The sequence below is a fragment of the Protopterus annectens genome, chromosome 14.part0 (genome assembly GCF_019279795.1).
Source record: "Protopterus annectens isolate FY-2018-M chromosome 14.part0, PAN1.0, whole genome shotgun sequence".
Lineage (NCBI taxonomy): Eukaryota > Metazoa > Chordata > Ceratodontiformes > Protopteridae > Protopterus > Protopterus annectens.
This window is the reverse complement of record NC_056748.1, coordinates 151,442,379-151,514,467: the sequence shown is the minus strand read 5'-3', so window position 1 is coordinate 151,514,467 and position 72,089 is coordinate 151,442,379.

The following is a 72,089-nucleotide window of genomic DNA, read 5'->3' as shown; positions in this document are numbered from 1 at the left end:
TTCAAACACAAGGGTTCTTCATCAGACTGAATAACAAAGCATCATACAATTCAAGTTAATATATTGTTACACAACCAATAGAGACAATGAAGTAATTATCTAGGTAAATCTCTAGATTTCAAGACTGGCCTTAAAGAGACCCTGTCATTTAAGCCTAGCTTCCTATCTGCACACAACTCCAGTATAGTTCCCTTTATTCAGTAAAATTAAGAAAGTCACCACCTCTTAGTACCTTATACACAATTTCTACCACCTTAAACTTAAAGTAGTGTGAAGAGCCTGATTCAAAAACATGCTTAGCTAGGGCATTAATTAAATCTGCCCTTTTAATAGCATATTTGTGCTCACGAATACGTTCATAAAGCATTCTGTCTGATTTTCCTAAATAGAAACTTTCACATACAGTGCATGTAGCTAGATATATGATATTTCTAGTTCTACAGTGTGCATACAAACGAAACATAAACTTCTGTCTAGTTATTGGATGTATAAAAATATTAGCTGTATCAATAGAGGGACAATGTCTACAGTTTCCACAGGGTAGAGAGCCAAAAATCTTATCTTTAACAGGTAACTCTGTATGCATCAACCTAGAATCCCTATAGCACAGCCGACATTTAAGAGATTTCTTGTTTTTATAAGTAAAATTGGGTTTATCACCCACTATATCTTTAATCCTGTCATCTGTAGTTAAAATATCCCAATTTGCATCCACTACATGTCTAACCCTCCTAAAATCACTAGCATAGGGTAGAACCAAAGACATAGTGTCAGGTTTCCTGGTGACAGAACTGTGGTCATCTACTACCCCATCTGAAAAATAGGGAAGGGCTGAGGTCGACCTCAAAATTTTTATATCATCCCTCATGGTACTGATCTCACTTGTAGTATAGCTCCTAGAGGCAAAGTCAGTAGATAATTTATCTAGATCATCACTAAAACCATCTTCTGTGTTATTTAGATGGAAAATCCTCATCCCTTGGGTTTTCATAATATTCCTATATACGTGAGATGGATGCATACTATCACACTTCAGAATATTGTTTCTTCTACAGGGCTTTCTGTATAATCTAGTTACAAAATCACCTTCCATATTTTTAGTCACTTGCACATCAAGAAAAATAATTTCTGTAGATGAAACATGACAGGTGTAATATACTTTTAAATTTTAATTCATTTAATTAAGGAGAAGGAAAGATGAAGTCAGTGCATTGTACAAACACATTCGGCTATATCCAGACCATAAGTTCAGCTTTTTGGTTTTGCAGCTTCTAGATGCTGGATTTATGGGTGGTGATATAATTAATATAGTGGAAATTGCAGAGACTCAATGGATTACCAACCTTCAAGCACACAGGGTTCCTGGACTGAATGGTAATATACCCTTAAAGCCTTTATTAAAGGCACAAAGATTGTTTCATTGAATCCACCACTTGATTTGTTGATTGTTTAATTATTTATGTTGCTTTGGAGTATTTATGTCTGTGTTAACTTGGTTATAGTAAGGTCTGATGAAGTGCATGGTGTATGCACAAAGCTGCTCACCTGCTTATTATTTTAATAAATGGTTTGTGTTTTATCTCTCGGCTGTGTCAGATGAGTTATATTTCATTTTTGGAGATTGTTGTTTTTGATATTACCACTCTTCATTCACTTGGTCTGCTTGTTTTGCTTTGTTTGTTAGTACTTGTTAGCATATTGGGAAGGTGTAGTTTTGTTAGTACTTGTTAGTATATTGGGAAGGCATAGGTTTGTTAGTATATTGGGAAGGCGTAGGTTTGTTAGTATATTGGGAAGGTGTAGGTTTGTTAGTATATTGGGAAGATGTAGGTTTGTTAGAACTTGTTAGTATATTGGGAAGGCATATGTTTGTTAGTATATTAGGAAGGCGTAGGTTTGTTAGTACTTCTTAGCATATTGGGAAGGTGTTGGTTTGTTAGTATATTGGGAAGGTGTAGGTTTGTTAGTATATTGGGAAGATGTAGGTTTGTTAGAACTTGTTAGTATATTGGGAAGGCATAGGTTTGTTAGTATATTGGGAAGACATAGGTTTGTTATTACTTGTTAGCATATTAGGAAGGCATAGGTTTGTTAGTACTTTTTAGCATATTGGGAAGGTGTAGGTTTGTTAGTATATTGGGAAGGTGTAGATTTGTTAGTACTTGTTAGCATATTGAGAAGGCATAGGTTTGTTAGTATATTGGGAAGGCGTAGGTTTGTTAGTACTTATTAGTATATTGGGAAGGCATAGGTTTCTTAGTATATTGGGAAGGCGTAGGTTTGTTAGTACTTGTTAGTATATTGGGAAGGTGTAGGTTTGTTAGCATATTGGGAAGATAAAAGCTTGTTAGTATATTGGGAAGATGTAGGTTTGTTAGTACTTGTTAGTATATTGGGAAGCATAGGTTTGTTAGTATATTGGGAAGACATAGGTTTGTTATTACATGTTAGCATATTAGGAAGAGATAGGTTTGTTAGTACTTGTTAGCATATTGAGAAGGCATAGGTTTGTTAGTATATTGGGAAGGCGTAGGTTTGTTAGTACTTGTTAGTATATTGGGAAGGCATAGGTTTGTTAGTATATTGGGAAGGCATAGGTGTGTTATTACTTGTTAGCATATTAGGAAGGCATAGGTTTGTTAGTACTTGTTAGCATATTAGGAAGGCATAGGTTTGTTAGTACTTGTTAGCATATTGGGAAGGTGTAGGTTTGTTAGTATATTGGGTAGGTGTAGGTTTGTTAGTATATTGGGAAGGTGTAGGTTTGTTAGTACTTGTTACTATATTGGGAAGGCATAGGCTTGTTAGTATATTGGGAAGGCATAGGTTTGTTAGTACTTGTTAGCATATTGGAAGGCATAGGTTTGTTAGTACTTGTTAGTATACTGGGAAGGCATAGGTTTGTTAGTACTTGCTAGTATATCGGGAAAGCACAGGTTTGTTAGTACTTGGTAGCATATTGGGAAGGCATAGGTTTGTTAGTATATTGGGTAGGTGTAGGTTTGTTAGTACTTGTTAGCATATTGGGAAGGCATAGGTTTGTTAGTACTTGTGAGTATATTGGGAAGGTGTTGGCTTGTTAGTACTTGTTAGCATGCTGGGAAGGCATAGGTTTGTTAGTACTTGTTAGTATATCGGGAAGCTGCAGGTTTGTTAATACTTGTTAGGATATTGGGAAGGCATAGGTTTGTTAGTATATTAGGAAGGCATATGTTTGTTAGTACTTGTTAGTTTATTGGGAAGGTGTAGGTTTGTTAGTACTTGTTTGCATATTGGGAAGGTGTAGGCTTGTTAGTGCTTGTTAGCATATTGAGAAGGTGTTGGTTTGTTAGTATATTGGGAAGGTGTAGGTTTGTTAGTACTTGTTAGTATATTGGGAAAGCATAGGTTTGTTAGTATATTGGGAAGGCGTAGGTTTGTTATTACTTGTTAGCATATTGGGAAGGCATAGGTTTGTTAGTACTTGTTAGCATATTGGGATGGTGTTGGTTTGTTAGTATATTGAGAAGGCATAGGTTTGTTAGTATATTAGTACTTGTTAGTACTTGTTAGTATATTGGGAAGGTGTAGGTTTGTTAGTACTTGTTTGTATATTGGGAAGGTGTAGGCTTGTTAGTACTTGTTAGCATATTGGGAAGGTGTTGGTTTGTTCGTATATTGGGAAGGTGTAGGTTTGTTAGTACTTGTTAGTATATTGGGAAAGCATAGGTTTGTTAGAATATTGGGAAGGGGTAGGTTTGTTATTACTTGTTAGCATATTGGGAAGGCATAGGTTTGTTAGTACTTGTTAGTATATTGGGAAGTTGCAGGTTTGTTAATACTTGTTAGTATATTGGGAAGGCATAGGTTTGTTAGTATATTAGGAAGGTGTATGTTTGTTATTACTTGTTAGTATATTGGGAAGGTGTAGGTTTGTTAGTACTTGTTTGTATATTGGGAAGGTGTAGGCTTGTTAGTACTTGTTAGCATATTGGGAAGGTGTTGGTTTGTTAGTATATTGGGAAGGCATAGGTTTGTTAGTATATTAGTACTTGTTAGTATATTGGGAAGGTGTAGGTTTGTTAGTACTTGTTTGTATATTGGGAAGGTGTAGGCTTGTTAGTACTTGTTAGCATATTGGGAAGGTGTTAGTTTGTTCATATATTGGGAAGGTGTAGGTTTGTTAGTACTTGTTAGTATATTGGGAAAGCATAGGTTTGTTAGTATATTGGGAAGGCGTAGGATTGTTATTACTTGTTAGCATATTGGGAAGGCATAAGTTTGTTAGTACTTGTTAGCATATTGGGATGGTGTTGGTTTGTTAGTATGTTGGGAAGGCATAGGTTTGTTAGTATATTGGGAAGGCGCAGGTTTGTTATTACTTGTTAGGATATTGGGAAGGCATAAGTTTATTAGTACTTGTTAGTATATTGGGAAGTTGTATGTTTGTTAGTACTTGTTAGTTTATTGGGAAGGTGTAGGTTTGTTAGTATTTGTTAGCATATCGGGAAGGTGTAGGTTTGTTAGTACTTGTTACTATATTGGGAAGGTATAGGTTTGTTAATATATTGGGAAGGCATAGGTTTGTTAGTACTTGTTAGTATATTGGGAAGGTGTAGGTTTGTTAGTACTTGTTAGCATATTGAGAAGGCATAGGCTTGTTAGTATACTGGGAAGGCATAGGTTTGTTAGTACTTGTTAGCATATTGGGAAGGCATAGGTTTGTTAGTACTTGTTAGCATATTGGGAAGGTGTTGGTTTGTCAGTATATTGGGAAGTCGTACATTTGTTAGTACTTGTTAGTATATTGGGAAAGCATAGTTTTTTTAGTATACTGGGAAGGCATAGGTTTGTTAGTACTTGTTAGTATATTGGGAAGGTGTAGGTTTGTTAGTACTTGTTAGCATATTGAGAAGGCATAAGTTTGTTAGTATATTGGGAAGGCATATGTTTGTTAGTACTTGTTAGTATATTGGGAAGGTGTAGGTTTCTTAGTACTTGTTAGCATACTGGGAAGGTGTTGGTTTGTTAGTATATTGAGAAGGCATAGGTTTGTTAGTATATTGGGAAGGCGTAAGTTTGTTAGTACTCGTTAGCATATTGGGAAGGCGTAGGATTGTTAGTACTTGTTAGCATAGGTTTGTTAGTACTTGTTAGTATATTGGGAAGGTGTAGGATTGTTAGTACTTGTTAGCATATTGGGAAGTTGTAGGTTTGTTTGTACTTGTTAGCATATTGGGAAGGTGTTGGTTTGTTAGTATATTGTGAAGATGTAGGTTTGTTAGTATTTGTTAGTGTATTGGGAAGGTGTAGGTTTGTTAGTACTTTTTATCATATTGGGAATGTGTAGGTTTGTTAGTACTTGTTAGTATATTGCGAAGGTATAGGTTTGTTAGAACTTAGCATATTGGGAAGGTGTAGGTTTGTTAGCACTTGTTACTATATTGGGAAGGCATAGGCTTGTTAGTATATTGGGAAGGCGTAGGTTTGTTAGTACTTGTTAGCATATTGGGAAGGGATAGGTCTTTTAGTACTTGTTAGCATATTGGGGAGGTGTTGATTTGTCAGTATATTGGGAAGACGTACATTTGTTAGTACTTGTTAGTATATTGGGAAAGCATAGTTTTTTCGTATACTGGGAAGGCATAGGTTTGTTAGTACTTGTTAGTATATTGGGAAGGTGTAGGTTTGTTAGTACTTGTTAGCATATTGAGAAGGCATAGGCTTGTTAGTATATTGGGAAGGCGCAGGTTTATTAGTACTTGTTAGCATATTGGGAAGGCATAGGTTTGTTAGTACTTGTTAGTATACTGGGAGGGCATAGGTTTGTTAGTACTTGTTAGCATATTGGGAAGGCATAGGTTTGTTAGTACTTGTTAGCATATTGGGAAGGTGTTGGTTTGTCAGTATTTTGGGAAGTCGTACATTTGTTAGTACTTGTTAGTATATTGGGAAAGCATAGGCTTTTTAGTATACTGGGAAGGCATAGGTTTGTTAGTATATTGGGAAGGTGTAGGTTTGTTAGTACTTGTTAGCATATTGAGAAGGCATACGTTTATTAGTATATTGGGAAGGCATAGGTTTGTTAGTACTTGTTAGTATATTGGGAAGGTGTAGGTTTGTTAGTACTTGTTAGCATACTGGGAAGGTGTTGGTTTGTTAGTGTATTGAGAAGGCATAGGTTTGTTAGTATATTGGGAAGGCGTAAGTTTGTTAGTACTTGTTAGCATATTGGGAAGGCATAGGATTGTTAGTACTTGTTAGCATAGGTTTGTTAGTACTTGTTAGTATATTGGTAAGGTGTAGGTTTGTTAGTACTTGTTAGCATATTGGGAAGTTTTAGGTTTGTTTGTACTTGTTAGCATATTGGGAAGGTGTTGGTTTGTTAGTATATTGTGAAGGTGTAGGTTTGTTAGTATTTGTTAGTATATTGGGAAGGTGTAGGTTTGTTAGTACTTGTTAGCATATTGGGAAGGCGTAGGTTTGTTAGTACTTGTTAGTATATTGCGAAGGTATAGGTTTGTTAGTACTTAGCATATTGGGAAGGTGTAGGTTTGTTAGCACTTGTTACTATATTGGGAAGGCATAGGCTTGTTAGTATATTGGGAAGGTGTAGGTTTGTTAGTACTTGTTAGCATATTGGGAAGGCATAGGTCTTTTAGTACTTGTTAGCATATTGGGAAGGTGTTGGTTTGTCAGTATATTGGGAAGACGTACATTTGTTAGTACTTGTTAGTATATTGGGAAAGCATAGTTTTTTTCGTATACTGGGAAGGCATAGGTTTGTTAGTACTTGTTAGTATATTGGGAAGGTGTAGGTTTGTTAGTACTTGTTAGCATATTGAGAAGGCATAAGTTTGTTAGTATATTGGGAAGGCATAGGTTTGTTAGTACTTATTAGTATATTGGGAAGGTGTAGGTTTGTTAGTACTTGTTAGCATATTGGGAAGGTGTTGGTTTGTTATTTTATTGGGAAGGCATAGGTTTGTTAGTATATTGGGAAGGCGTATGTTTGTTAGTACTTGTTAGCATATTGGGAAGGCGTAGGTTTGTTAGTACTTGTTAGCATATTGGGACGGCATAGATTTGTTAGTACTTGTTAGTATATTGGGAAGGTGTAGGTTTGTTAGTACTTGTTAGCATATTGGGAAGTTGTAGGTTTGAACTTGTTAGCATATTGGGAAGGTGTTGGTTTGTTAGTATATTGTGAAGGCGTAGGTTTGTCAGTATTTGTTAGTATACTGGGAAGGTGTAGGTTTGTTAGTACTTGATAGTATATTGGGATGGTGTAGGTTTTTTAGTACTGATAGCATTTTGGGAAGGTCTAGGTTTGTTAGTACTTGTTAGTATATTGGTGTAGGTTTGTTAGTACTAGTTAATATATTGGGAATGTGTACTGGATGGGGTAGACACTGCAAGAGCAAAGCCTTTAGTGGGGTGAAGGACTGTTAAGCATAATGGGAGACACACCTACCATGACATAGAGCAAAGTTCAAAACACTCATACTGGACTTCTTATACCACTTTCAGTAAATAAATCTGGCTGTTGTATATATCATACATATGCCATTTTCAAAACTATTTTAACTCTGAGAAAAACAGGCAGGCCACTTTGGTCAGTTGCAGTGGTATGGGTGCTATTTTGTGGATGCAGACATATAACTGTTAGGCACAAAAGCAGCATGGTATATGGCAGAGTTAGACTTGTAGTACAAAAGAAGCATGCTATATGCAGAGTTAGACTGGTAGTACAAAAGAAGCATGCTATATGACAGAGGTTAGACTGTGCTATATGGCAGAGGTTAGACTGGTAGTACAAAAGCAGCATGCTATATGGCAGAGGTTAGATTGGTAGTACAAAAACAGCATTCTATATGGTAGAGGTTAGACTGGTATTACAAAAACAGCATGCTATATGGCAGAGGTTAGACTAATAGTATAGGGATTCTATGTATAAAAACCAGGCTGGCAATTGTATTGTGCTACACCCCTACAGAGCAATGCTTTAAAAATATTGGAAGCAAAATCACACTGTGGACTCTGCTGAGAAGGTCACCTATAAGCCAAATTTCTTTGATGCAGAGAATGATGTGCTACTTCAGGCCATCCGTTTCCATGGTTGATGGCTCTTTGGCCTGAAATCAGCTGATCAGACCTACCAGAACTGTGCCTGTGAAAATACTGTGGCAGATGTCAATGTGGTTTGCTGGCCACTACCTCACTTATCAAATGGTGCACTGCAGGGCTCCAGGTGTCACATGAGATTCTGAAAGAAGATCTTGACCTCTGGCATGTGAAGGTAGGTCAGTAGGTAGGGTCTGTCAAGTGAACTCCTCTGACAGAAATGGAGAAGACCCTGGACTCTTTCAGAGACAGTAGCACTTCCTCACAGTTCCGCAATGCTGTGCTAGATGTAGAAGCAGAGCTGGACCAGCCACATTCCACAATGCAGTGCTAGATGTAGAGGCAGAGCTGGACCAGCCACAGAAGCAGTCTAGTAAAGATCCCCAGGTACATTCCCACATATATAAACTTATTTCTGTATAAGAATACTTGTAAGTCCTCTGTACCCCTTAGAGTCCAGATTATTACAGCGGTCTGATCTACAATATACAGACACATCAGGAATTCACCCTCCACAGCCATATGCCCAAGGTATGCAATTAAATTATTCACTGGCATCATAATTAAATTATTCATTGGCATCATAAATTATTCATTGGCATCATAATTAAAATATTCACTGGCATCATAATTAATTATTCACTAGCATCATAATTAAATTATTCATTAGCATCATAATTAAATTATTCACTGGCATCATAATTAAATTATTCATTGGCATCATAATTAAATTATTCCTTAGCATCATGTTAGTATTTGTAAATCTCACTTTCATTTATACTTCTGGTGCTGGAGTCATACTTTCAGAGGATATTGTGCTTTGATGTATTCACACGTGATTCTTTAACCATCTCCAGCACTGTAGGAGTGCATCTTCCTGATGTTGGAGGATCTGCAACCTCTGGTGATAATGATGGCAATGAGTGGGCATAGTTGGAGGGTACAGAATGTGAGTGTTGGACACAGGAAATGTGACCACTGCATCTCCTGGACAGACCATGAGCACAGCTTTTGTGCCTGTGGATACCTAGGATAACCACACCTCACAAGGAGGATAGGTTAATGGGGACATTATTGTTTAGGGAAGTGTACAAGCCATTAGTAAACACATGCCTGAATCTGCCACTAGCACAAATGGGCAGAGAGGTCCATACAGGTCGATGGGCAATAGTCCAAACTGGAGATATGGTTACTACCCTCTCTCTGAAGTTTGTGTCAGTGGCTGCAACAGAGCGTATGTGTTGGGGTAACATGGAGGACAAGGTTAGTCCTACCACAACCAAGGTCGAATTAGTGAGTGTGTGTGATGACCTACAGGAATGAATGTCACATATGTGTGATTGTTCGGATAGACACATTCACATACTGCAAAGTGCTATGTTTACTCAGACTCACACAAAGTCAGTCCAGTGCTATATCCACAGAGGGCAGCCATCATGGCCATGGATGACCAAGATCCGAGTCCCATGGTGCTAACACTTCAAAGGCTACTTCTATTGTGGAGGTGTCCATACTAAGCACAGGACATCCCCATGTTTATGGTAGTGGCAACAGTGGCATGTCATACAGCAGACATCACTCATGTTCATGCAGAACACCATTCACAAGCCAGGGTCATGATATATCCAGTGCAGCCAGGGTCATGGTATATCTGGTGCAGCCAGGCCATAGTATATCCAGTGCAGCCAGGGTCATAGTATATCTGGTACAGCCAGGGTCATGGTATATCTGGTACAGCCAGGGTCATGGTATATCTGGTGCACCCAGGGTCATGGTATATACAGTGCAGCCAGGGTCGTGGTATATCTGGTACAGCCAAGGTCATGGTATATCCAGTGCAGCCAGGGTTATGACATACCCATTGCAGCCAGGGTCATGGTATATCCAGTGCAGCCAGGGTAATAGTATATCTGGTACAGCCAGGGTCATGGTATATCTGATACAGCAAGGGTCATGGTATATCCAGTGCAGTCAGGGTCATGACATATCCAGTGCAGCCAGGGTCATGGTATATCTGGCACAGCCAGGGTCATGGCATATCTGGTGCATCCAGGGTCATGGTATATACAATTCAGCCAGGGTCATGTTATATCTGGTACTGCCAGGGTCATGGTATAGCTGGTGCAGCCAGGGTCATGGTATATCCAGTGCAGCCAGGGTCATGACATATCCATTGCAGCCAGGGTCATGGTATATCCAGTGCAGCCAGGGTCATGGTATATCTGGTAAAGCCAGGGTCATGGTATATACAGTGCAGCCAGGGTCATGGTATATCTGGTACAGCCAGGGTCATGGTATATCCAGTGCAGCCAGGGTTATGACATAGCCATTGCAGCCAGGGTCATGGTATATCCAGTGCAGCCAGGGTCATAGTATATCTGGTACAGCCAGGGTCATTGTATATCTGATACAGCAAGGGTCATGGTATATCCAGTGCAGTCAGGGTCATGACATATCCAGTGCAGCCAGAGTCATGGTATATCTGGTGCATCCAGGGTCATGGTATATACAATTCAGCCAGGGTCATGTTATATCTGGTACTGCCAGGGTCATGGTATAGCTGGTGCAGCCAGGGTCATGGTATATCCAGTGCAGCCAGGGTCATGACATATCCATTGCAGCCAGGGTCATGGTATATCCAGTGCAGCCAGGGTCATGACATATCCATTGCAGCCAGGGTCATGGTATATCCAGTGCAGCCAGGGTCATGGTATATCTGGTAAAGCCAGGGTCATGGTATATACAGTGCAGCCAGGGTCATGGTATATCTGGTACAGCCAGGGTCATGGTATATCCAGTGCAGCCAGGGTTATGACATAGCCATTGCAGCCAGGGTCATGGTATATCCAGTGCAGCCAGGGTCATGGTATATCTGGTACAGCCAGGGCCATTGTATATCTAATACAGCAAGGGTCATGGTATATCCAGTGCAGTCAGGGTCATGACATATCCAGTGCAGCCAGGGTCATGGTATATCCAGTGCAGCCAGGGTTATGACATATCTATTGCAGCAGGGTCATGGTATATCAAGTGCAGCCAGGGTTATGACATATCTATTGCAGCAGGGTCATGGTATATCCAGTGCAGCCAGGATCATGGTATATCTGGTACAGCCAGGATCATGGTATAGCTAGTACAGCAAGGGTCATGGTATATCGAGTGCAGTCAGGGTCATGGAATATCTGGTAAAGCCAGGGTCATGGTATATCTGGTACAGCCAGAGTCGTGGTATATCTGGTACAGCAAGGGTCATGGTTTATCCAGTGCAGCCAGGGTCATGGTATATTTGGTACAGCCAGGGTCACGGTATATCTGGTACAGTCAGGGTCATGATATATCCATTGCAGCCAGGATCATGGTATATCCAGTGCAGCCAGGGTCATGGTATAGCCAGTGTAGCCATGGTCATGGTATATCCAGTGCAGCCAGTGTCATGGTATATCTAGAACAGCCAAGGTCATGATATATCCACTGCAGCCAGGGTCATGTTATATCTGGTACATCCAGGGTCTTGGTATATCAGGTACAGCCAAGGTCCTGGTATATCCAGTGCAGCCAGAGTTATGGTATATCTGGTACAGCCAGGGTCATGGTGTATCCAGTGCAGCCAGAGTCATGGCATATCTGGTACAGCCAGGGTCATGGTATATCCAGTGCAGAGAGGGTCATGGTATATCTGTTGCTGCAAGGGTCATGGTATATCTAGTGCAACTGGGGTCATGGTATATCTGGTCCAGCTGGGGTCATGGTATATCCAGTGCAGCCATAGTGTTGGTATATTCGGTGCATCTAGGGTCATGGTATATCTAGTGCAGCCAGGGTTGTGGTATATCCAGTGCAGCCAGGGTCATGATATATCTTGTGCAGCCATAGTCTTGGTATAGCTGATGCAGCCGGGGTCATGGTATATTCGATGCAGCCAGGATCATGGTGTATCCAGTGCAGCTGGGGTCATGGTATATCTGTTGCAGACAGGGTCATGGTATATCAAGTGCAGCCTGGGTCATGGTATATCCTGTGAAGCCAGGGTCATGGTATTTCTAGTGCAGCTGTGGTCATGGTATATCCAGTGCAACCATAGTCTTGGTATATCCGGTACAGCCAGGGTCATGGCATATCCTGTGCAGCCAGGTTCATGGTATATCTGGTGCAACTGGGGTCATGGTATATCCAGTGCAGCCATAGTCTTTTTTTATATCCGGTGCAGCTGGGGTCATGGTATATCCAGTGCAGCCATAGTCTTGGTATATCCAGTGCAGCCAGTGTCATGGTATATCCAGTACAGCCAGGGTCATGGTATATTCAGTGCAGCTCCTGGTACATCCAGCTCTAGCAAACAAGGGCATGCACAGGATACTGAAATCTCTGCCATGCATGCCTTAAACCCATCCAGTGCATTGAGCTGCAGTTCTGCAAATACTGCTGAGGCTGTGTCCCAGCAGACCTACAGTCACACTACCACATCCACCAGTACATTGCACCTACACTTTCACAGACATTGGCCTTCACAAAGAATTTTACATTAACCCCACCAACAGTGAAAGAACACACAGCAGTACATTTTATTTTCATAAACCTCAGTACTCAGACATTTTTCTGTAGAAGACATCCATACCTGTGCTCCCCTCTTCCACTGTGCAAATGATGATAACTGTGCTCTGCCTGTTGTACATTCTTACTTAGGTTGTCTATGGCTGATAGGTAAGCAAAGCCTTCTGCTGGTTTTGCATTCATCACATTTACTGTAGTGTATTTTCTCTACTCTTTGCTACTGTGTTCTGAAGCTGTGTGCAAGCCTGGGCCTCTTTGCCAGTGCCACAACATATAGTGCTACTTCCATCTGGCATTATCATCCTCTGCTACTAGACTGGGCACTAACTCCTCATCTCAGTCATTAGTGCATTTTGTCCCTGTAGACTTCTGCTCCTGTAAGCAGCCTCCCTGTTGTAACTGCTTCTTGAGTATAATATTGAGTAATAACAATGCAGACAATGGCACTATTCATGCTTTCAACACCTCAGCACTTTCTCAATAATCCCATTGTTTGTTAATGGACATGGTTGTACATCTGACTTTTTTGATTTTGTAGATTTCTTATAGGTGTTATAAACTAGAGTTCAAGAGCATATCCAACATCACCAAGAAGATGACCCTGGGATCAGTCACCTGTCTCAAAATGTCATTACAGGTCACAGGTGTATCATATGTAGTAGTCATAATAACTGTCTGGGTGTCCCTCACACACTGTGAATGATGTCCTGTGCAGCATAGCCCACATGACAGGTGGAATCTCTATTTCAGTGTGAGTACAGTTTACAGCCCCACTATCTCAGGAAAATGGGCTATATCATAGAAATTTCACATGGTGTTGGTTCTGTTCTCTGGCTTATAAAGGGAGTAGCCAGATAGTACTACAATTAGATGGTGTCTAGTGATGTGTAAATATGAAGGTCTTCCACTAGGAAAAATATTGTAAAAACAAGGTTTCCATTCCTATAATGCTGAGTTTCTGAAACAGTTCAGACTAGAAATGTGTGCCATTCAACTTTTTATTCAGCTGAGATAAATGCTTTGTTTATTTACAGTAGACTTCAACATACATCTGGAACAGGCTTGGATTAGCAACAGCTTCCTTTTCAAAGTGAACCCTTTGACCCATTATCCTTTGGGGTATGTGGGAACCACATGTGACTCCCACACATGCAGAAGCACAGTACTGACAAAGTGATGGACCACTCTCGAGGCAGAAGCTAAAGTGTTCTGAGTAGGTCACTGAAAGGTCTCTGTAAGTAAAAGCCATGCATACCTTAGTATCCACTGTGACAGGTATTCCACAACTCCCATGGGGCTGCATTCTAGGCCAGCACAAGTTTACAGTTTTTTGTATGGTGTCCCTAGTCTACAATTACAATGTTGTGGAGTCCATAAAACATTAAGCATGGTTGGATGACTTGGCATCTCTGGGGATGACATTGCACACTACTGGGCACAGAAGTGCACATACACATTTACTCTTGTGGCAATGATCACTGATGTTCTGTAGTCATACCTTTAATGTGACCATGAACATTCAAACCAACAAGGGCCATCTTGTTTTGCTGACTAGCATACAAAGACTGATTTTGATAATAAAGCTCATTACAATATCATTATGCAGTTATTACCATATACCCCACCTGACTGCACTGCTTGGCCTCCCCACCTCCTGGAACTTGTGCTTCTATATCACTCACACCCTCTGTGCAAATTCACTTAGCACAAAGTAGGAAAGTTTCTTGAATCCCATCCTGTGCCTTGTGTGTCAATGTGTATAGTCACACCTGTATGTACTCTTAATGAAAACAAAGATAGCTGTTGACAGATAAACCACTATTTATAACTGTAACCAAAATAAGGCAAGCACTATCACAGGAATACTTATTGGGGTTTTGGTTATCATTGTACATGCCAGAAAAAAATTAATGATTCTGCAATACCAATTATTCCCAGAAAGCTAAATATTGAAACTGTAATGCAATCATCTGGTGACATGCATCTGATCTACAGACCTTGGTGTAAACATTACGAGCTAACAGCTCCTCAATATATAAACCTTAATGCACCATAATTTAAGTGTGCTACAAGAGCTTCAATAACCCTTAATGCCCCATAATTTAAGTGTGCTAGAAGAGTTGATTCAAAGATGGCCGCCATTCTGTAGACACTGCATATCTACAGCTCTTCAGATACTCGGAATAAAATTTAACCCTGAGGATATACTGCAAGCTTTTCTACACTAATTGTTGGCTAAAATTAACCTACTACAACTAAATATCGCTTGAGAGGTGAAGGAACCGGAGGAAATTAAACAAATTAACAGGATTGGATCTGATTGACTGACTGACTCTGAACAGAGTATTAAACAAAGGAACTGTCAGAGTAGCAACCTTGGATATTTACCATTCAGTTATACTAAAGATCTGCTTTGCTCCACAATGTCAAAAGAAGACAAAAGTATGGAAACAACAACAACAACAAAAACTAAATTATCAGAACTTCAGTCACCAGAAAAAGATTTAACAACAAAAAGGCAGAAGATTACAAAACAGCAGGAACTTTCAAAAGCTGGAATGAAAAATAAACCGGATCAACTGGCTAATATGGAAGATATTAAAACTGCTTTGTTACCCATCCAAGAAGCTTTGAAAGAACTATCAAAGCAGGTACATTCTTTTGGTGCCACATGCAGTCAAATTCTCGAAAGGATGGATAAATCAGAAGCCAGAATATCTGAAAATGAGGACAGAATAACATTGCTTGCAAAAAAAACAGACATTTATGACCTGGATATTCAGTCTATGCAAAATAAAATTCTGGATTTGGAGGCACGATCCAGAAGGAACAATATAATTATCAGAGGAATTCCAGAATCTATCCAATACAATGATTTAACTTCTACCATTACACAAATACTTGAAATATTGTTCAATGACTCTGATATAGCTAAACAAATAGTTATAGAAAGAGCTCATAGAGTTCTCAGAGAAGCACAAGCCTCAAACATACCTAGACCAGTATACGTCAAAATACTCAACTACCAGGACGTAAACAAAATAATTTTAACTGTTAAAAAAAATGGAGGGTATATTATGTGGCAGAATAATAAAGTTTCTATGGCCCAGGATTTACCATTGCAAATAAGGCAAGCTAGACAAGCATTATCTCCATACTGTAAGTTCCTCATTGAAAAGAATATCAAATTTCAAATGAAATACCCTAACACATTAATTTTTATAGTCGATGGCTCCAAATACTCCATATCTACAAAAAAGAAGCAAAAGTTACCTTTTTGAAGATTTTTAAGTCCCTTCCAGCTTCGGAAGCTTGATCTGGCCATCTAGTCCGTTTGCAGCAACGTGGTTGCTGGGATTCCATTCTTACTACGTCTCTAGGCTTTAAAATCCTTTGTTCTCTTTTCTTCACCAGGCCCCTTGGTAAATGTTTATTTAGTTTCTTTTTACAGCTCCAGCTCGTCCACGAAGATTTTCCGAACTTTTATGGCTCTTACGAACTGAGCCCCTTCGCGAAGCAACAGGAAGTCCTTTGGGTGCTGCTGAGGGTCCGCTTTCGAGGTGGTGCATCCGGAAGTCCGTCCGTTTAATGGTTCCCCCGCTCGAAGACAGGATTACAAGCTCAGGAAGTAGGAAGATCTCTGTTGAGGAAGCGGAAGCTATTTGGACTGTAAAACGAGCATTCGTGGACATTTAAAGTATGTAACATGTTTTACTGGTTTAAAGGGAACTGTGAATTCATTCAGGTATGAGTACAATTGAATTAATAATGTACTGGCTTAAAATGTGTTATTTAACTGATTGCTTAGAAGTATTATAGCTTTACCATAATTATTCTTTTTCCTTAGGTATATTATGCTGAATGTTGATGTGTTAATAACCTTGTAGTATATTTTATTATTTGTTTTTCCTGTATTACTGATGTGTTTTAATACTGCAAATGTTTAGATAATAAGGGGATTTAGTGTTGGGATAATTAGTAGATAAAGAGACCATGAGACATTATATTGTGGGCTCTCCAGGAATGTGAAGGTTATCTTGTTTATATACTGGCATGTGGTTCTGACTGTTTTGAGGACTGTGTTACTCAGTCATCATTTCATAAATTTAACTATATTACCCAGTAAAGTGAAGCTAGAGTACTATTTTTATTCACCTTATTTGCTGACATTACAATTTTAGATAATTTAGGATATATAAATAAAGTCAGATTTAATATTATACTTAAATGTTAAACATTTGCTTTCTCTGTAGTTCTTTTTCTCTCTGCTAACTAACAATACATATGGTGAATTATCTTTAATTTAATAATGTTATTAATAGGGGTAGTGTCACATACTTGATTATTTTTGATTTAAATATGGTTGTTAGATAACTTAATGAGATACAACTAATTAGTATAATTAATAATATATGAGAACTATTAGTGAGGTATGATAGTAACTATAAGTGTAATGAAGACCATTTACTTGATAGGTTAACTAAATAGTGTATTCAAGAGCTGTGGATATTTATCAGTGTTTATTAGGGAATGTTTTGGTTAGGCTTTGTAAAGTTAGATGTAGCTTTTATAGGTTTTTTGTATGTTTTTGATGTTATATTTTGTAAGATAAAGAATAGATGCTTAGTAAGGTTATTTACCCATAAAAGTTTTAACAGTGTAAAAAACCTATGTATGTCCTGGTCCAGGGGAATAGTGGATAGGCACTGGTTAGGGATGGGATGTCAAGATTGCTTCCAGAGAATATATATTGTGCTATTATATTCGAATTTAGTACTGTTTCTCAATTTTAAAATATCCTTAAACGAATTAAAGATCTTAGTATGTGGATAATAGACTCATGGAATACTAAAGGGCTCCAGAACTTGAAAAAAAGGAAATTATTTCTTCATTTATTTCTCCAGTCAAAGGCATATTTTATTTTATTACAAGAAACCCACTTGACCAATGACCAATGGGCTGTCCTTAAGGATAAGAAATGGATTAGAGAGGTGGTAGCTTCAGAAGGAACAACTAATAGTGCAGGAGTGGCTATTATTATTAAAATCAGTATCAAGAGAAAATTCTAGATTTTAAAATAGACAAAGAGGGAAGATGGTGTTATGTGATTCTTTCATCTACACTTTATGATAAACCTGTGGTACTTCTTAATATATATGCCCCATGTACCAATCAACAACTTTTTATAGCATCACTTTATTTTATCCTGAATCAATATAATAATTGTTATATAATAATAGGAGGTGATTGGAATACATACCAAGATCCCAAATTAGATAAATCAAGTTCACACAGGTCCTTTAATAATCAAGCAGTGATAGCATTAAAGGAACTTAAAACAGATTTTAAATTATATGACCCATTTAAATACACAAATAATCAAATAAATTCAAATAACTTTACATTTTATTCAAGTTGTCATAAAATGTGGTCTAGGATTGATTTTTTTCTAATTTCAGACGTACTAATTACTTTAGATCCCTGTGTATCTATACACGCTTGACACTTATCGGATCATTCTAGAATCACATTAATTTTTGACAAAGACACTAGAAATAGTATGCGTCATAGAGGTTATAATTGGTCTCTAAATCCGTATTTATTAAATAAAGAAGATATAACTAAAGAAGTTCAAGAGACCTTCAATCATCTACTAGTTAATCTCTACTAGTTAATCTCTCTAAACACCGGCATCCATCTGATATAGAATGGGCAACGACCAAAGCTCAAATAAGAGGAATCTTTCTTCAAAAGGCTACTTATTATAAGAAAATACAAACTAGAGATATACAAGAATTGGAAACTAAAATTAAGTTACTAGATCAGGATTTAATTGGGAACTATAGTAAACAAACTGAAATGGAGTTGTTAAAATGTCAAAAAGACCTTTTTTTACTACAAAATAGTAAATTGTCATTTTATGAACAGAAAATACTGGTAAAATACGCTAATCATATTCAGACCCCATCAAAAGCACTAGCTCGTATCATTAATCAATCGAAAATACCTTCTCAAATTTCTGAAATACAGTTTAATAATAAAAGATATACCAATACTGAAGACATTATGAATACCTTTGAATTAATATTCTCTCAAATCTATGGCGAGCATCAGGAATTACTTATAAATAAGAGTAATAACTATTTTCTGCAGAAGATTATCTTTCCAAAAACTGGTGATGAGTCTCATGAGAGTTTAATTAAACCAATTTCTTCTGAGGAGATAACAGATACAATTAATAATTTGAAGCCACATAAAGCTCCAGGACCGGATGGTTTGACTACTGAATTTTACAAAACTTTTTGTGATATATTGGGTAAAATACTTCCACATGTATTTAACTATATAATTAATAATAAAATTAATGATCCGCACTTTAATGCTTCGAAAACAATTCTTATACCTAAAGAGAATGCAGATCTTCAAAATCCGGATAACTATAGACCCATTTCACTTTTAAATATAGACATGAAAATTATGACATCTATTTTAGCTAATAGATTGAAGAAGGTAATAAACCTAATAATATCTGATGAACAAGCTGGTTTTATAAATGGCAGACAAACTACTGATAATACGTTATCACTTCATACACTAATTTCTTATGCCACTCATAGAAATCTTAATGTTTACGCACTCATAATTGATGCTCAAAAAGCTTTCGATAGAGTTAATTTAAAATTTTTGTTTGATATTTTATCATATTTCAATATACCCCAAGACTTTATTTTAACATTAAAAAAGTTATATAATAATCCCTATACAACTTTATACATTAATAAAAATTTCTCAAAAAGAATACAAATCAAGAATGGTACCCATCAAGGATGTCCGTTATCTCCTATATTATTCAATGTATTCTTAGAACCACTATTTCTACATATTAAGCAAAATACTTATCATAATGCTCCAATAATATATGGTACGAAAATATCCATGGCTGCTTTTGCTGATGATCTTAATATTTACTGTACGATGCCTGTTTCAGATACCAAGAAAATATTAAAAGCAGTGGATGATTTTGCAGAAATATCTAATTACAAAATAAATTTAAAAAAAAAACAATTTATTTCCTTTAAAGACGCCTACACCCTTTTCGCTTTTACCATTGGTAGGTCAGTTAAAATCCGAAGAAAAAATAAAATATTTGGGTATTGTTTTCTCAACAGATAATAGAGACTTTTATGCGAACAATGTTAAGCTAATTTGGGATCATATATTGTCTGATTTAAAAAGATGGAATAATCTGAAACTACCAACAATGGCAAAGGCTTCAATTATTAAAATGAATGTACTCCCCAGAATATTATATATTTTTCGAGCTACTCAAGTCTCAATTTCTAGGAAATTCTTTAAACAACTTCATACGGAATTAGGTAGATTTGTATGGGAACCTAGAAAAACTAGAATATCTTATGATAAACTGATGACTCCGAAAAATAAGGGTGGTTTAGACTTACCGAATTTTGAAGCATATTATTTAATAATAAATGCTAATAGAATTCTAAGAGTGGTTAACTTTGACATGTCCAGTACTAAATAGTCACCCAAGTGGTTGATTCTGAATTACAAACATTGCTGTTAGATTGGGTATTAATTTTAAGGCATTACCTTTTTTAAATAAAGATACCTTTAAAATGTACGCTTTGATGGAACATATTAGATTATATATAATATCAATACAAAACCTGTTTAAATCACTAAATCTCTTACAGTATATGATGACTTTCCAACCATTTCACAAGAACCCGAATTTGAAAATCGGTAATCAATTGATAGATCTTAAAAAATTCCCACTTATAATTGATCTAACCATACTTGATTTATATCCTTTTCTTGATATCTCAATACACGACTTGTTAAGAGAGATGAGCCTTCCTAACTCTTATTTAATTATAATGAGACAATTAAAGGATCTTTCAATAAGTTATTTTAGTAATTTCAAAATTAAAGAAGAAGATTTAACCATTTGTTTAAACTTATGGCAAACTCTTATGCAGGACTTCAAATATATAACGGCTTCATATAATTTGATAAAAGACGTGAAATATAATAACCAAATACTCTTATCCAAATACTGGAAGGATAAATTATTACCGATTGATGATAATAAAATATTGAAAGCAATTAATTTAACCTTAAAATCAGTATCTCTTCAAAAGCTATTATTTACTCAGCTGATGATATTTAATAACGCTTATTACACTTGTCTCAGTCTGCATAAATTCAACTCTAAAAATTCACCTAAATGTCCATATTGTATCGATCAAATGGCTGACCTTTTACACATGTTCTGGAGCTGTAAATGTATATTCAAACTTTGGAATTCTTTAAAAATTCAATTACAAAAAATGGGTTATCAACAGTCCACACTTTCTTGGGAGTTTATGATTCTTTATATTCCTCCGAATAACTTGGAAAGATCCCAAATGATCATACTCATAAATATTTTCTTGTTAATGAAGCTTTATATAGCTACAAATTGGCTGAATCCATCTCAGACTTCATGGGAAAACTTTAAAAGTGTAGCGATAAAACATATTTTAGCACATAAATTACTAATTAAAGATCATAAGAAAAATATAAATAATACAAAAATATGGGAGCAAATCTTTAACATTGTGTTAGCTTAATGTTCTAATCCACTTTTCCCTGGGAAGTACATACTTAATATGGAGGTTAGTATAGATAAGCCTTATACTGATACTAGATTTTTTTTTAATACCCTTTTAGAATTTTATCTTAATGTATAATGATCTTATGCAACTGTTGGAAGCATTCATGTATATAATGTACATATGTTGTAGTATTGTATTAACAACTGGAAAAGAATAAAGATTTATTATTGAAAAAAAAAAAAGTGTGCTAGAAGAGCTTCAATACCCTTAATGCACCATAATTTATGCGTTCTAGAAAAGCTTCAATAACCCTTAATGCAACATAATTTAAGTGTTATAGAAGAGCTTCGATAACCCTTAATGAACCATATTTAAAGTGTGCTAGAAGAGCTTCAATAACCCTTAATGAACCATATTTAAAGTGTGCTAGAAGAGCTTCAATAACCCTTAATGCACCATATTTTAATTGCACTACAAGACCTTCAATAATTCTTAATGCACCTTAATTTAAATGCACTACAAGAACTTCAATAACACTTAATACACCATATTTTAAGTGCGCTACAAGGCCTTCAATAACCCTTAATGCACCATAATTTAAGTGCGCTACAAGAGCTTCAATACCCTTAATGTACCATAATTTATGTGTTCTAGAAAAGCTTCAATAACCCTTAATGCAACATAATTTAAGTGTCCTACAAGAGCTTATATAACAAATAATGCACCATAATTTAAGTGCGTTACAAGATCTTCAATAACCCTAAATGCACCATAATTTAAGTGCATTACAAGAGCTTTAATAACCCTTAATGCACCATAATTTAAGTGCGCTACAAGAGCTTTAATAACCCTTCATGCACCATCATTGAAGTGCACTAAAAGAACTCCAATAACCCTTAATGCACCATAATTTAAGGGCGCTACAAGACCTTCAATAACCCTTAATGCACCATAATTTTAGTGTGTTACAAGATCTTCAATAACCCTAAATGCATCATAATTTATGTGCACTACAAGAGCTTCAATAACTCTTAATGCACCATAATCTAAATGCATTACAAGAGCTTTAATAACCCTTAATGCACCATAATTTAAGTGCGCTACAAGAGCTTTAATAACCCTTCATGCACCATAATTGAAGTGCACTAAAAGAACTTCAATAACCCTTAATGCACCATAATTGAAGTGTGCTACAAGATCTTCACTATTCCTTAATGCATCAAAATTTAAGTGCGCTACAAGAGCTTCAATAACCCGTAATGCACCATAATTTAAGTGTGCTACAAGAGCTTATATAACCCTTAATGTACCATAATTTTAGTGTGCTACTTGAGCTTCAATAACCATTAATGCATCATAATTTAAGTGTACTACAAAAGCTTCTATAACCCTTAATGCACTATAAGTTAAGTGCCCTACAAGATCTTCAATAACCCTTAATGCACCATAATTTAGGTGTACTACATAAGTCTCAACAACCTATAATGCACCATAATTTATGTGTGCTACAAGAACTTCAAAAACCCTTAATGCACTGTAATTTAAGTGCGATACAAGAGCATATATAATCCTTAATGCACCATAATTTAAGTGTGCTACAAGAGCTACAACAACCATTAATGCACCATATTTTTAAGTGTGCCACAAGAACTTATATAACCCTTAAGGCACTATAATTTAAGTGTGCTGCAAAGCTTTAATAACTCTTAAGTCACCGTAATTTATGTGTGTTAGACCTTCCATAACCCTTAATGCACCATAATTTATATGTGCTACAAGACCTTCAATTACCCTTAATGCACCATAACTTAAGTGCATTACAAGACCATCAATAACCCTTAATGCACCATAATTTAAGTGAGTTATAAGAGCTTCAATAACCCTTAATGCACCATAATTTAGGTGTACTACATAAGTTTCACCAACCTATAATGCAACATAATTTATGTGTGCTACAAGAACGTCAAAAACCCTTAATGCTCCATAATTTAAGTGCGATACAAGAGCTTCAATAACACTTAATGCACCATAATTTAAGTTTGCTATGAGACCTTCAATAAGCCTTAATGCACCATAATTTAAGTCTGTTACAAGACCTTCATTAACCCTTAATGCAGCATAATTTAGGTTAGCTACAAGTCCTTCAATAACCCTTAATGCACCATAATTTAAGTGTGCTACAAGACCTTCAATAACCCTTAATGCACCAAAATTTAAGTGTGTTACAAGATCTTCAATAACCCTAAATGCACCATAATTTATGTGCACTACAAGAGCTTCAATAACCCTTAATGCACCATAATTTAAGTGCGTTACAAGAACTTATATAACCCTTAAGGCACTATAATTTAAGTGTGCTACAAAGCTTTAATAACCCTTAAGGCACCGTAAATTATGTGTGTTACAAGACATTCCATAACCCTTAATGGACCATAATTTAAGTGTGCTAGAAGAACTTCATTAACCCTTAATGCACCATAATTTATATGCGCTACAAGACCTTCAATTACCCTTAATGCACCATAACTTAAGTGCATTACAAGACCGTCAATGACCCTTAATGCACCATAATTTAAGTGAGTTATAAGAGCTTCAATAACCCTTAATGCACCATAATTTAGGTGTACTACATAAGTTTCAACAACCTATAATGCAACATAATTTATGTGTGCTACAAGAATGTCAAAAACCCTTAATGCACCATAATTTAAGTGCGATACAAGAGCTTCAATAACACTTAATGCACCATAATTTAAGTTTGCTATGAGACCTTCAATAACCCTTAATGCACCATAATTTAAGTCTGTTACAAGACCTTCATTAACCCTTAATGCAGCATAATTTAGGTTAGCTACAAGACCTTCAATAACCCTTAATGCACCATAATTTAAATGCACTACAAGAACTTCAATAACCCTTAATGCACCATAATTTAAGTGTGCTACAAGACCTTCAATAACCCTTAATGCACCATAATTTAAGGGTGCTACAAGACCTTCAATAAACCTTAATGCACCATAATTTAAGTGCGTTACAAGATCGTCAATAACCCTAAATGCACCATAATTTATGTGCACTAAAAGCGCTTCAATAACCCTTAATGCACCATAATTTAAGTGCGTTACAAGAGCTTTAATAACCCTTCATTGCACCATAATTGAAGTGCACTAAAAGAACTCCAATAACCCTTAATGCACCATAATTGAAGTGCGCTACAAGAGCTTCAATATCCCTTAATGCACCAAAATTTAAGTGCGCTGCAAGAGCTTCAATAACCCGTAATGCACCATAATTTAAGTGTGCTACAAGAGCTTATATAACCCTTAATGTACCATAATTTTAGTGTGCTACTAGAGCTTCAATAACCATTAATGCATCATAATTTAAGTGTACTACAAGAGCTTCTATAACCTTTAATGCACTATGAGTTAAGTGCCCTACAAGATCTTCAATAACCCTTAATGCACCATAATTTAGGTGTACTACATAAGTCTCAACAACCTATAATGCACCATAATTTATGTGTGCTACAAGAACTTCAAAAACCCTTAATGCACCGTAATTTATGTGCGATACGAGAGCATATATAATCCTTAATGCACCATAATTTAAGTGTGCTACAAGAGCTACAACAACCATTAATGCACCATATTTTTAAGTGTGCTATAAGAACTTATATAACCCTTAAGGCACTATAATTTAAGTGTGCTACAAAGATTTAATAACCTTTAAGGCACCGTAATTTATATGTGTTACAAGACCTTCCATAACCCTTAATGCACCATAATTTAAGTGTGCTAGAAGAACTTCATTAACCCTTAATGCACCATAATTTATATGGACTACAAGACCTTCAATTACCCTTAATGCACCATAACTTAAGTGCGTTACAAGACCATCAATAACCATTAATGCACCATAATTTAAGTGAGTTATAAGAGCTTCAATAACCCTTAATGCACCATAATTTATATGTGCTACAAGACCTCCAATAACCCTTAATGCTCCATAATTTAAGTGTGCTACAAGACCTTCATTAACCCTTAATGCACCATAAATTAAGTGTGCTACAAGAGCTTTAATAACCCTTAATGCACCATTATATAAGAGCATTACAAGAGCTTCAATAACCCTTAATGCACCATAATTTAAGTGCACTACAAGAGCTTCAATAACCCTTAATGCACCATAATTTAAGTGTGCTAAAAGAGCTTCAATAACCCTTAATGCACCATAATTTGTTTGTTACAAGAGCTTCAATAACCCTTAATGCACCAATATTTAAGTGTGCTACAAGCCCTTCAATAACCCTTAATGCACCATAATTTAAGTTTGTTACAAGAGCTTCAATAACACTTAATGCACCATAATTTAAGTGCGCTAGAAGAGCTTCAATAACCTTTAACGCACCATAATTTAAGTGCGCTACAAGACCTTCCATAACCCTTAATGCACCATAATTTGTGTGGTACAACAGCTTCAATAATCCTTAATGCAACATAATTTAAGTGTGCTACAGGAGCTTGAAGAACCCTTAATGCACCAAAATTGAAGTGCGCTATAAGACCTTCAATAACCCTTAATGCACCATTATTTAAGAGCATTACAAGAGCTTATATAGCCCTTAAGGCACTATAATTTAAGTGTGCTACAAAGCTTCAACAACCCTTAAGGCACCATAATTTATGTTTTTTACAAGACCTTCCATAACCCTTAATGCACCATAATTTAAATGTGCTAGAAGAACTTCGTTGACCCTAAATGCACCATAATTTAAGTGCACTACAAGACCTGCAATAACCCCTAATGCACCATAATTTAAGTGTGCTACAAGACCTTCAATGCCCCTTAATGCACTACAATTTAAGTGTACTACAAGACCTTCAATAACCCTTAATGCACCATATTTTAAGTGCGATGCAAGAGCTTTAATAACCCTTAATGCACCATATATTGTGTGCTACAAGACCTTCAATAACTCTTAATGCACAATAATTTGTGTGTTACAAGAGCTTCAATAACCCTTTATGTATCATAATTTAAGTGTGCTACAAGACCTTTAATAACCTTTAATGCACCATAATTTAAGTGTGCTACAAGAGCTTCAATAACCCTTAATGCACCATAATTTAAGTGTGCTACAAGCTTTTCTATAACCCTTAATGCACCATACATTGTTTGTTACAAGTACTTCAATAACCCTTAATGTATGTTCCATAATGTGTGCGCTACAAGAGCTTCAATATCCCTTAAAGCACCATAATTTAAGTGTGCCACAAGACTTTCAATAACCCTTTATGCGCCATAATTTAAGCGTGGTAGAACAACTTCAGTAATCCTTAATGCGCCATAATTTAAGTGTGCTGCAAGAGTTTGAAGAACCCTTAATGCACCATAATTTAAGTGCACTACAAGACCTTCAATAACCCTTAATGACCATAATTTAAGTGCGTTACAAGAGCTTCAATAACCCTTAATGCACCATAATTTAAGTGCGCTACAAGAACTTCAATATCCCTTAATGCACCTTAATTTAAGTACGCTACAAGAGCTTCAATAACCCTTAATGCACCATAATTTGTGCGCTACAAGACCTTCTATAATCCTTAATGCACCATAATTTGTGTTTTACAAGACCATCAATAACCCTTAATGCGCCATAATTTAAGTGTTTTACAAGAGCTTCAATAACCCTTAATGCACCATAATTTAAGTGCGCTACAAGAGCTTCAATAACTCTTAATGCACCATATTTTAAGTGTGCTATATGACTTTCAATAACCCTTAATTTACCATAATTTAAGTGTGGTACAACAGCTTCAATAATCCTTAATGCACTATAATTTAAGTGTGCTACAAGACCTTCAATAACCCTTAATGCACCATTATTTAAGTGCATTACAAGAGCTTCAATAACCCTTAATGCACCATAATTTAAGTGTGCTAAAAGAGCTTCAATAACCCTTAATGCACCATAATTTAAGTTTGTTACAAGAGCTTCAATAACCCTAAATGCACCATAATTTAAGTGCGCTACAAGACCTTCAATAACCCTTAATGCACCATAATTTAAGTTTGTTACAAGAGCTTCAATAACCCTTAATGCACCATAAGTAAAGTGTGTTACAAGGCCTTCAGTAACCGTTAATGCTCCATAATTTAAATGCACTACAAGAGCTTCAATAACCTTTAATGCACCATAATTTAAGTGTGCTACAAGACCTTCCATAACCCCTAATGCACCATAATTTGTGTTACAAGAGCTTCAATAACCCTTAATGCACCATCATTTGTGTGATACAACAGCTTCAATAATCCTTAATGCAACATAATTTAAGTGTGCTACAGGAGCTCAAAGAACCCTTAATGCACCAAAACTGAAGTGCGCTACAAAGCTTTAATAACCCTTAATGCACCATAACTTAAGTGCGCTACAAGAGCTTCAATAATACTTAATGCACTATAATTTAAGTGTGGTACAACAGCTTTAATAACCCTTAATGCACCATAATTTATGTCTGTTACAAAAGGTTCCATAACTCTTAATATAGCATAAGTTAAGTGTGCTAGAAGAACTTCATTAACCCTTAATTCACCATAATTTAAGTGTGCTACAAGCCCTTCAATAACATTTAATGCACCATAATTTAAGTTTGTTGCAAGAGCTTCAATAACCCTTAATGTACCATAATTTGTATGGTACAAGAGCTTCAGTATCCCTTAATGCACCATAATTTAAGTGTGCTACAAGAACTTCAATAACCCTTAATGCACCATCATTTAAATGTACTACAAAAACTTCAAAAACCCTTAATGCACCATAATTTAAGTGTGCTACAAGACCTTCAATAACCCTTAATGCACCATAATTTAAGTGCGCTACAAGGCCTTCAATAACCCTAAATGCACCATAATTTATGTGCACTACAAGAGCTTCAATAACCCCTAATGCACCATAATTTAAGTGCGTTACAAGAGCTTCAATAACCCTTAATGCACCATAAATTAAGTGCGCTTCAAGAGCTTCAATAATCATTAATGCTCCATAATTTAAGTGCGCTACAAAAACTTCCATAACTCTTAATGCATCGTAATTTAAGTGTATTAAAAGAGCTTCAATAACGCTTAATGCATCATAATTTAAGTGCAATAAAAGAGCTCCAATAACCCTTAATGCACCATAATTGAAGTGCACTACAAGAGCTTCAATAACCCTTAATGCACCATAATTTAAGATGCTACAAGGCCTTCAATAACCCTTAATGCACCATAATTTAAGTGTGCTACAAGAGCTTATATAACCCTTAATGCACCATAATTTTAGTGTGCTACTAGAGCCTCAATAACCATTAATACATCATAATTTAAGTGTACTACAAGAGCTTATATAACCTTTAATGCAGTATAAGTTAAGTGCCCTACAAGATCTTCAATAACTCTTAATGCACCATAAATTAGGTGAACTACATAAGTTTCAACAACCTGTAATGCATTATAATTTATGTGTGATACAAGAATTTCAAAAACCCTTAATGCACCATATTTTAAGTGTGATACAAGAGCTTATATAATCCTTAAGGCACCATAATTTAAGTCTGTTACAAGACCTTCATTAACCCTTAATGCACCATAATTTAAGTGCTTTACAAGACCTTCAATAACCCTTAATGCACCATAGTTTGTGTGCTAGAAGAGCTTCAATAACCCTTAGTGCAGCATAATTTAAGAGTACTACCAGGCCTTCAATAACCCTTGATATACGATAATTAAAGTGCGCTACAGCAGCTTATATAACCCTTAAGGCACCATTATTTAAGTGTGGTACAAGAGCTTCAATAACCCTTAATGCACTATAATTTAAGTGTGATACAGAAGCTACAATAACCAATAATGCACCATATTTTTATATGTACTACAAGAACTTATATAGCCCTTAGGGCACTATAATTTAAGTGTGCTACAAACCTTCAACAACCCTTAAGGCATCATCATTTATGTGTTACAAGACCTTCCATAACCCTTAATGCACCATGATTTAAATGTGCTAGAAGAACTTTGTTGACCCTAAATGCACCATAATTTAAGTGCACTACAAGACCTTCAATAACCCCTAATGCACCATAATTTAAGTGTGCTACAAGACCTTCAATACCCCTTAATGCACCACAATTTAAGTGTACTACAAGACCTTCAATAACCCTTAATGCACCATATTTTAAGTGCACTGCAAGAGCTTCAATAACCCTTAATGCACCATATATTGTGTGCTACAAGACCTTCAGTAACCCTTAATGCCCCATAATTTATGTGTTACAAGAGCTTCAGTAACCCTTAATGTACCATAATTTAAGTGTGCTACAAGACCTTTAATAACCTTTAATGCACCAAAATTTAAGTGCACTACAAAAGCTTAAATAACCCTTAATGCACCATAATTTAAGTGTGCTACAAGAGCTTCAATAAAACTTAATGCACCATAATTTAAGTGTGCTACAAGCTTTTCTATAAACCTTAATGCACCATAATTTGTTTGTTACAAGCACTTCAATAACCCTTAATGTATGTACCATAATTTGTGCACTACAAGAGCTTCAATATCCCTTAATGCACCATAATTTAAGTGCACTACAAGAGCTTGTATAACCTTTAATGCACCATATTTTACACGCGCTACAAGAGCTTCAATAACTTTTAGTGCACCATAATTTAAGTGTGCTAGAAGAGCTTCAATAACCCTTAATGCATGTAAATTAAGTTTGCTACAAGAGCTTCAATATCCCTTAATACACCATAATTTAAGTGTGCTACAAGGCCTAATATCCTTTAATGCACCATAATTTCAATGCACTACAAGAGCTTCAAAAACCCGTAAGGCACCATAATTTAAGTGCCCTACAAGACCTTTAATAACCCTTAATGCACCATAATTTAAGTGCGCTACAAGACCTTCTATAACCCTTAATGCACCATAATTTGTGTTTTACAAGACCATCAATAGTCCTTAATGCTCCATAATTTTAGTGTTTTACAAGAGCTTCAATAACCCTTAATGCACCATAATTTAAGTGCGCTACAAGAGCTTCAATAACTCTTAATGCACCATATTTTAAATGTGCTACATGACCTTCAGTAACCCATACTTTACCATAATTTAAGTGTGGTGCAACAGCTTCAATAATCCTTAATGCACCATAATTTAAGTGTGCTACAAGACCTTCAATAACCCTTAATGCACCATTATTTAAGTGCATTACAAAAGCTTCAAAATCCCTTAATGCACCACAATTTAAGTGCACTACAAGAGCTTCATTAACCCTTAATGCACCATAATTTAATTGTGCTAAAAGAACTTCAATAACCCTTAATGCACCATAATTTAAGTTTGTTACAAGGGCTTCAATAACCCTTAATGCACCATAATTTAAGTGTGTTAAAAGGCCTTCAATAACCCTTGATGCACCATAATTTAAATGCACTACAAGAGCTTCAATAACCCTTAATGCATTATAATTTAAGTGCGCTACAAGGCCTTCAATAACCCTTAATGCACCATAATTTAAGTGTGCTACAAGACCTTTAATAACTCTTAATGCAACATAATGTAAGTGCATTACAATTATTTATTTATTTTATTTTACATTTGTTAACCGGGAAAGTCCGACTGGATACATTTCCATGTTCAGCGGAGGCCCGGGGAGAAAATCTCCACAGTGAAATTAATTTACACTACAAATTGTGGTTACAGAGAAGTCTATAAACATTTAACAACATCAGTGACAGGTAATAGTCAAGGTTACATGTAGTTAGAAATAATCATTTAGACAAAAGCTGTCGTTGATAGATGGATTTGGTTTACAGAAATAACAATTACATGTCTGAGCAGTGCATAATAAAGAGAATGCTTTTCGGATAGAAGGTAGGGATGATAGTTAATCGAATGATGGTAGGCAAGAAGGAATTAATTTAGTGAGGGCAGAAAAGTAAGTTCTCTTCCTGATGGTGGGATAAAAGAGATCTAATTGTTTAGGGAATTGTGTCTTGTGAGGGTGGGGAGAGAAGATATAAGGGTATATACCTCTGTGAGCTAAGTTTGGGTTACCTTTGTCGTGGTATTAAATAATTTAGTCAGGGTATAGAGCTGGTCATGGCTGAGCTTATTTTACTTATTCTGATTTGTGATTGGGTTAGTCAGGGTTTAGACATGGGCAGAGCCAGTCACTGTTCATGAACATTTTAGGGATGTTTTGAATTGGGGCAAGGAGCATGTGTTGGTTAGTTCAGCTGGAAGTGAGTTCCATTGTTTCCAGCAGAGTTAGAAAACAATGAGTCTCTAGCTGAGTTGTTGGCTTTGGTGGTTTGTACTGCAGTTTGTTGGATGAACAGAGGGAAGATAGGCTTCTGTAGGGGGTAATAATATTAGTTAGAATGGGGTACTGGTAGGTTGGTATAGGATTTTATGAATCATTATGAGTTGATTATAATGAGTCTGACTGGGTAGTTCAAGCCAGCCTAATTTGTGAAGATTTTGACAGTGGTGGGTTCTATAGGCTGAGCCTGTGGCAAATCTAGCTATATTGTTATAACAGCTAGTGATTTTGTTAAGGTTAGATTTGGTTAGATTTGTGAGGATGGGTGAGGCATAGAGAAGGGTTGAAAGAAGATGCATGTGAGCTATGGCGGTTCTGGCAGATGGGGTTAAGAATTGCTTAATCCTATACATGGAGCCTATTTTTTGTTTACTGTTTTTATGGTTTTATCTACATGGACATCGTACTTCAGGGTATTATCAATGATTATCCCTAGTAGTTTAGTGCAAGGTTCGGGAGTGATTATGGTGCCATTGTTGGAAGAGACTGTAATTAATGGTAATGTTAGCTTATGGGAGGGGGAGAAAAGTAGTAGTTTGGTTTTGTTTGGGTTCAGTAGGAGACGACGATTATTGAGCCAGTTTTTTACTTTGCTGAAAGTGATTTGGGATACAAGAGCTTCAATAGCCCTCAATTCACCATAGCTTAAGTGCACTGCAAGAGCATCAATAACCCTTAATGCACCATAATTTAATTGCGCTACAAGAGCTTTAAGGACTCTTAATGCACCGTAGTTTAAGTGCACTACACAACCTTCAATAACCCTTAATGCACCATAATTTAAGTGCTCTACAAGAGCTTCAATAACACTTAATGCACCATAATTTAAGTGCGCTACAAGAGCTTCCATAAACCTTAATGCACCATAATTTAAGTGTGTTAAAGAGGTTCAATAACCCTTAATGCACAATAATTTAAGTGCACTAAAAGAGCTCCAATCACCCTTAATGCACCATAGTTGAAGTGCTCTACAAGACCTTCAATAACCCTTAATGCACCATAATTTAAGTGTGCTACAAGTGCTTCAATAACCCTTAATGCACCATAATTTAAGTGCGCTACAAGAGCTTCAATAACCCTTAATGCACCATAATTTAAGTGCACTACAAGAGCTTCCATAACCCGTAATGCACCATAATTTAAGTGTGTTGCAAGAGCTTCAATAACCCTTAATGCACAATAATTTAATTGCACTAAAAGAACTCCAATAACCCTTAATGCACCATAATTGAAGTGTGCTACAAGAGCTTTAATAACCCTTAATGCACCATATTTTAAGTGTGTTACAAGGCCTTCAATAACCCTTAATGCACCATAATTTAGGTGTGGTACAACAGCTTCAATAATCCTTAATGCACCATAATTTAGGTGTGCTACAAAAGCTTGAAGAACCCATAATGCACCATAATTTAAGTGCACTACAAGAGCTTCAATAACCTTTAATGCACCACATTTTAAGTGAGCTATAAGAGCTTCAACAACCCTTAGTGCACCATAATTTAAGTGTGCTACAAGACCTTCAATAACCCTTAATGCACCCAAATTTAAATGTGCTACAAGAGCTTCAGTAACCCTTAATGCACAATAATTTAAGTGCGCTACAAGAGCTTCAATAACCCTTAATGCATCATAATTTAAGTGCGCTACAAGACCTTCAATAACCCTTAGTGTACTAGAATTCAAGTGCGCTACAAGAGCTTCAATAATCCTTAATGCACCATAATTTAAGTGCTTTACAAGACCTTCCCTAAACCTTAATGCACCATAATTTAAGTGTGTTACAAGATCATCAATAACTGTTAATGCACTATGATTTAAGTGTGTTACAAAAGCTTCAATAACCCTTAATGCACCATAATTTGGGTGCACTAAAAGAGCTCCAATAATCCTTAATGCACCATAATTTAAGTGCACTACAAGAGCTTCAATAAGGGTTAATGTACCTTAATTAAGTGTGCTACAAGAGCTTCAATAACCCTTAACGCACCATATTTTAAGTGCGCTACAAGAGCTTCAATAAGCGTTAATGCACCTTAATTAAGTGTGCTACAAGACCTTCAATAACTCTTAATGCACCATAATTTAAGTGTGGTACAACAGCTTCAATAATCCTTAATGCACCATAATTTCAGTGTGCTACAAGAGCTTGAAGAACCCTTAATGCACCATAATTTAAGTGCACTAGAATAGCTTCAATAACCCTTAATGCACCATATTTTAAGTGCGCTACAAGAGCTTCTATAACTCTTAGTGCACCATAATTTAAGTGTGCTAGAAGAGCTTCAATAACCCTTAATGCACCATAATTTTAGTTTGTTACAAGACCTTCAATAACCTTTAACCCACCATAATTTAAGTGTGCAACAAGAGCTTCAATATCCCTTAATGCACCATAATTTAAGTGTGCAACAAGGCCTTCAATCACCCCTTAATGCACCATAATTTCAATTCACTACAAGAGCTTCAATAACCCTTAAAGCACCATAATTTAAGTGCGCTACAAGACCTTCAATAACTTTTAATGCACTATAATTTAAGTGTGCTACAAGACCTTTAATAACCTTTAATGCACCATAATTTAAGTGTGCTACAAGAGCTTCAATAATCCTTAATGCACCATAATTTAAGTGTGCTACAAAAGCTTGAAGAACCCTTACTGCACCATACTTTAAGTGCTCTACAAGACCTTCCCTAACCCTTAATGCACCATAATTTAGGTGCACTAAAAGAACTCCAATATACCGTAACGGACCATAATTTAAGTGCAATACAAGAGCTTATATAATCCTTAAGGCACCATAATTTAAGTGTAGTAAAAGAGATTCAATATCCCTTAATGAACCATAAATGAAGTTTGCTACAAGACCTTCAATAACCCTTAATGCACCATAATTTAAGTCTGTTACAAGACCTTCATTAACCCTTAATGCACCATAATTTAAGTATGCTACAAGAGCTACAATAACAAATAATGCACCATATTTTTAAGTGTGCTACAAGAACGTATATAACCCTTAAGGCACTATAATTTAAGTGTACTACAAAGCCTCAACGACCCTTAAGGCACTGTAATTTATGTGTGTTACAAGACCTTCCATAACCCTTAATGCACCATAATTTAAGTGTGATAGAAGAACTTCATTAACCCTAAACGCACCATAATTTAAGTTCATTAGAAGACCTTCAATTACACTTAATGCATCATAACTTAAGTGCGCTACAAGACCATCAATAACCCTTAATGCACCATAATTTAAGTGAGTTATATGAGCTTCAATAACCCTTATTTGTGCATCCTATACCTCTATAGTCTGGCACTGTCCTATCCTGGACTTTATCTACTGTATTGTATTTTACTGTAGTAACCTTCTTATTATAGATTATGTATCAAATATGATAAATGATTTGCTGAACCTATCAACAAAGCCTAGCTATATTATTGCTTGTTTTATAACTGCTGATTTTAAGATTCCTATTAATAAATAGGGTATGCTTTATAGCTGATATCCTACATGTAGATGATAGTCCTACTGAGCCTGGAAACAGTGTCCTGTTTTAGTATTAATGTGCTGTATGGCTGGTTTAAATGTAATATCTACTGCTGCTACTTCTAAGGGAATATTTACATGCTTGCTTTATATGTTTTGTGTCTATGCTATCTGCTGTGACATGCTACGTATTAATTTGCTGAACTGTTGGTTTAAATGTTACATCTATTGCTGCTACTCCTAAGGGAATATGTATTTGCTTGCTATCTATGTCTGTGTTTGTTTTCTACTGTGAAGTAGTACCAGTCCTACCTTGACAATTGCTAACTCTTTTTTTTTCCTCCCCTACACCACTTTGTCTCTTCTCCCTCCTCTCAGTTCCATATTCCTCCTGTGCTATTACCTGCACTAGTCTCTTGAAACCAACTTGCCTGTGGAAAGAATCCTATCAGAATCACTTCAGTGGCATCTAACAGCTTAATTTCCCTGCATCCTGTTTCAAGAAAAATAAGAAAGTATGTCACTGGTCTCCATAACCTGCTAAGAACATTGTAAACTATTGTATACCTTTGTACCAAACCCTTTAAGGGATATAACTTAGGCATTAGGCCAGGACAGCCAGCAGTCTCTACCCCCCCTCTTGCCCTACTATCACCTGCCTCCTAACCTTCACTACAACTCCTATTTCTTGCAGTCACCCCCTCCCAGTTCTATAACTAGCTTACTCCCCCTCTAACTCACCTGCAATAGCGGACCTGGCCACTAGGTAGCACCCTTTACCAGCTTTCACTTCTTGTTTTACCTTCTGCTCTCTTGTTTCCTTAACTAACTTTTGGACCTCCCAGACCTTACCTTATACTCTCTCCTTACCCTTATTACTACTGTCTGTAACCACCTTCTCCATCTCAGACTCCTTGCTTATCTCTGCTCTTACCTACTCCTCACTACCAATCTTATCCTCAGTATCTAGCTCTGCTGATTGTTTCTTGTCAAGCCATCTGACTACCTGTTTCTACCCGCTCCGTTCGCCCTGCGGGCTCACTCCGCTCCCCTCCCTACCCCCAATTCCCACCCACCCCCAGGGGTCCTAAACTTAAAGCTCCCTGGATACACACCCTACTCTAATCTTCCAATCCTCCTCCTTCCCACTCTAACTTCCTACCACACCCACCCTTACCCTTTCTCAGCCATACACTCACACTTATTCTATCTATTTCTACCCTTTATTTCTTCTACTTACACCTCCTTATTATACTCCTTTTACACTAAGACTTACCTCTTTTATTGTACTCCTGCCTCTGTTTTACACCTATCCTCTCTTTTCTTTCCTACATTGTTCTATACTTCTACTCTACAATAAAATACACCATTTTACTTCATCCTCTCATACTTCTCTTACCTTTCACAAACACTCCTACTTCTTCTGTGGCTCCATACCTGCCAACCCAGATTGTACTCTCTACCCTACTAGTTTCCACCCTATGCTCAATTTACCTACTATCCCTCTATGAGAAACCATTGTATGTCCAACCTTTCAATCCACATAAACACACTACAACATTGCTCAATCCTCTAAATTCATATCCATATACTTCTTCTACCCCTAACTATCAACTACCTAGATTCCACCGACTGTCACATCTCAAATATGTCTTGCCTTCTGATAACAAAACTAAATTTCTAACCTTTCTAAAATGTAACCTCACTATGAAACCTATCAATCTTAACCTTCAAGCTGGAGATATCCACCCTAACCCTGGTCCAACTTTCTCCTCTCCCCTAATGTCCATACCCAACCTCAATAATACCTTCCTAATAGGACATCTTAATACCCAAAGCATAAACAACAAAATACCCTACGTGCATTCCCTCCTTCATATACACTCACTTGACATTCTCTGCATCTCTGAGACCTGGCTAAAGCTCTCCACTAAAGACACTGAGATTACTCCCCAAGGCTACAATATGGTAAGACTTGACCGTCCCAACCGTAAAGGTGGTGGAGTTGCAATTCTTTATAAAAATCATCCAAATATTACTACCCTTCCTGCCTCTCCAACTCAAGATAGCAAGGTAGAAGCAATCATTTCAAAACTCCAATTAAATTCCAAAAAATCCCTTTATATTATATGTATATACCTACCACCTGGTAATAACATACCAATCCTCGAAAATTACCTTAGCTGGATATCTGCCACATATCCCCAAGAAACTATCATCCTAGGTGACCTGAACATAGACTGGAATAGCATTACTGCTGATAATCCTTCTTCTCATATCAACCTCCATGGTTTTATCCAGACCATTACTTCAACTACTAGGCTCAACAAACATAGTAATAGAGAAAGCATTTTAGACTGGATTCTTATAAAGTCAAAGATAGTTACAAAGTAGGAACTTTGCCAGATGATGTTAGCGATCACTCCTTAACATTCATAACAAGGGAAAAGGCTGATTGTGTAAACCCCTGCATTATAAGAAACATACGCACCATCAAACACTTCAATCCAGAACTGTTTCAGTCTGAACTTAGTGCATGTAAATGGAACCCCTTAAAAACACTCCCTCTTGAAAATGCAGTAATATACTTTAACTCTACTTTTTTATCCATTCTTGACTTACATGCTCCTGAACGTAGCATTAGAATTAAATCTAATGCTGCCCCCTGGCTCTCCCATGATACCAAAAAACTTACTCTCACTAGAAATAAAGTCTGGGCCGCATGGAGATCACACAGAAATAACCCTGATCTTCTACACTTCCACCAGCTTAGAAATCTAACCAAAAAGGCAATAATAGCTGATAAAAAGAAATTCTACTTCAATCTACAACAAACTCACCTTAATAATTCAAAACTTTTCTGGTCTTCAGTCAATAGACTCCTCTCCCCAGGAAGTTCTAAAACACCTTCCCCACTTAATGCTGATCCTGATACCCCTCAACAAACTGCAGATGCTTTCAACTCTTTTTTCACTGAAACTATACAAGCTCTTGCTAATCAAGTTGAACGCTAATAACTCACACCCAACATGTAACCTTATAAACTCTGCCTTTAAATTCTCTCTGCATCCTATCGCTACATCTTACATACACAGACTCCTTCTCAAACTAAAACTTGTACCCCCTCTGCTGACAAGTTACCTTCACTCTTTCTACAAAAAGCTGCCAAGGCTATCGCATATCCTATTTCTATTCTCATAAATAGGACAATCAAAGAAGGTATCATCCCTGATTTATGGAAGGTCTCTCACATTATCCCACTCCATAAAGGTGGTAACTCCATTGACTACTCTAACTATAGACCTATTGCTCTCCTTTCTCCGCTGGCCAAAATAATGGAGAAATGTATACACCATCAGCTTGTACAACACCTCTCTCCACAACATTATAGCCAACTGTCAACATGGCTTCAGACCATATCATAGTACTACTACTGCCCTCCTTTCCTTTGTAGACACTATTAACCGGAACCGTAACAACAACCTACTCTCTTCTGCCATCTTCATTGACCTCTCCAAAGCATTCGATATGGTTAACCACTCTTTATTAATCAATACTCTTGAATCCCTATCTTTTGATATCCCTGCCATTAGATGGTTTACTTCTTATCTCACTAACAGAAAACAAGCTGTTCTCTGGAATAACCACATCTCTTCTCTTTTGCCTGTTTCTATCGGAGTTCCTCAAGGCTCTATTCTCGGCCCACTTCTCTTTTCCCTCTTCATTAATGATCTCCAAAATATAATCCCTCAAGCTACTTGCATTCAATATGCTGATGATTCTACACTCATCTGCTCTGCATCGTCCACCTCAGAACTTAGATCTCATACTCAAAAAGTCTTTAATACCGTCGAAACATGGTTCTCTAGTTGATTCCTCTTACTAAATGCTAAAAAAACTAAACTCCTCCTCTTCACCCCCACATCCAGGACCCCCCCTTTAAACTTCACCATCTCCTCTAACAATGCCACTATCATCTCTCCTGACTCTACCACTAAACTGTTAGGTATTACAATTGATAATAATCTCTCTTTCAACCAACACATTAACAACTCCATAAAACTTGTCAATAGGAAAATAGGATCCTTATATCGTATTAGACCATTTCTAACACCTTCCTCTAGAACTAGGATTGCTCACTCCCATCTGCTTTCCACTCTTCTCTATGCTTCTCCCATTTTCACCAACCTTAAGAAAAACAACCTTACTAAATTGGCTACCTGCTACAATAACATTGCTCGCTTCGCTACAGGGAACCCCTACAGAACACATCACTGTCTCAACCTGAAACCACTAGGCTGGCCAGAATTTCAAAACTATCTTGCAGTCCAACAACTCACTATTGCCCATAAAATTCTGTACCAACCAATGAACACCCCTATACTCTCTCAACTCATAATCCCCTATAATAATCTTAACTCTCTCCGCTCCTCTAGTAAACTATTGGCTAGTTCTATAAAATCAAATAACACTGCTGGTGACTCCTTTTACCAATTCAGTAGGTACAAAATGGAATTTACTTCCTAGCAACATAACAAAGATTACATCATTACCTATTTTCAAACAAAACATTAAACTGCACTTCCAAAATCACTGGCTGTGCACCTGTAGTAAACCTGATTAACTTTCCACTACTTATACTCTACTTCAAAACTATCTCCTACTTCTTACCTACTTACTTGCTCTCCTTTCTATAACTAATCACTTCTAATTTCCCTTATTCTTAGCTCTCTTTTCTCTTACTTCCTACCTGTATCAATATCTTACAAAGTATTTTTAACTTTATATAATATCTTTGGACTTTAACTGTGTGTGGTAGTAATTATTTCATTTAATATCTTAATCATACTTAGTATTTTATGTTTGTATAGGTATTTTTTGTTTTACTTTGTGGACTGTGTGAGTCAGTAATTAACTCACTTAGTAATAATAAGTAACTGTAGAGTTGTTAGTTTTTGTCTCTTCAAACTTTCTTTAAAACACAAGTATGTTTTCCTTTATTGTATTCTCTGTGGAGCTTTTCTCCCCGGGCCTCTACTGAAAATGGAAATATCTCCAGCTAGACTAGCCCGGTCAACAAATGTAAAATAAAAAAAATAAAAATAAAAAATTAATGCACCATAATTTAAGTGTGCTCCAAGACCTTCAATACTCCTTAATGCACCACAATTTTAGTGCACTACAAGACCTTCAATAATCCTTAATGCACCATATTTTAAGTGTGCTGCAATTGCTTCAATAACCCTTAATGCACCATAATGTAAGTGTGCTACAAGAGCTTCAATAATCCTTAATGCACCATAATTTAAGTGTGCTACAAGAGCTTTAGTAATCCATAATGCACCATATTTTAAGTGTGCTACAAGGCCTTCAATAACCCTTAATGCACCATAATTTAGGTGTGGTACAACAGCTTCAATAATCCTTAATGCACCATAATTTAGGTGTGCTACAAAAGCTTGAAGAACCCATAATGCACCATAATTTAAGTGCACTACAAGAGGTTCAATAACCCTTAATGCACCACATTTTAAGTGCTCTATAAGAGCTTCAACAACCCTTAGTGCACCATAATTTAAGTGTGCTACAAGACCTTCAGTAACCCTTAATGCACCCAAATTTAAATGTGCTACAAGAGCTTCAGTAACCCTTAATGCACAATAATTTAAGTGCGGTACAAGAGCTTCAGTAACCCTTAATGCATCATATTTTAAGTGCGCTACAAGACCTTCAATAACCCTAAGTGTACTAGAATTCAAGTGCGCAACAAGATCTTCAATAACCCTTAATGCACCATAATTTAAGTGCTCTACAAGACCTTCCCTAAACCTTAATGCACCATAATTTAAGTGTGTTACAAGATCATCAATAACTGTTAATGCACTATGATTTAAGTGTGTTACAAAAGCTTCAATAACCCTTAATGCACCATAATTTAGGTGCACTAAAAGAGCTCCAATAATCCTTAATGCACCATAATTTAAGTGCGCTACAAGAGCTTCAATAAGCGTTAATGCACCTTAATTAAGTGTGCTACAAGAGCTTCAATAACCCTTAACGCACCATATTTTAAGTGCGCCACAAGACCTTCAATAATCCTTAATGCACCATAATTTAAGTGCGGTACAACAGCTTCAATAATCCTTAATGCACCATAATTTCAGTGTGCTACAAGAGCTTGAAGGACCCTAAATGCACCATAATTTAAGGGCACTAGAATAGCTTCAATAACCCTTAATGCACCATAATTTAAGTGTGCTAGAATAGCTTCAATAACCCTTAATGCACCATAATTTTAGTTTGTTACAAGACCTTCAATAACCTTTAATCCACCATAATTTAAGTGTGCAACAAGAGCTTCAATATCCCTTAATGCACCATAATTTAAGTGTGCAGCAAGGCCTACAATCATCCCTTAATGCACCATAATTTCAATTCACTACAAGAGCTTCAATAACCCTTAAAGCACCATAATTTAAGTGCGCTACAAGACCTTCAATAACTTTTAATGCACTATAATTTAAGTGCGCTACAAGACCTTCAATAACCCTTAATGCACCATAATTTAAGTGCGCTACAACAGCTTCAATAACCCTAAATGCACCATAATTTAAGTGCACTACAAGACCTTTAAAAACCCTTAGTGCACCATAATTTAAGTGCTCTACAAGTGCTTCAATAACCCTTAATGCACCAATTTAAGTGCACTGCAAGAGCTTCCATAACCCTTAATGCACCATAATTTAAGTGTGTTACAAGACCATCAATAACCCTTAATGCACTATAATTCAAGTGTGATACAGGAGCTTCAATAACCCTTAATGCACCATAATTTAAGTGTGCTACAAGAGCTTCAATAACCCTTAATGCAACATATTTTAAGTGTGCTAGAAGACCTTCAATAACCCTTGATGCACCATAATTTAAGTGTGCTAAAAGAGCTTCAATAACCCTTGATACGCCATAATTTAAATTTGTTACAAGAGCTTCAATAACCCTTAATGCACCATAATTTAAGTGTTTTACAAGGCCTTCAATAACCCCTAATGCACCATAATTTAAATGCACTACAAGAGCTTCAATAACCTTTAATGCACCATAATTTGTGTGCTACAACACCTTCAATAACCCTTAATGCACCATAATTTATTTGCATTACAAGAGCTTCAATTGCCCTTAATGCATCATAATGTAAGAGCACTACAAGAGCTTCAATAACCCTGAATGCACCATAATTTATGTGCGCTACAAGAGCTTCAATAACCCTCAATGCACCATAGCTTAAGTGCACTACAAGAGCTTCAATGACCCTTAATGCACCATAATTTAAGTGCGCTACAAGAGCTTCAGTAACCCTTAATGCACCATAATTTAAGTGCGCTACAAGAGCTCCCATAACCCTTAATGCACCATAATTTAAGTGTGTTGCAAGAGCTTCAATAACCCTTAACGCACCATAATTGAAGTGCGCTACAAGAGCTCCAATAACCTATAATGCACCATAATTGAAGTGCGCTACAAGAGATTCAATAACCCATAATGCAACATAACTGAAGTGCGCTACAAGAGCTGCAATAACCCTTAATGCACCATAATTTAAGTGCGCTACAAGAGCTTCAATAACCCTTAATCCACCATAATTTAGGTGCACTACAAGAGCTTCCATAACCCTTAATGCACCATAATTTAAGTGTGCTACAAGAGCTTCAGTAACCCTTAATGCACCATAATGTAAGTGCGCTACAGAAGCTTAAATAACCCATAATGCATCATAATTTAAGTGTGCTATAAGAGCTTCAATAACCCATAATGCACCATAATTTAAGTGTGCTACAATACCTTCAATAACCCTTTATGCACCATAATGTAAGTGCGCTACAGTAGCTTCAATAACCCTTAATCCACCATAATTTAAGTGCACTACAATAGCTTCCATAACCCTTAATGCACTATAATGTACGTGTGCTACAGGAGCTTTAATAAACCTTAATGCATCATAATTTAAGTGTGCTACAAGAGCTTAAATAACCCATAATGCACCATAATTTAAGTGTGCTACAAGACCTTCAATAACTCTTAATGCACCATAATTAGTGCGTTACAAGAGCTTCAATAACCCTTAATGCACCATAATTTAAGTGTGGTACAACAGCTTCAATAATCCGTAATGCACCATAATTTAAGTGTGCTACAAAAGCTTGAAGAACCCTTAATGCACCATAATTTAAGTGCACTACAAGAGTTTCAATAAACCTTTATGCACCATATTTTAAGTGCGCTACAAGAGCTTCAACAACCCTTAGTGCTCCATAATTTAAGTGCGCTACAAGACCTTCAATAACCCTTAATGCACCATAATTTAAGTGTGCTGCAAGATCTTCAGTAACCCTTAATGCACCATAATTTAAGTGCACTACAAGAGCTTCAATAACCCTTAATCCACCATAATTTAAGTGCACTACGAGAGCTTCCATAACCCTTAATGCACCATAATTTAAGTGTGTTACAAGAGCTTCAATAACCCTTAATGTACCATAACTTAATTGCACTAAAAGAGCTCCAAAAACCCTTAATGCACCATAATTGAAGTGCGCTACAAGAGCTTCAATAACCCTTAATTCGCCATAATTTAAGTGTGCTGCAAGAGCTTCAATAACCCTTAATGCACCATAATGTAAGTGCACTACAGGAGCTTTAATAACCCTTAATGCATCATAATTTAAATGTGCTACAAGAGCTTCAATAACCCATAATGCACCATAATTTGTGTTCTACAAGACCTTCAATAACTCTTAATGCACCAGAATTTGTGCGCTACAAGAGCTTCAGTAACCCTTTATGCACCATATTTTAAGTGCGCTACAAAAGCTTCAACCACCCTTAGTGCACCATAATTTAAGTGCGCTACAAGACCTTCAATAACCCTTAATTCACTGTAATTTAAGTGTGCCACAAGAGCTTCAGTAACCCTTAATTCACCATAATTTAAGTGCGCTACAGGAGCTTTAATAATCATTAATGCGTTATAATTTATGTGTGCTACAAGTGCTTCAATAACCCATAATGCAGCATAATTTAAGTGTGCTCCAAGACCTTCAATACTCCTTAATGCACCACAATTTTAGTGCACTACAAGACCTTCAATAATCCTTAATGCACCATATTTTAAGTGTGCTGCAATTGCTTCAATAACCCTTAATGCACCATAATGTAAGTGTGCTACAAGAGCTTCAATAATCCTTAATGCATCATAATTTAAGTGTGCTACAAGAGCTTTAGTAATCCATAATGCACCATATTTTAAGTGTGCTACAAGGCCTTCAATAACCCTTAATGCACCATAATTTAGATGTGGTACAACAGCTTCAATAATCCTTAATGCACCATAATTTAGGTGTGCTACAAAAGCTTGAAGAACCCATAATGCACCACATTTTAAGTGCTCTATAAGAGCTTCAACAACCCTTAGTGCACCATAATTTAAGTGTGCTACAAGACCTTCAGTAACCCTTAATGCACCCAAATTTAAATGTGCTACAAGAGCTTCAGTAACCCTTAATGCACAATAATTTAAGTGCAGTACAAGAGCTTCAGTAACCCTTAATGCATCATATTTTAAGTGTGCTACAAGACCTTCAATAACCCTAAGTGTACTAGAATTCAAGTGCGCTACAAGAGCTTCAATAACCCTTAATGCACCATAATTTAAGTGCTCTACAAGACCTTCAATACTCCTTAATGCACCACAATTTTAGTGCACTACAAGACCTTCAATAATCCTTAATGCACCATATTTTAAGTGTGCTGCAATTGCTTCAATAACCCTTAATGCACCATAATGTAAGTGTGCTACAAGAGCTTCAATAATCCTTAATGCACCATAATTTAAGTGTGCTACAAGAGCTTTAGTAATCCATAATGCACCATATTTTAAGTGTGCTACAAGGCCTTCAATAACCCTTAATGCACCATAATTTAGGTGTGGTACAACAGCTTCAATAATCCTTAATGCACCATAATTTAGGTGTGCTACAAAAGCTTGAAGAACCCATAATGCACCATAATTTAAGTGCACTACAAGAGGTTCAATAACCCTTAATGCACCACATTTTAAGTGCTCTATAAGAGCTTCAACAACCCTTAGTGCACCATAATTTAAGTGTGCTACAAGACCTTCAGTAACCCTTAATGCACCCAAATTTAAATGTGCTACAAGAGCTTCAGTAACCCTTAATGCACAATAATTTAAGTGCAGTACAAGAGCTTCAGTAACCCTTAATGCATCATATTTTAAGTGCGCTACAAGACCTTCAATAACCCTAAGTGTACTAGAATTCAAGTGCGCTACAAGATCTTCAATAATCCTTAATGCACCATAATTTAAGTGCTCTACAAGACCTTCCCTAAACCTTAATGCACCATAATTTAAGTGTGTTACAAGATCATCAATAACTGTTAATGCACTATGATTTAAGTGTGTTACAAAAGCTTCAATAACCCTTAATGCACCATAATTTAGGTGCACTAAAAGAGCTCCAATAATCCTTAATGCACCATAATTTAAGTGCGCTACAAGAGCTTCAATAAGCGTTAATGCACCTTAATTAAGTGTGCTACAAGAGCTTCAATAACCCTTAACGCACCATATTTTAAGTGCGCCACAAGACCTTCAATAACCCTTAATGCACCATAATTTAAGTGCGGTACAACAGCTTCAATAATCCTTAATGCACCATAATTTCAGTGTGCTACAAGAGCTTGAAGAACCCTTAATGCACCATAATTTAAGTGCACTAGAATAGCTTCAATAACCCTTAATGCACCATACTTTAAGTGTGCTAGAAGAGCTTCAATAACCCTTAATGCACCATAATTTTAGTTTGTTACAAGACCTTCAATAACCTTTAATCCACCATAATTTAAGTGTGCAACAAGAGCTTCAATATCCCTTAATGCACCATAATTTAAGTGTGCAGCAAGGCCTGCAATCACCCCTTAATGCACCATAATTTCAATTCACTACAAGAGCTTCAATAACCCTTAAAGCACCATAATTTAAGTGCGCTACAAGACCTTCAATAACTTTTAATGCACTATAATTTAAGTGCACTACAAGACCTTCAATAACCCTTAATGCACCATAATTTAAGTGCGCTACAACAGCTTCAATAACCCTAAATGCACCATAATTTAAGTGCACTACAAGACCTTTAAAAACCCTTAGTGCACCATAATTTAAGTGCTCTACAAGTGCTTCAATAACCCTTAATGCACCAATTTAAGTGCACTGCAAGAGCTTCCATAACCCTTAATGCACCATAATTTAAGTGTGTTACAGGACCATCAATAACCCTTAATGCACTATAATTCAAGTGTGTTACAGGAGCTTCAATAACCCTTAATGCACCATAATTTAAGTGTGCTACAAGAGCTTCAATAACCCTTAATGCAACATATTTTAAGTGTGCTAGAAGACCTTCAATAACCCTTGATGCACCATAATTTAAGTGTGCTAAAAGAGCTTCAATAACCCTTGATACGCCATAATTTAAATTTGTTACAAGAACTTCAATAACCCTTAATGTACCATAATTTAAGTGTTTTACAAGGCCTTCAATAACCCCTAATGCACCATAATTTAAATGCACTACAAGAGCTTCAATAACCTTTAATGCACCATAATTTGTGTGTTACAACACCTTCAATAACCCTTAATGCACCATAATTTAATTGCATTACAAGAGCTTCAATTGCCCTTAATGCATCATAATGTAAGAGCACTACAAGAGCTTCAATAACCCTGAATGCACCATAATTTATGTGCGCTACAAGAGCTTCAATAACCCTCAATGCACCATAGCTTAAGTGCACTACAAGAGCTTCAATGACCCTTAATGCACCATAATTTAAGTGCACTACAAGACCTTCAATAACCGTTAATGCACCATAATTTAAGTGCTTTACAAGAGCTTCAGTAACCCTTAATGCACAATAATTTAAGTGCAGTACAAGAGCTTCAGTAACCCTTAATGCATCATATTTTAAGTGCGCTACAAGACCTTCAATAACCCTAAGTGTACTAGAATTCAAGTGCGCTACAAGAGCTTCAATAGCCCTTAATGCACCATAATTTAAGTGCTCTACAAGACCTTCAATACTCCTTATTGCACCACAATTTTAGTGCACTACAAGACCTTCAATAATCCTTAATGCACCATATTTTAAGTGTGCTGCAATTGCTTCAATAACCCTTAATGCACCATAATGTAAGTGTGCTACAAGAGCTTCAATAATCCTTAATGCACCATAATTTAAGTGTGCTACAAGAGCTTTAGTAATCCATAATGCACCATATTTTAAGTGTGCTACAAGGCCTTCAATAACCCTTAATGCACCATAATTTAGGTGTGGTACAACAGCTTCAATAATCCTTAATGCACCATAATTTAGGTGTGCTACAAAAGCTTGAAGAACCCATAATGCACCATAATTTAAGTGCACTACAAGAGGTTCAATAACCCTTAATGCACCACATTTTAAGTGCTCTTTAAGAGCTTCAACAACCCTTAGTGCACCATAATTTAAGTGTGCTACAAGACCTTCAGTAACCCTTAATGCACCCAAATTTAAATGTGCTACAAGAGCTTCAGTAACCCTTAATGCACAATAATTTAAGTGCGGTACAAGAGCTTCAGTAACCCTTAATGCATCATATTTTAAGTGCGCTACAAGACCTTCAATAACCCTAAGTGTACTAGAATTCAAGTGCGCTACAAGATCTTCAATAACCCTTAATGCACCATAATTTAAGTGCTCTACAAGACCTTCCCTAAACCTTAATGCACCATAATTTAAGTGTGTTACAAGATCATCAATAACTGTTAATGCACTATGATTTAAGTGTGTTACAAAAGCTTCAATAACCCTTAATGCACCATAATTTAGGTGCACTAAAAGAGCTCCAATAATCCTTAATGCACCATAATTTAAGTGCACTACAAGAGCTTCAATAAGTGTTAATGCACCTTAATTAAGTGTGCTACAAGAGCTTCAATAACCCTTAACGCACCATATTTTAAGTGCGCCACATGACCTTCAATAACCCTTAATGCACCATAATTTAAGTGCGGTACAACAGCTTCAATAATCCTTAATGCACCATAATTTCAGTTTGCTACAAGAGCTTGAAGAACCCTTAATGCACCATAATTTAAGTGCACTAGAATAGCTTCAATAACCCTTAATGCACCATACTTTAAGTGTGCTAGAAGAGCTTCAATAACCCTTAATGCACCATAATTTTAGTTTGTTACAAGACCTTCAATAACCTTTAATCCACCATAATTTAAGTGTGCAACAAGAGCTTCAATATCCCTTAATGCACCATAATTTAAGTGTGCAGCAAGGCCTGCAATCACCCCTTAATGCACCATAATTTCAATTCACTACAAGAGCTTCAATAACCCTTAAAGCACCATAATTTAAGTGCGCTACAAGACCTTCAATAACTTTTAATGCACTTTAATTTAAGTGCACTACAAGACCTTCAATAACCCTTAATGCACCATAATTTAAGTGCGCTACAACAGCTTCAATAACCCTAAATGCACCATAATTTAAGTGCACTACAAGACCTTTAAAAACCCTTAGTGCACCATAATTTAAGTGCTCTACAAGTGCTTCAATAACCCTTAATGCACCAATTTAAGTGCACTGCAGGAGCTTCCATAACCCTTAATGCACCATAATTTAAGTGTGTTACAAGACCATCAATAACCCTTAATGCACTATAATTCAAGTGTGTTACAGGAGCTTCAATAACCCTTAATGCACCATAATTTAAGTGTGCTACAAGAGCTTCAATAACCCTTAATGCAACATATTTTAAGTGTGCTAGAAGACCTTCAATAACCCTTGATGCACCATAATTTAAGTGTGCTAAAAGAGCTTCAATAACCCTTGATACGCCATAATTTAAATTTGTTACAAGAGCTTCAATAACCCTTAATGCACCATAATTTAAGTGTTTTACAAGGCCTTCAATAACCCCTAATGCACCATAATTTAAATGCACTACAAGAGCTTCAATAACCTTTAATGCACCATAATTTGTGTGCTACAACACCTTCAATAACCCTTAATGCACCATAATTTAATTGCATTACAAGAGCTTCAATTGCCCTTAATGCATCATAATGTAAGAGCACTATAAGAGCTTCAATAACCCTGAATGCACCATAATTTATGTGCGCTACAAGAGCTTCAATAACCCTCAATGCACCATAGCTTAAGTGCACTACAAGAGCTTCAATGACCCTTAATGCACCATAATTTAAGTGCACTACAAGACCTTCAATAACCGTTAATGCACCATAATTTAAGTGCTTTACAAGAGCTTCAATAACCCTTAATGCACCATAATTTAAGTGTGCTACAAGAGCTTCAGTAACCCTTAATGCACCATAATTTAAGTGCGCTACAAGAGCTCCCATAGCCCTTAATGCACCATAATTTAAGTGTGTTGCAAGAGCTTCAATAACCCTTAACGCACCATAATTGAAGTGCGCTACAAGAGCTCCAATAACCTATAATGCACCATAATTGAAGTGCGCTACAAGAGATTCAATAACCCCTAATGCAACATAACTGAAGTGCGCTACAAGAGCTGCAATAACCCTTAATGCACCATAATTTAAGTGCGCTACAAGAGCTTCAATAACCCTTAATCCACCATAATTTAGGTGCACTACAAGAGCTTCCATAACCCTTAATGCACCATAATTTAAGTGTGCTACAAGAGCTTCAGTAACCCTTAATGCACCATAATGTAAGTGCGCTACAGAAGCTTAAATAACCCATAATGCATCATAATTTAAGTGTGCTATAAGAGCTTCAATAACCCATAATGCACCATAATTTAAGTGTGCTACAATACCTTCAATAACCCTTTATGCACCATAATGTAAGTGCGCTACAGTAGCTTCAATAACCCTTAATCCACCATAATTTAAGTGCACTACAATAGCTTCCATAACCCTTAATGCACCATAATTTAAGTGTGCTAAAAGAGCTTCAATAACTCTTAATGCACCATAATTAGTGCGCTACAAGAGCTTCAATAACTCTTAATGCACCATAATTTAAGTGTGGTACAACAGCTTCAATAATCCGTAATGCACCATAATTTAAGTGTGCTACAAAAGCTTGAATAACCCTTAATGCACCATAATTTAAGTGCACTACAAGAGTTTCAATAAACCTTTATGCACCATATTTTAAGTGCGCTACAAGAGCTTCAACAACCCTTAGTGCTCCATAATTTAAGTGCGCTACAAGACCTTCAGTAACCCTTAATGCACCATAATTTAAGTGTGCTGCAAGATCTTTAGTAACCCTTAATGCACCACAATTTAAGTGTGCTACAAGAGCTTCAATAACCCTTAATCCAGCGTAATTTAAGTATACTACAAGAGCTTCCATAACCCTTAAAGCACCATAATTTAAGTGTGTTACAAGATCTTCAATAACCCTTAATGCACCATAATTTAAGTGCACTACAAGAGCTTCAATAACCCTTAATCCACCATAATTTAAGTGCACTACGAGAGCTTCCATAACCCTTAATGCACCATAATTTAAGTGTGTTACAAGAGCTTCAATAACCCTTAATGCACCATAACTTAATTGCACTAAAAGAGCTCCAAAAACCCTTAATGCACCATAATTGAAGTGCGCTACAAGAGCTTCAATAACCCTTAATTCGCCATAATTTAAGTGTGCTACAAGAGCTTCAATAACCCTTAATGCACCATAATGTAAGTGCACTACAGGAGCTTTAATAACCCTTAATGCATCATAATTTAAATGTGCTACAAGAGCTTCAATAACCCATAATGCACCATAATTTGTGTGCTACAAGACCTTCAATAACTCAATGCGCCAGAATTTGTCTGCTACAAGAGCTTCAGTAACCCTTTATGCACCATATTTTAAGTGCGCTACAAGAGCTTTAACCACCCTTAGTGCACCATAATTTAAGTGCGCTACAAGACCTTCAATAACCCTTAATTCACTGTAATTTAAGTGTGCCACAAGAGCTTCAGTAACCCTTAATTCACCATAATTTAAGTGTGCTACAGGAGCTTTAATAATCATTAATGCGTTATAATTTATGTGTGCTACAAGTGCTTCAATAACCCATAATGCAGCATAATTTAAGTGTGCTACAAGACCTTCAATAACCCATAATGCACCATAATTTAAGTGCACTGCAAGAGCTTCAATAACCCTTAATGTACCATAATTTGTGTGTTACAAGAGCTTCAATAACCCTTAATGTACCATAATTTAAGTGTGCTACAAGACCTTCAATAACCCTTAATGCACCATAATTTAAGTGTGGTACAACAGCTTCAATAATCCTTAATGCACCATAATTTCAGTGTGCTACAAGAGCTTGAAGAACCCTTAATGCACCATAATTTAAGTGCACTAGAATAGCTTCAATAACCCTTAATGCACCATATTTTAAGTGCGCTACAAGAGCTTCAGTAACTCCTAGTGCACCATAATTTAAGCGTGCTAGAAGAGCTTCAATAACCCTTAATGCACCATAGTTTTAGTTTGTTACAAGACCTTCAATAACCTTTAATCCACCATAATTTAAGTGTGCAACAAGAGCTTCAATATCCCTTAATGCACCATAATTTAAGTGTGCTACAAGCCTTCAATCACCCCTTAATGCACCATAATTTCAATTCACTACAAGAGCTTCAATAACCCTTAAAGCATCATAATTTAAGTGCGCTACAAGACCTTCAATAAGTTTTAATGCACTATAATTTAAGTGCGCTACAAGAACTTCAATAACCCTTAATGCACCATAATTTAAGTGCGCTACAACAGCTTCAATAATCCTAAATGCACCATAATTAAAGTGCGCTACAAGACCTTTAAAAACCCTTCATGCACCATAATTTAAGTGCTCTACAAGTGCTTCAATAACCCTTAATGCACCAATTTAAGTGCGCTACAAGAGCTTCCATAACCCTTAATGCACCATAATTTAAGTGTGTTACAAGACCATTAATAACCCTTAATGCACTATAATTTAAGTGTGTTACAGGAGCTTCAATAACCCTTAATGCACCATAATTTATGTGTGGTACAACAGCTTCAATAATCCTTAATGCACCATAGTTTAAGTGCACTACAAGACCTTCAATAACCCTTGATGCACCATTATTTAAGTGCATTACAAGAGCTTCAGAAACCCTTAATTCACCATAATTTAAGTGCACTACAAGAGCTTCAGTAACCCTTAATACACCATAATTTAAGTGTGCTAAAAGAGCTTCAATAACCCTTGATACGCCATAATTTAAGTTTGTTACAAGAGCTTCAGTTACCCTTAGTGCACCATAATTTAAGTGTTTTACAAGGCCTTCAATAACCCCTAATGCACCATAATTTAAATGCACTACAAGTGCTTCAATAACCTTTAATGCACCATAATTTAAGTGCGCTACAAGGCCTTCAATAATGCTTAATGCACCATAATGTAAGTGTGCTACAAGACCTTCAATAACCCTTAAAGCACTATAATTTAAGTGCATTACAAGAGCTTCAATTGCCCTTAATGCATCATAATTTAAGAGCACTACAAGAGCTTCAATAACCCTGAATGCACCATAATTTATGTGCGCCACAAGAGCTTCAATAACCCTCAATGCACCATAGCTTAAGTGCACTACAAGAGCTTCAATGACCCTTAATGCACCATAATTTAAGTGCACCACAAGACCTTCAGTAACCGTTAATGCACCATAATTTAAGTGCTTTACAAGAGCTTCAATAACCCTTAATGCACCATAATTTAAGTGCGCTACAAGAGCTTCAATAATCCTTAATACACCATAATTTAAGTGCGCTACAAGAGCTCCCATAACCCTTAATGCACCATAATTTAAGTGTGTTACAAGAGCTTCAATAACCCTTAACGCACCATAATTTAAGTGCACTAAAAGAGCTCCAATAACCTATAATGCACCATAATTAAAGTACGCTACAAGAGCTTCAATAACCCTTAATGCAACATAATTGAAGTGCACTACAAGAGCTGCAATAACCCTTAATGCACCATAATTTAAGTGCACTACAAGAGCTGCAATAACCCTTAATGCACCATAATTTAAGTGCGCTACAAGAGCTTCAATAACCCTTAATCCACCATAATTTAGGTGCACTATAAGAGCTTTCATAATCCTTAATGCACCATAATTTAAGTGTGCTACAAGAGCTCCAATAACCCTAGAATAACCCTTAATGCATCATAATTTAATTGTGCTACAAGAGCTTTAATAACCCATAATGCACCATAATTGAAGTGCGCTACAAGACCTTCAATAACCCTTAATGCACCATAATGTAAGTGCGCTACAGAAGCTTCAATAACCCTTAATCCACCATAATTTAAGTGCACTACAACAGCTTCCATAACCCTTAATGCACCATAATTTAATTGTGCTAAAAGAGCTTCAATAACCCTTAATGCACCATAATGCAAGTGCGCTACAGGAGCTTTAATAAACCTTAATGCATCATAATTTAAGTGTGCTACAAGAACTTAAATAACCCATAATGCACCATAATTTAAGTGTGCTACAAGACCTTCAATAACCCTTAATGTAGCATAATTAGTGTGCTAAAAGAGCTTCAATAACTCTTAATGCACCATAATTTAAGTGTGCTACAAAAGCTTGAAGAACCCTTAATGCACCATAATTTAAGTGCACTACAAGAGTTTCAATAAACCTTTATGCACCATATTTTAAGTGCGCTACAAGAGCTTCAACAACCCTTAGTGCACCATAATTTAAGTGCGCTACAAGACCTTCAATAACCCTTAATGCACCATAATTTAAGTGTGCTGCAAGATCTTCAGTAACCCTTAATGCACCATAATTTAAGTGTGCTACAAGAGCTTCAATAACCCTTAATCCACTGTAATTTAAGTGCACTACAAGAGCTTCCATAACCCTTAAAGCACCATAATTTAAGTGTGTTACAAGAGCTTCAATAACCCTTAATGCACCATAATGTAAGTGCGCTACAAGAGCTTCAATAACCCATAATGCACCATCATTTAAGTGTGTTACAAGAGCTTCAGTAACCCTTAATGCACCATAATTTAAGTGCACTACAAGAGCTTCAATAACCCTTAATCCACCATAATTTAAGTGCACTACGAGAGATTCCATAACCTTTAATGCACCATAATTTAAGTGTGCTACAAGAGCTCCAATAACCCTTAATACACCATAATTTAAGTGTGCTACAAGAGCTCCAATAACCCTTAATACACCATAACTTAATTGCACTAAAAGAGCTCCAAAAACCCTTAATGCACCATAATTGAAGTGCGTTACAAGAGCTTCAATAACCCTTAATTCACCATAATTTAAGTGTGCTACAAGAGCTTCAATAACCGTTAATGCACCAGAATTTGTGCGCTACAAGAGCTTCAGTAACCCTTTATGCACCATATTTTAAGTGTGCCACAAGAGCTTCAGTAACCCTTAATGCACCATAATTTAAGTGAGCTACAGGAGCTTTAATAATCATTAATGCATCATAATTTAAGTGTGCTACAAGAGCTTCAATAACCCATAATGCAGCATAATTTAAGTGTGCTACAAGACCTTCAATAACCCATAATGCACCACAATTTAAGTGCGCTGCAAGAGCTTCAATAACCCTTAAAGCACCATAATTTGTGTGTTGCAAGAGCTTCAACCACCCTTAGTGCACCATAATTTAAGTGTGCTACAAGACCTTCAATACCCGTTAATGCCCCACAATTTAAATGCGCTACAAGACCTTCAATAACCCTTAATGCACCATATTTTAAGTGCACTGCACGATATCCACCATAATTTATGTGCACTACAAGAGCTTCCATAACCCTTAATGCACCATAATTTAAGTGTGTTACAAGAGCTTCAATAACCCTTAATGCACCATAACTTAATTGCACTAAAAGAGCTCCAAAATCCCTTAATGCACCATAATTGAAGTGTGCTACAAGAGCTTCAATAACCCTTAATGCACCATAATGTAAGTGCACTCCAGGAGCTTTAATAACCCTTAATGCATCATAATTTAAATGTGCTACAAGAGTTTCAATAACCCATAATGCACCACAATTTGTATGTTACAAGACCTTCAGTAACCCTTAATGCACCAGAATTTGTGCGCTACAAGAGCTTCAGTAACCCTTTATGCACCATATTTTAAGTGCGCTACAAGAGCTTCAACCACCCTTAATGCACCATAATTTAAGTGTGCTACAGGAGCTTTAATAATCATTAATGCATCATAATTTAAGTGTGCTACAAGAGCTTCAATACCCCATAATGCAGCATAATTTAAGTGTGCTACAAGACCTTCAATAACCCATAATGCACCATAATTTAAGTGCACTGCAAGAGCTTCAATAACCCTTAATGCACCATAATTTGTGTGTTACAAGAGCTTCAATAACCTTAATGTACCATAATTTAAGTGTGCTACAAGACCTTCAATACCCCTTAATGCACCACAATTTAAGTGCACTACAAGAAATTCAATAACCCTTAATGCACCATATTTTAAGTTCACTGCAAGAGCTTCAATAACCCTTAATGCACCATAATTTGTGTGTTACAAGAGCTTAAATAACCCTTAATGCACCATAATTTAAGTGTGCTTCAAGAGCGTCAATAACCCTTAATGCACCATCATTTAAGTGTGCTACAAGCTTTTCTATAACCCTTAATGCACCATAATTTGTTTGTTACAGTCGCTTCAATAACCCTTAAAGTACCATAATTTGTGTGCTACAAGAGTTTCAATATCACTTAATGCACCATAATGTAAGTGTGGCACAAGACTTTCAATAACCCCTTAATGCACCATAATTCAAGTGTGGTACAACAACTTCAATAATCCTTAATGCACCATAATTTAAGTGTGCTACAAGAGTTTGAAGAACCCTTAATGCACCATAATTTAAATGCACTACAAGAGCTTCTATAACATGTAATGCACCATATTTTATGTACGCTACAAGAGCTTCAATAACTCTTAGTGCACCATAATTTAAGTGTGCTAGAAGAGCTTCAATAACCCTTAATGCACCATAAATTAAGTTTGTTACAAGAGCTTCAATATCCCTTAATGCACCATAATTTAAGTGTGCTACAAGGCCTTCAATATCCCTTAATGCAACATAATTTCAATGCACTACAAGAGCTTCAAAAACCCTTAATGCACCATAATTTAAGTGTGGTACCAGACCTTCAATAACCTTTAATGCACCATAATTTTAGTGCACTACAAGACCTTCAATAACCCTTAATGCACCATAATTTAAGTGCACTACAAGAGCTTCAATAACCCTTAATGTACCATATTTTAAGTACGCTACAAGAGCTTCAACAACCCTTAATGCACCATAATTTAAGTGTGTTACAGGAGCTTCAATAACCTTTAATGCACCATAATTTAAGTGTGCTACAAGAGCTTCAACAACCCTTAATGCAAAATATTTTAAGTGTGCTACAAGACCTTCAATAACCCTTATTGCACCATAATTTATGTGTGGTACAACAGCTTCAATAATTCTTAATGCACCATAGTTTAAGTGCACTACAAGACCTTCAATAACCCTTGATGCACCATTATTTAAGTGCATTACAAGAGCTTCAAAAACCCTTAATGCACCATAATTTAAGTGTGCTAAAAGAGCTTCAATAACCCTTAGTAGACCATAATTTAAGTTTGTTGCAAGAGCTTCAATAACCCTTAATGCACCATCATTTAAATGAGCTACAAGAGCTTCAATAACCTTTAATGCACCATAATTTAAGTGTGTTACAAGGCCTTCGATAACGCTTAATGCACCATAATTTAAGTGCGCTACAAGACCTTCAATAACCTGTAATGCACCATAATTTAAGTGCATTACAAAAGCTTCAATTGCCCTTAATGCACCATAATTTAAGTGCACTACAGGAGCTTCAATGACCCTTAATGCACCATAATTTATGTGCGCTACAAAAGCTTCAATAACCCTCAATGCACCATAGTTTAAGTGCGCTACAAGAGCTTCAATGACCCTTAATGCACCATACTTTAAGTGCACTGCAAGACCTTCAATAACCGTTAATGCACCACAATTTAAGTGCTCTACAAGAGCTTCAATAACCCTTAATGCACCATAATTTAAGTGCGCTACAAGAGCTTCAATAACCCTTAATGCACCATAATTTAAGTGCGATACAAGAGCTTCCATAACCCTTAATGCACCATAATTTAAGTGTGTTACAAGAGCTTCAATAACCCTTAATGCACCATTATTTAAGTGCACTAAACGAGCTCCAATAACCTATAATGCACCATAACTGAAGTGCACTACAAGAGCTTCAGTAACCCTTAATGCAACATAATTGAAGTGTGCCACAAGAGCTTCAATAACCCTTAATGCACCATAATTTAAGTGCGCTACAAGAGCTTCAATAACCCTTAATCCACCATAATCTAAGTGCACTACAAGAGTTTCCATAACCCTTAATGCACCATAATTTAAGTGTGCTACAAGAGCTTCAATAACCCTTAATTCACCATAATGTAAGTGCGCTACGGAAGGTTTAATAACCCTTAATGCATCATAATTTAAGTGTGCTACAGAAGCTTCAATAATCCATAATGCACCATAATTTAAGTGTGCTACAAGAGGTTCAATAACCCTTAATGCACCATAATGTAAGTGCGCTACAGGAGCTTCAATAACTCTTAATCCACCATAATTTAAGTGCACTACAACAGCTTCCATAACCCTTAATGCATCATAATTTAAGTGTGCTACAAGAGTTTCAAAAACCCATAATGCGATATAATTTAAGTGTGCTACAAGACCTTCAATAACCTTTAATGCACCATAATTTGTGTGCTACAAGAGCTTCAATATCCCTTAATGCACCATAATTTAAGTGTGGTACAACAGCTTCAATTATCCAAAATGCATCATAATTTAAGTGCACTACAACAGCTTCAATAACTTTTTATGCACCATACTTTAAGGGCGCTACAAGAGCTTCAGCAACTCTTAGTGCACCATAACTTAAGTGTGCTACAAGACCTTCAATAACCCTTAATGCACTGTAATTTAAGTGTGCTTCAAGAGCTTCAGTAACCCTTAATGGACCATAATTTAAGTGCGCTAAAAGAGCTTCAATAACCCTTAATCCACCATAATTTAAGTGCAATACAAGAGCTTCCATAACCCTTAATGCACCATATTTTAAGTGCGTTATAAGAGCTTCAACAACCCTTAGTGCACCATAATATAAGTGTGCTACAAGAGCTTCAATAACCCTTAATGCACCGTAATTTAAGTGTGCTATAAGAGCTTCAGTAACCCTTACTACACCATAATTTAAGTGTGCTGCAAGAGCTACAATAACCCTTAATCCACCATAATTTAAGTGCACTACAAGAGCTTCTATAACCCTTAATTCACCATAATTTAAGTGTGTTACAAGAGATTCAATAACCCTTAATGCACCATAATTGAAGTGCGCTACAAGAGCTTCAATAACCTTAATGCACCATAATTTAATTGTGCTACAAGAGCTTCAGTAACCCTTAATCCATCATAATTTAAGTGCACTACAAGAGCTTCCATAACTCTTAATGCACCATAATTTAAGTGTGTTACAAGGGCTTCAATAACCTTTAATGCACCATAACTTAATTGCACTAAAAGAGCTCCAAAAACCGTTAATGCACCTTAATTGAAGTGCGCTATAAGAGCTTCAATAACCCTTAATGCACTATAATTTAAGTGTGCTACAAGACCTTCAATAAGCCTTAATGCACCATAATGTAAGTGCGCTACAGGAGCTTTAATAACCCTTAATGCATCATAATTTAAGTGTGCTACAAGAGCTTCAATAACCCATAATGCACCATAATTGAAGTGATCTACAAGACCTTCAATAACCCTTAATGCACCATAATCTGTGCGCTACAAGAGCTTCAATTACCCTTAATGCACCATAACTGAAGTGTGATACAACAGCTTCAATAATCCGTAATGTACCATAATTTAAGTGTGCTACAAAAGCTTGAAGAACCCTTAATGCACCCTAATTTAAGTGCATTACAAGAGCTTCAATAACCCTTTATGCACCATATTTTAAGTGTGCTACAAAACCTTCTGTAACCCTTAATGCACCATAATTTAAGTGTGGAACAAGAGCTTCAGTAACCCTTAATGCACCATAATTTAAGTGTGCTACAGGAGCTTTAATAACCCTTAATGCATCATAATTTAAGTGTGCTACAAGAGCTTCAATAATCCATAATGCACCATAATTTAAGTGTGCTACAAGACCTTCGATAACCCTTAATGCACCATAATTTGTGCGCTACAAGAGCTTCAATAACCCTTAATGCACTATAATTTAAGTGTGCTACAACAGCTTCAATAATCCTTAATGCACCATAATTTAGGTGCGCTACAAGAGGTTCAATAACCCTTAATGCACCATAATTTGTATGCGCTACAAGAGCTTCAGTAAACCTTAATGCACCATATTTTAAGTGTGTTACAAGACCATCAATAACCCTTACTGCACCATAATTTAAGTGTGCTACAAGCTCTTCAATAACCCTTAATGTACCATAATTTAAGTTTGTTACAAGAGCTTGATGCTTCATAATTTAAGCATGCTACAAGAGCTTTACTGACAAAGAACACCCTGCATAAAACCAGCTGATCTGGTTATTGACAGATTTGTAAAAATAATAAAAATCTTATGAACAATCCATGAGCCCTCTCATTATAAGACAATCATTTCATTATGTTTGCAGCCTATTTTGTACATCCACTTACTGGAGAATCTGCCAGCGTTCTGCAGTAAAATAAATGGCAAATTGTCAATCATGTGTACTTAATATTATACCACAGTCCACACCCTTGGATTCACACTGCATCAGACAGCAGAAGTAGTTTCCTGTTGACTTTTACATGAGCAGAAATCACTAAGGTGTTGGCTGAAGTGGAAAGACAGACTGATGCCTTATCTACAGGACACTATTAAATTAATTACATAGAGCCAGAAGGGGAAAAAGCAAGGTGGGTTCACTGCAGGAACCTATCAGCATAACAGCTTTTGTGATTGAAATTTTTTCATGGCTGCCATCTCTCTGCAACTAATCTATCTATCTATCAATTTGTATATCTATCTATCTATCTATCTATCTATCTATCTATCTATCTAGCTCAGTCTTACAGTTTGCACTATGGTCTATTGAACGGGCTAGAAACCTGAAAGCTAAAATACACCTTATTTGAATTCTTAATTAAGTAGGCATTTAGAGCTACAAAAACAGATTTTAACAGTAAACATCATTGTCTTTCTAAGTAAAAATTGTTGCATTGGGCTCCAGGTTGCAAATGTGACAGATACAAACCTGTAATGTGAAAAGATATTTGCTTTGCCTTCTGTAATTTACATATGTGGCATCTCCTGTGATGACAAGTATGCATTTTATGTGTTTGCAGTGTGCACTCAAAATGCACTGAATATGGCTTTTGAATTATTATTATTGGTCCAGCCATCTTGGAAATTGGTTAATCAGCCTAAACATTTCTGCAGTTGACATTTTTATATTAATTTGTTAAAGTCAGTGGAAGTCTGCAGGGTTATTGGAAAGGTGGATTTCCCATTAACTTCATAGTGTTTTTGGGAGGTGTATTTCCCCCCACTAAAAAGAAATATCAGGCATTTACAGTGTTTTCTATAATCTGTCTCTATTTGTCTGTGTGACCAGAGGTTTACTTTTTTGCTTGTCTATCTGTCATACTGTACATAGTTACTAGGCTTGTAGTTCAGTTGACATTTGAGGAGCCTAGCCAATTTCTCAGGATCACTTTCTGGTTAAGTGATTTGTTCCTTTACACAGTAGGCAAATGGAGGCTATGGGACTCAAAGCCTGGATTAGAGGAAGCAGATGATTAACAGCTCACAGCCTTAATCCTCCCCACAAAGTGCCTTTCTCTTTATCTGTGTCTGTCTATCCATCTGTTTCTGACTGATATTTAGCTCTGTGTCAGCCTGTCTTTCTGTCTGATCAGTTAAAAAATATTTAGAGCAGAAACTCTCAGACATAATTTATATAGTAGTAGTGTCAGGGAAAGAGTTTTTTTTATTTCTCTGTCTTGTTCTCTATTGTAGAACACTGCTTAAATTGTTAATGAGCTGCATTTTTACATTGTCTGAACAAATATTGCAGATTTATTCCATTATGGTGACAGAGCTCCTGTTTTAACACTAGAAGGTTGTTGCCAAATGATTTACACTTATAAGTATAAAATACTACCGATCAAAAATATAAAGGGCATGTATTGCACTCCACCACCAAACTTATTTAACTTTGAAGAAGGCTGGGGAGCACAGACTAGTTAACATTATACGCATTTATTTCTAACTTCAAATTCTTTTTGTGCCGCTTCTAAAAATCATAGCATATTTGCTCCCATATTTACCAAGATCAGTACGAACAACAGGCAGGACACATTAACCTAAGGTCAAGCGATAGATGGCCACAGGATGCGAGAGAGAACCTTGTATATCTGGTACTGTCATGAGCAGATGACATGTATGCACATGTGTAGTGAAGTGGAGGAGGTACATTACATATATGTCATTGTATTTTTCTTGTGAGTGTGTGTGTGTGTGTGTGTGTGTGTGTGTGTGTGTGTGTGTGTGTGTGTGTGTGTGTGTTTGTGTGTGTGTGTGTGCGCGCGCTCATATACTTCCATCTATATAAGTAGATTGAAGGTATGCACATTTTCAATATTAGAGGCCATTTCATTTCATGACACTGGTCAGTCTTGTATAACACAATAAGGTCCTTACAGTATGGTTTAAGCAAAGGTCATAAAACATCTCCCAGATGGATGTATTTGATTTTGTTAAGGAATTCATCAGCATGATAACAGTGAGTGAGTCAATGAAAGGAACAGTTAAATGGAGAAAAAGGATGCAGTAACATAATTACTGGCTATCTTACTGAAGCCTGTTCATTCAAGATGAATAAACTGAATGGGTTCTCATTGACACAAAATATAACTTACCCAAAGTTTTTGTGATTTCTGAGTAACTTATAATAAAAAAGGGGTGTGTGGGTTTTTCCCTTTGTAACTTATTTTTGCATGATCCAGCCCATGCAAAGTTAAATATTTATTTATTTTATTTTACATTTGTTGACCGGGCTAGTCAATGAAAGGAACAGTTAATGGCTTAGATTACATGGCCCACGGCACAGTGTGCTATAATCTGTCCTTTATAAGTTATCGAATGTATTTAAACTGATTAATTACTTCATTTTCTGCATCAACAAAAACGGAAGAAAAATACAAATATCATTATAGTTCAAACAATAGAATAGTAGGGTTCCTTAGTAAAGGTCCTCTTCAAATAATCAAAACTGTAGTCCCAAAACAAAACCAAGTGAGGACCAACCATGGCTGGCATAACAAATCTTTATTATAAAAGTGAAGAGTAAATGCTTTCATAACCTCCTGGTTGCTTCCTCAAACTCAAACATATCAAACCAACTTCAAATTCCTTAAATAGTAATCTAAACCAATTAAAGTTACTCACTCATTATTAACTTAAAATACACATCAACACTAAAAAACACATTAAAAACATACTAAATAAAATATTATGACATACAACACCCATAAATGGGGAAGTGCGTGTGCTTGTAAGAAGGGTTTCAATGAGACAACATCATTTATTCCTGGTGTTTTATCTACATTAAAATATATAATCCAATTCACTTCAGTTATCTCCATTCTGTTCCTAATGTCTCCCCATTTAATATTCATCCTCACAAACCAAAGTAAATGTTTCTATTACTGGATTCAGCTTTGGAGTAAATACACTAGGTTTCCTGAACACCTGATTATGTTCTACAGTTCTCTGTTCAGGAAAAAATGGTTTTCAAAGTCAAATTTCTGGCAGACATTTTTAAATTCAGTAACACATCCACCATATCCGACCTTTTGGCCGGGATAAAGGACCGACCCTTATTTAGTAAAGAAACTTGTGCTGATGTGAAATGAAGTGAAGCGATATTAACTACTAACCCACTGATTGTTGGCCATGTGGCCTCCTTCTTTTCCATGTTATCTCTGCGCCCCATTGTTTGCTAGTTCTGCCTTCCCTTTTCCATTCGACCTGTTCCTGGATTTTATCATAATGGCTGTTCTAATAAAAAAGAAGGGGAAGTGTTGTTAGAATTAGAAGGAGTGACAGCTTCAGTAGCTACCGAGGAACCTGCAACCATATGCAATCCATCATGGATAAGATCAGGAAGCAGTACATTCGAACTTGGGGGTGGGGCTTGTATCTCCATGCTAGTAGGAGTAATGGCTTGTTGTGAAACATCCCTTAGCAATGGATCTTCACTTACAGTCACTACTCAATCCCTGGGTCAGGAAAAAATGGCATCCTTATGGAAATCCAATTTATCACACTGTAGCTTCTTCAACTTTGATTCCTGAAGCCTCTTTTCAAAGGCCATAACATTGCCATATACACCTTCTAACTTATGCCGAATTAGTTCAGAAGGAAAATCATTCTCCATACCAGTTTGTAAACACTTAATCTCCACCAACATGTCTCCCTCCTGGGGTAGGAAAAAACTAACAAGTAGTCTCATATCTTACATACTTGTTTTAAGATTAACTGTTTGCCAGTCCTTCAGAAGAGATAGATATGTACATATCTCCATAGGTTGGCATTTGCAAGATTTGTAGACCTCTCGGCAAGAAATTGTGGTGTATGGATGCCTCCATGTGAAACCTTTGCTACTGGAGGCATTTGTATTTAAAAAGCTTAGTTTCTAAGACTCCCCATTAAGCACAACATAATGTCTTCATCAAATTCAACTCGTCGATTGGCAAAATCACTTACGGTAGTGCCAAGTAAAGGACTTACATCAGAATAAATAGCTTTACTTAAATTTTCCATATGTTCAGAGGTTCATAGGTGTGTACTAGTCTAATGGCCCTGGAACCTTTACAAGCCTAGCTCATAGGATTACTCTGGCATCATGCCAGCTGACCTTAATTCCCAGTGTCTCTGTCGAGTAGAGCCACTGGAGTGATCCCCAGGGTGAATTTTCTATTTCCCATCCACTCATCAAGATTTCCCTTGAAGAGGGCCAGTAAGGTGCTCTGTTTGACATGCATGGGAAGTCTATTCCATGCCAAGGACAGTCTCTGGGTTATGAACCTGTCCTTCCAGCACATTCTGTTGACTGTAGTAATGAGGTTGAGGTCTCTGAAGTGTGTGGTGTGGAGGGATTGGGATTTCTCTATTTGCAATAGGATTATAGTCCAATTCAATAAAACTGCCTTCTGCCATGTCCCAGTCACCAATGCAAAAAGCAGCAAACAATAGAAAAGTAGGGTTCCTGGGTATAGGTCCTCTTCAAGTAATAAAAACTGTAGTCTCAAAACAAAACCAAGTGAGGACCAACCACGGCTGACGTAACAAAACTTTATTATAAAAGTGACGAGTAAGCACTTTCATGACCTCATGGTCGCTTCCTCAGATTCAAACATATCAAACCAACTTCAAATTCCTTAAATAGCAGTCTAAACCAATTAAAGCTACCCACCCATTATTAACTTAAAGACACATCAACACTAAAAAACACATTAAAAAACATAAATAAAATAAAGTATTATGACATACAAAACCCATCAATGGGGAAGTGTGTCTGCTTGTAACAAGGGTCTCAAGGAGACAGCATCATGTTTTATCTGCATTAAAATATATAATCCACTTCAATTCAGCTATCTCCAGCCTGTTCCTATTATCTTCCCCTCTAATATTCTCTTTAAATGATCTCTAATACAAAAAACCTAAACTCATCGTGTGTTTTGCTAGAGAATTATTTTCTTTGTTGTTCCTAATGTTTCTTATATGTTCCTTAATCCGTTCTCTTAATGAACAATTAATTTTGCCTATATAGAATGCTTTGCATTCTATACAGAAACTATAATACACAACATTCTTCGAAGAACAATCAGCATAAAATCTCCGTACTAAGCTGGTCCCTAATCTTGTGTTTAAAGAAAACTCAGATAAAGAAATAAATGACTGTATATCCCTTCTCTTACAAGACAGAATGACGAAAGGCAAACCTTACTTTTCAGAACATAATACAGAAGATAGGGTGATGTATGGTGGCAGAGACGATATACATGTTAGAGTTCCTATGACCTTCAACAGTAATGTGGACATCTATTGTGATATTATAAAAATAAACAGGAATATCTTAAAAGCCTCTGAGGATTTGAGTGATATAATTGGTGATACACCCCTCTTTTCTTTTAAAAATGATTTATGACTACAGAGATAGTTATGCTATAGAGAAGAGGTAGGTAAACTTTTCGTTACTTCACAAAGACAAGGTAATTACTACTTATCCTTGTAGAAAATGCAGTATTTGCAGTTTTATTTATGTAGGTCCTAACTTTTTAAACCAGCCATGGTTGGTCCTCGCTTGGTTTTGTTTTGGGACTAGTGTTATAGTTCAACTGATGATAGAAGCAAGGGTGCCTCATATCCACAACTGAAACATATCAAGCAAATCTAATGATAGCACAAAAAACATATAATACAAATTCAAAATAATAATTGTTCTACAATATTTACACACGTGCAAATGTCAGACTTCAAAGTTCCACAACCAGCTGCTTTGGATTGTTATGTTTTTGTCATTATCATAATGGTAATTCAGACTATTCTGTTCAAATTTAGAATGCAAATGACCAGTGATATGAAATATTTGACATAAATCCATTAATAAACTTGTTAATAAGCTTAGCGTTAATTAACATAGCATGTCTGTCATCTACACTGTGAACTAATGCACTTTGCATCCTATTCTATAACCAGAATTGTACGTTTTGAGACATCTGTGTATAATTTTTTAAGTCAGTTTATGATACAAAATACATCAATGGGCGAAAGTAAAATGCAGGATGTGTTCACCAGGCGTTTAATGCTGGAGTGACAAACAGAGAAATATGCAAACGTCATTCAAAGCTTGAACTAGGTAAAACACATTTCATTCATGGTACATCATGGCATGTTGCTACATTTTTCAGATGGCATTTGAATGTTTCCAAGGGGTTTGCATCTTTGGTTTTATTATTGTATGGCGTTCTTACAGAATCACACATGACACAAATGTGATGGGGGTGACATCGCTAAAGCTTCTTAGCCGGAATAATGTATGTCCTAAAGTAATAATCTTCAAGAGAGGCACCAGACAGAATACAGAAATGAACAAAATCTACAGAATGTTTTTATGCTCATCTGACAGTCCAGAACACTGGTGACCCCCTTGCAAATTTCCAAGATTATTGACCATACTGACTCAGAAGGCAAATGAACCCCTTAGATTCTGGCATAGTACAGCTCTGCTAGGAAAATGATTTCCTTATTTCTGTTCCAATACTCAGTGTGACTTGATAAATAAAGTCCATATTATTTTCTGATACCAGGACATATTAATAAAGTTTCTTGAACTGATGCATAAGAAGAGTGAACATTAGCTTTGATATAATACTGCACACACGACCCATAAAGATGATCACTTATATTTATAAAAAGAAGAAGTGGAGTTGGAGTGTAGTGATAAACAGATGGCATTTATTTTTTTGCCAAAACACAAATGTGTTATGCTTTTGAAAAAAATCTTTTGTTTGAATTTACAGATCAATTAAAGAAAAGGCAAAAGACAAAAAAAAAAATAAGATTTTAATGCATTTCCCTTTTTGTAAGTGATGGTGACCAGAGAGCTGTTATATTAAAAAGGAAAGGGTGTGAGCGGTTTCCTTAGGTTTGCTTGTCCACACATATAAAACAACACTTACAGGCAATTGTCTATTACCAACCTTCCAGTCACAATTTTGTATATGCTGGGTGGAAATTTTAAAATATGTGGGTAAGTATGTAAAAAAATGCACATTTTGGTAGCCATATTTAATTTTCTGCTTGTAAAAGTTTTCTTTCTTTCTTTCTTTCTCATCGAGTAACATATCTCCCATATGAAACTCTTTTGCTGGATATGTAACAGCACCCAGCCTTTCATCCTGTTCCCTTCCTATTTTGATATATTACAGTGGCACATATCATGATTTAATTTGCTAACATTTGTGCAGACACTTAATTGTGGATTTGAAAGAGCAGTAATTACATCTAGCACACTGGTATTGCAACGAAACCAAAGCTATCAGATATAGCAACATCAAGATGAGTAAATGGTTTATATATCACACCTACCAACAAAAGAGAAACAGATTTATAATTAAAAAGAAAAAAAAAAACAAAAGCATATAATGACTGGACAATGTAAATAAAGACATTGCATGGAGATGAAGTACTTTTGCTATAAGTGCTTATATATAGCTTTCCAGAATAAATGTTTGCAAGCTGTTAGCTTTAAGGTATGGCCTCTTTTTGGATAGTGTCCAGGTCTTGTTCCAGTGAATAGTAACAAAGCCATCCATTTGCAGGTTTATTTTTTATACCTTCAGTCAGTAAAAGCAATTATACAAATTCAAATTGTATGATAAAGTTTTGTTTGTCTTTTCGGCTTTTCCCAGTTAGGGGTTGCCACAGCGGAACTCCAGTCCGCTAATGATTGGCAGTAGATTTTTTTTTTTAATTGTATGATGAAGTACAGTACAGTACTGACATGTGCAGTGCCCTATTCACTAACAGACTAGTGCAAACACTTCTTTCAAAGTGGTATTTCAATGGGCTAAAAGAATAAAATGATCTCATTATAGTATTATAGGGAAACTATGACAGTTTTCAGCTATAATCGGTAAAGCATAATGAGGATTTTTTTATGCTGTTCTAATGACATGTTCAGAGACTTACAAAACCAAGATCAAGAAAAGAAGTGTTTCCAGTTTGCGGGGAACATGATTAAAGTTAAGAGTCCTCATATAAGAAACTAAGCCCATCTTTAGTGAAACAGCTCCATAAAAGAAACCATGCTTTCTTTAGTGCAGATAGGTGTGCCATTCCTCTGTGAATATAGTCATTTTTGATGGAACATTTCATCCCTACATTTATGTCAAAGAAGACTGTATATTGTTAGAAGTAATGTTTCCAGGGGACTTTGGTATGTAATCTTTTGTAGTAATTTTTTCCATTCTAATTTTTATGTTCTGAGTGTACTACTGATGGATAGCACTGGAAAGCAGGTGTTAAAATATAACCAAGCCTAGTATTATATACTAAGAAACCAAGTGCACATGCCCGGAAATGCTGCCCTCATTACTGCCAAAGGTTGTATTCAGTCTGTCATGCATTTGATGTGTAGATAGATTCAGAAGCAAAGCACTGGCATGTAACACCACAATGCTACATTGTTGTCACTGGCATGTGACACTACGATGCAACATTGTTGTCACTGGCATGTAACACCACAATGCCACATTGTTGTCAATGGCATGTAACACCACAATGCCACATTGTTGTCAATGGCATGTGACACCACAATGCTACATTGTTTCATCAATGACAGATAAATAGGCAGCAAATGCAGTAAACAGTCCACCAACTACAGTTATGATCATGCCCCTCCTTATGACCCATTTAAGTAGTATCATTGCAGGTGGTTACTGGTGTACACATGCTGTTTTAAATCTGTTTGCAATTTTTCCAAAAGAAAGAATGAATCAATTCTCTTTGATTCACAACAGGCACTAAACCCTGCAAATTGCAGTGGTGGATTCTGCCTCTTGGGTAGAATTGGCATTTAATAATTATTAAAACCAAAATGATAAGTTTGTACTACTATAACACAAGTAACCACTCAAAACCATAGGCCTTAACGTTGATACACCACACTCTACTACAGTCAAAATAAATTAACACCACAATGTTAACAGCATTTTTGTCCTACCATTAGAACTTCATCAGAAATGCTCATACGCTCTTATCAGTCACATTTATACATTCTTATTTCCTATGTAATATCCTTCCTATTACCACCAATGGTATATGTGAACTAATAAAGCTTCATTTGATCTAAAACATTAACAATACAAATACACTAAACGTACAGTAAGAATATATAAACAGATATAAAAAACATAAAAAGCAGGAATGAACCTAAAACAGTAAAAATCTCACTAAAAATCCCTGAAATATAAAATAATGTAAAGCTTCTCGTATGTACAGTAATAAAAAACTGAAACACAGAACAGTTTTAAAGGCATTTTAAGTCAGTGTTAAAACCTATAATGACATCATTGATAATAAAAACAAGAATTCAACCAAAATATCCATCATCCAAAAAAATCCAAAAGAACATATGACCATTTTTGATGATGCCTAATGGTAGAAAGAAAACACTGGTAGCATTGTGGCATTCATTTGTTTTGACTATAATAAAGTGTGGTGTATCAACTTTAAGACCTGTGGTGTTGAATGGTTACGCAAGTTCCAGTAGTGTATATTTATTGTTTTGGTTTTAGTACATTTTTTCCATGCTGTTTCCCACTCATTTTCTGTTTCTTTTGCATTTAATAATTATGCCATCTAATAATAGGCAAGGAAACAAGTATTGTCCCACTTCCAAAGAAACCCAACCCTACTTGCCCCAAGTGACTTCAGACTGGTCTCCTTAACCTCAAACGTCATGAAGTGCTTTGAGAAGATTGTGAAGAAACATCTATCTGTGAGCCTTACATAGGATGCTGTATATCAACTTCAGTTCTGCGTTCAACACTGTGATACCAATGCAACTGGTGGATAAGGTCGTGAAATATGGGATAAACAAGCACCTATGTAACTGCACTCTTGACTTTCTGATTGGTAGACCCCAATGGACATTTGCTGAAAACAACACCTCTCAATGCATAGTCCTGAATACTGGTGTTCCCCAAGGTTGTGTGCTCAGCCCCTTGCTCTTCATCATCCTCACCCATGACTGCACTGCAAAACACAAGTCAAACCATATTATAAAATACTCTGATGATACCACAGTTGTGGGTCTCATTAGTGGTGGGGATGAACATAACTACAGGGAAGAGGTGAACACTTTGATTGCCTGGTGTGACAGGAACAATCTGGACCTGAATGTTAGTAAGACCTAAGAAATGATTATGGACTTCAGGAGAAAGGCAACAGTTCACCAACCACTCACTATCAAAGCGGAGGTAGTAGAGAAAGTCAAAACAACCAAGTTCCTGGGCCTTCACATCTCTGATGACCTCTCCTGGGCTGCTAACACCAATCATATAGTCAAGAAGGCTCAACAGAGGCTTCACCTCCTGAGAAAACTCAAAAAGGCCAGGCTCCCACTGTCTGCTCTTACCACTTTTTACAGGGGAGCAATCAAGAGCATCCTCACTAGCAGCTTCATAGCATGGGTCAACGACTGCACAGCTGCTGAAAAGAAGAAACTACAGAGGGTGGTGAGGGTGGCTGAGAAACTCTTGGGCACAAACCTCCCTTCTATTCAGGGGCTTTTCCTTACAAGAGCAAGAAAGAGAACATATAAAATACTTGCTGATTTGACCCATCCGGCCCACAGCTGGTTCTCACAAGTTGCATCTAGAAGGAGGTATCACAGCTTTCGCTGTAGGACTACCAGATTCAGGAACAGTTTATATACTACAGCTGTGAGACTTATTAATACGGACACCATCATAATACCTGATGCATTGAAACCTCTTTTTTTTCATTTAGTCCTGCTGCTCTGAGCAATTATCGCCAGCATTACTATTATGCAGTATGATGACTATACTGAGTCACGTCTAACGTTAATAAGTGCAATACTGTAACCAAACAGCTGGTATTCACTAGTGTCTATTTATTCTCTATCTTAACAATGAAGGGGTTTAGTGGTGGGTATTTATTTATTATTTATCACTGGATAATGGGTATTGAATGTGTTTATGCAATGTGAACTACTACTTGCATGTCATACGTGCTATTGTCTTTCTTATGTTATTCTTTGATATCACTGTATCTACGTAATTTGCACTGCATTTCTCTTGTGAGCTGACATTTGTAATTTCATTTAGGCTGCACTTGTGTGGTCCTAAATCACAATAAAGTTTCTTTGAATTGAATCTTTGAACCTTTGTAGTGAGCTTTGTATGAGATGAGATGATGCAGGGAAGATTGCCTATGTCAGTGATCGTGTTATTGCTGCCTATTTCCTCTCGTTATTTATTTTCTTTTCTTCTCTCCATCTTTTATCAATCACCTCTATGTTTTCCCTCTTGCTTCTCAATTTCTCTAACATTCCACTTCTTCCTCTCCGAAAAATCTTTTCCTCTACTCATCAAACTGTTTCTCTTTTAACTCCGTGCCTGAAATGTTGGCCTTTGTGTATTTTATACACACACACACATATCTATATATATATATATATATATATATATATGTATGTTGTTATTATTCTGGTGTTTGTTGCATATTATTTCCTCTATTAATATTATACATATACCTCAGTTGTATTATTTTATTATTTGTATTTCTTTCTTCATCTCAGTTCAGCCCAGCATTCTTTTATAACTCCTTATTTATTGTAGTCAGACAGCTCATGCCTTTTCCCAAGTTTTTCCCTATTATGACCCATTGATTTCTCGGTCTGTCTTACAATCTGTTGCTGAATGTCTCAATTCACCCTCTATGTAGCTCTGTATTATTGTTTATGCAATTGTACTGTTTCATAAATGTTATTTACCTGTATATAACTTATTTATACAATTACACTGTTATATATGTTATTTACCTGTATAATATCTATGGAGATTTTTTTTCCCTGGACCACCACTGAAAATGGGTTTTGTAGCC